The following is a 71248-nucleotide window of genomic DNA, read 5'->3' on the forward strand; positions in this document are numbered from 1 at the left end:
CACGCATTCGCTCCATAAGACGCACAGACATTTCCCCTTACTTTTTAGGAAGAAAAAAGTGTGTCTTATGGAGCAAAAAATACGGTATTCACTCTGCTGATAGAGCATGCATGGGTCTCTAAACGTATCTGAGGCTGGTGTCGCTGATTGATGCTGTTCCAAGGGAGACCGGTGATCATCCGGCTGCCGGCCAGTGGCTGGAGCCAGCTGGAGGCCTGCCTGATGCCCCCGTCTCCCCAGAAGTATCCCAACAAAAACATGCTGATTCCCGGACTGTCCGTGGGCCGGATTGGGCCGCATCCGGCCCCCAGGCCTTAGGTTGTCTACCCCGATCTAGTCCAACTGCCAGCAATGCAGGAATCTCAGCTAAAGCATCCATGACAGATGGCCATCCAACCTCTGCTTAAAAACCTCCAAAGAATGAGAGTCTCGAGGGAAACTGATCCACTGTTAAACAACTCTTGCTGTCAGTAAGGTCTTCCTGGTGTTTAGTCAGAATCTGCTTTTGTAAATTGAAGCCACTGGTTCGAGTCCTACCTTCCAGAGCAGGAGAAAAAACTGTCAGTTTGCATTTCATAGAATCATAGAATCATAGAATCATAGAATCCTAGACTTGGAAGAGACCACAAGGGCCATCGAGTCCAACCCCCTGCCAAGCAGGAAACACCATCAGAGCACTCCTGACATATGGTTGTCAAGCCTCTGCTTAAAGACCTCCAAAGTAGGAGACTCCACCACACTCCTTGGCAGCAAATTCCACTGTCGAACAGCTCTTACTGTCAGGAAGTTCTTCCTCATGTTTAGGTGGAATCGTCTTTCTTGTAGTTTGGATCCATTGCTCCGTGTCCGCTTCTCTGGAGCAGCAGAAAACAACCTTTCTCCCTCCTCTATGTGACATCCTTTTATATATTTGAACATGGCTATCATATCACCCCTTAACCTCCTCTTCTCCAGGCTAAACATGCCCAGCTCCCTCAGCCGTTCCTCATAAGGCATTGTTTCCAGGCCTTTGACCATTTTGGTTGCCCTCCTCTGGACACGTTCCAGTTTGTCAGTGTCCTTCTTGAACTGTGGTGCCCAGAACTGGACACAGTACTCCAGGTGAGGTCTGACCAGAGCAGAATACATTGGCACTATTACTTCCCTTGATCTAGACGCTACACTCCTATTGATGAGGCCCAGAATTGCATTGGCTTTTTTAGCTGCTGCGTCACACTGTTGGCTCATGTCAAGTTTGTGGTCAACCAAGACTCCTAGATCCTTTTCACATGTACTGCTCTCAAGCCAGGTGTCACCCATCTTGTATTTGTGCCTCTCATTTTTTTTGCCCAAGTGCAATACTTTACATTTCTCCCTGTTAAAATTCATCTTGTTTGTTTTGGCCCAGTTTTCTAATCTGTCAAGGTCGTTTTGAAGTGTGATCCTGTCCTCTGGGGTGTTAGCCACCCCTCCCAGTTTGGTGTCATCTGCAAATTTGATCAGGATGCCCTTGAGTCCATCATCCAAGTCGTTGATAAAGATGTTGAATAAGACCGGGCCCAAGACAGAACCCTTAGCGCAGAAAGTATTGATCTGATGTGTAGAGATCTTTCCTATTCTAATTAATTCAAGAGGGTTCTGGAAGCTTCTGGAAGCTTCTCTGTGTGAAAGGAACAAGCAGAAGGTTCCTGATGTTTGGGTTGTTCCTTCGGAGAAGCTGAGTATAGCTGGTGTAAACTGATTCTGTTATCTGTTCTGTCAAGGTCATGCTGACTATAATAAGAGGCCAGAAGGAGCCTAGGTTCCACTTTCTCTTTCTATCTCTTTTACTCCTGGTGTGGTATTCTGTATACAGTGGTACCTCTGGATACAAACGGGATCCGTTCCAGAGCTCCATTCGCATCCTGAAGCGAACGCAACCCGCATCTGCGCGTGTGCGGGTCGTGTTTTGCCGCTTCCACGCATGCGTGTGACGTCATTTTGTCCGTCTGCACATGTGCAAGCTGTGAAACCCATCAGTAACGCATTCTGTTACTTCCGGGTCACTGCGGAGCGCAACTCGAAAGCGCTCAACCTGAAGGAACTTCAACCTGAGGTATGACTGTATAGTGTTAAGTATTAGTCTTATTATAATTCGTTACAGTGGTACCTCGGGTAAAGAACTTAATTCGTTCTTGAGGTCCGTTCTTAACCTGAAACTATTCTTAACCTGAAGCACCACTTTAGCTAATGGGGCCTCCCACTGCTGCTGTGCTGCCGGAGCACAATTTCTGTTCTCATCCTGAAGCAAAGTTCTTAACCCGAGGTAATATTTCTGGGTTAGTGGAGTCTGTAACCTGAAGCGTCTGTAACCTGAAGTGTATGTAACCTGAGGTACCACTGTATAAGTTTAAGTTAAGTGTGCTGCAACTGGATTTCTTATGGACAGTGCCAATCCTGAATGTATTGGATTTGTGATAATTATGCTCATTTCCCTTCAGTAGCAGGACGAAATATTAATTGCCTCTGGTCTATTTTGGGGGGAATCCTGCAACGTGTTTAAGTTGTTACTCTGCTAACTATACATTGGAATCTACGCTTGATCAATATTGAGTAGAATTTCAATGACAAAACCAGCTTGCGCCATCTTCCATGTGACAGCCCTTTAGATGATAGCTATCTCCAATCATATCTCCTCTCAGTCTCCTCTTTTCCAGGCTAAACATACCCAACTCCTTCAACCGTTCCTCATAAGGCTTGGTTTCCAGACCCTTGATCATCTTGTCGTGCACCTTTGAATTTAAGAGCCACTGAGCATCTCTATCTGAGCATTCAATGAAGATGGCGAGCTTCAACGAAAGAGGTGAATGCCATGCTAGGGGTCATTAGGAAAGGGATGGAAAACAACTGTACCAATATCTTAATGCTGTTGCAGGAAATCTATGGTGACGTGGCAAATACCATGCTAGGGATGGAAAATAAAACTGCCAATATTGTCATGCCGTTGTACAAATCTATGATGGCATAATCAAGTCATAGTCACAAAGACAGCAGGGCATTTATTGTTTGCTTGTATTTAAAATTTCTATTCTGCACTTCTTCCCAACTAAGCCCAGAGTGGCAAACAGCAAAATGTTAAAACAGTATAATTAAAAAAAAAAAGTAAAACCAACTTTAAAACATGGGAGGGAAATTGAGAACATCTAAAAGCAACCACACACCCTCACATTATTAATATCGCTTTTGCCATGACTCATATCTATTTGCCATCAAATGCCCAGGTAAAATGGAACGTTATTACATTTCTCCTGAATAAGAGAGATTTACCTCACCAGGAGTGCTTTCTGCACATGGATCCCAAGTCCGAAAAGGCCCTGTCCCAGGTCAGCACTAACCATGCATTTATGAACTGTTAGCATGAAACATTTTAAAGAATTAACAATTAAAATAAATGAATAAACAATAGGGGGTTTGAAGCACTGATAAGGGAAATGGAAAATACAGCGGTACCTTGGGTTAAGAACTTAATTCGTTCTGGAGGTCTGTTCTTAACCTGAAACTGTTCTTAACCTGAAGCACCACTTTAGCTAATGGGGCCTCCTGCTGCTGCCGCCACGCCACTGCCATGCGATTTCTGTTCTCATCCTGAAGCAAAATTCTTAACCCGAGGTAATATTTCTTGGTTAGCGGAGTCTGTAACCTGAAGTGTATGTAACCTGAAGCGTATGTAACCTGAGGTACCACTGTAATAATAATACAGTTGTGCTGGCGCGACAGAGGCAACAGGGATAGCTACAGGCACATGTGGTCGACCCGCCCAAAGGTGGCAACTGTGGGAGAAAATTCATTTCTGAGGGATCAATACAGAGGCTCAAACCAGCTTATCAGACTTTTACTGAGTAATGCATTACAGGACAGAGTTCAAAAGAGTCTGTGAGAGCGTTCCATCATCTTGGCTGTTTCATCCTCTAGCCAGCTATCTCCTGCCCTTTCTGCCGCCCCAGCAGCTCACCACCACTTCACCCAAACATAGTCTTTTCAAACACTTATTCAACCCAAGCAGTCAGTTAGGCTCCCTCTAAACTGGCCCCCTCCCGACCCCCCGGTTTAGTGGTCAGACTGCAATCTTAACATACACAAGCATAGCCTTAATGATCATGAGATTTGTCGAATTTCTGCCTCGTGACATTTTGGAACCAGGCAATGAGTCAAATAGATAAGAACCAAACTCTGGAGGTAGCCTTATTGAATTTTCATACAAATGAAACCGAAGAGCTGGTGAACAAACATTTAACTGGAATTGTGTTGATGGGAGCATGTGTGGCTAAGGCCAAGTTCTGGAAAGACCTTGTTACGGTAAAATCTGGGTGCGAGGCTGCTCTGCCACCCAGCTCGTCGGACTAAGTCCACGGGTCCCTGCGGAGGAAAATGAGCTCAGCCGGAGACAGGAGCAAGCTGCAAAAGATCAAAGTTTATTGCGCAACAGGTTCAAGGCGAGATTGAACAGCGAGAAAGGGGTGACATGAACTTTTGAAACTTCCCTCCATGTCCCAGAATACAGTGCAAAATACATCCCAGTTACATCATGAATACATTAAGAAGAGGTTGGGTTACACAGATTACATCATGAATACATTAAGAAGAGGTTGGGTCACACAGGATTAACATATGGAGGAGGGAGGGGGGAATATGCAGAGCTGGAGATATGCGCAGATAAGCACATCCTGAGAAGACAATGGTCCATGTGTGCATAGTCTGTCACCTGGCATCGCCCGGAGGAAGGGCTTGGCAGAGCGATTTGACTAGATTAGGGTCTTGACACCTTGCTTGAGGGATTATGGAGGACAGGGGAGGTGTCATGGATTTTATAGATTTTAGTCCCTTTTGACATTGACAATTGGAAATAAATGGATATATTGTAGTGAAGAAGAAGGTGAAGAAGACATGCCCCCCCCCTTCTGTATCAACCTCAAGGGAGCTCCTATAGCACCGTCCTCCCAGAGAGCGTGGCAAATAACCCTCATGGAGAAATAAACACCAAACCTGAAACTATCCAGAGGAATGAAACACAAGGGGGCATTCACCAGAGAATGGTGGAACTTCATTGTATTCACAAATACACCGGAAGATGAAAGGCGTATGCTCGTTTGTGGGATAGTGTAACAAACAACTATATTTATTTGCTTCTTGCTATAATACAACTTGCTTCTACTGCAAGTGAATAACTAAGTTTGCATGGTGCTGTCTCCAGGAAAAAAAACCCCTGAAAGAGTTGATTAGGTGTTAATAATTTCTGTTGCTCCAGTATAAGGGGCATCAACTTCTGAAATGGTGGGAAATCACAATAAAGTACCGTACAAGTGGGGGTGGGGAATGAAAAATATCCCTGAAAACAGTTTCTAATCCAATGCAGATACACAACAGGATAAACATCTCAGGGATAAGACTTGTTGAGAAAAGGAGGACTTCAGAGGGTGCAGAAATGGCACCAGAGAGGGTATCTTTATGATACATGATGGAAGGAAGTTTCAAAAGGCAGCTGGCACCATTCCCACATTGTGCAGAGTGGATTCCAAGGTATCCTGGCCCCAGCTGCATAGGTCTTTGTTCACCTTGAGATGTAGACAAGTTCTAGGAAGGTCTCCACCAGCTCCTGTCCCTCTGTTTCTTAGGTTTCTCTTGGCACATTATTTTTTGAGGAAACGGTAGAAGAGGAAAGGGGCGAGAACAATAAGCTTGTTGGCCAGAATAAGTCCGATAAAAAGATTGAAGGACAGCAGAGAATGATCTGCAAGGGAAAAGACAGGAAATTAACCACCAAGAAAAGCTTTGGCCCAACAGCAAGGGGAGCCTCTGTCCGAAGACTCTGGCAAGGTAATATTCAGAGAATATACAAATCAACTTCTAAGAGTCTACACATAGAAATTCATAGCTGTCTTGCTCATTTCAAAGTTCAAAAATACCCTGCATATCATTATTCCTATTAGCAGTGCATTTTTTTAAAAAAAAAACCCTGTAATATTCAGAGAACTTACAAAATGTTAAAGGCAGTAAGAGCAAGCTGCTCGTTCATAGGGCTGCTATACGTCTGGGTTTTCCTGGTCATATCTGGGATTCATTCTTTTAAAATAGCGCTGAGTGGGGGAGGAATTTCTGGAAAAATGTCTGGGAAAACTGGGACGTGTGGCAATACATGTCAAAAGGGAAGATTTTTTTGGCGAATTTCCTTAAAAATAGCTGGAAAACTTACCGTATTTTTCATCCCATAGGATGCTCTGTCCCATAGGACGCACCTAGTTTTTTAGGGGGGAAATAAAGGAAATCCCCCCCCTTTATTTCCCCCCAAAAGCAGGTCGGGGAAACCGAACCAGGTCGAGGAACAGCGGGATGGCGGCGCTGCGCCTCCCTGCTGTCCCCCGAGCTTGTGGGGCTGGCCCATGTCTGTCCGGCGCACAGGGCGCTCTGCTTCAGGGCGCCCCGCCCACCGGGTGGCAGGCTGCGATCCGCAGCATGGGGAGCCCTGCGGGGAACTCCTGCAGGGCTGCCCATGCTGCGGATGTCTGCCCGGCGCGCGGGGCGCTCTGCTTCAGGGCGCCCCGCCTGCCGGGCAGCAGGCTGCTATCCGCAGCCTAGACATCCCTGCGGGACCTCCCGCAGGGCTGCCTAGGCTGTGGATGTGTTCCCGAAGCGCCGGGCGCTCTGCTTTCAGCGCGCCCGGTGCTCTGGGAAGCAGGCTGCTATCCGCAGCCTAGACAGCCCTGCGGGACCTCCCACAGGGCTGCCTAGGCTGCGGGTGTCTTCCTGAAGCCTGGAGAGCGAGAGGGGTCGGTGCACACCGACCCCTCTCACTCTCCAAGCTTCAGCGAAAGCCTGCATTCACCCCATATGACGCACCCAGATTTCCCCTTCATTTTTGGAGGGGAAAAAGTGCGTCCTATAGGGTGAAAAATATGGTAGCTTTTAAAAAAAGCTCAACAACTTTTAGCTCAACAACAACTGATTGGAGAGTGTTGGGTGACTGGAAGCTCCTTCCTTCCTGGTGTCCTCCTTATATGGTGTTTTTCTGCAACACTTTGGAGGCTGGCTTTTTGTGAGCCTGAGGTTAGCCTGAACTGCTTTGAATTGATCCAGCTGCTTCAGACCAATCCAAAACTACCTTGAACCTGCAACCTTGGCATTATCAGCACCATGCTCTAACCAGGGGTCAGCAAACTTTTTCAGCAGGGGGCCACTGTCCCTCAGACCTTGTGGGGCCCCCCGACTATATTGGGGGGGGGAATGAAAGAATTCCTATGCCCCATAAATAACCCAGAGATGCATTTTTCAATTTTTATTATTATTAAAGGTTTTCTTGATTTACAAAAGTGTGTGCAATGTCTCTCTCTCGTATTTTTTCCATGTAACATTTTTACAAATCAGTTTCATTTGTTGAGACATTAGGAAGAAAAGCGGGAAAGAGATGGAGGAGGGGGGAGATGGGTGGGGGTGGGGTCGGGTGGCGATGTTTCTATTTTACTTAATATATGTAGGGTTTGGTGTCAGCGTTGCTTGTGCAGGTTCTCTGCTGTTCGCTTGTGTTCCTTTGGTGGTGAGAGAGGTTGGGGTTGGCCAAGGGTGCGGTTGTTCATTTGTGGTTGGCTGTGGTGGTCTTTGTTTTCGTGTGTGAGTGGGGTGGGTGGGTGTTTTGGATCAGGTTAGCCAGATTGATTCGTATGCTGTTGGTGGATTTCTATCGTTGTCTTGTTGGGCTTTGTGTGAAGAGATGCATTTTAAATAAAAGCACACATTCTACTCATGTAAAAATACACTGATTTCCAGACCATCTGCGGGCCGGATTGAGAAGGCGATTGGGCTGAATCCGGCCCCCAGGCCTCAGTTTGCCTATCCCTGCTCTAACCAGCTTGATCCAGGGTGACAATCGATAGTAAAAAAGACTCCTTCATCAGCCATCACTGTGCTTCATCAGAGAGCAAAGCTCTTTGCCCCTCTCCCTCTTCCCTCAAATGCCCAAATAATTAACTGATCAATTAGGATATCAGACCAGGCTGGGGGTGGAGTCAGATCCACCTATTCCCATGGAATAAAGACCCAGGTATGTTGCGCTGTGGGTTAAACCACAGAGCCTAGGGCTTGCCGAGCAGAAGGTAAGCAGTTCGAATCCCCGAGACGGGGAGAGCTCCCGTTGCTCGGTCCCTGCTCCTGCCCACCTAGCAGTTTGAAAGCACGTCAAGGTGCAAGTAGATAAATAGGTACTGCTCCGGCGGGAAGGTAAACGGCGTTTCCGTGAACTGCTCTGGTTCGCCAGAAGCGGCTTAGTCATGACCCGGAAGCTGTACACTGCCTCCCTTGGCCAATAAAGTGAGATGAGTGCCGCAACCCTAGTCATCTGCGACTGGACCTAATGGTCAGGGGTCCCTTTACCTTTACCTTTATGTTGCAGGCATCCTGAAAGGAGGATTTCTAGGAAGGATAGCCTTGAGAGAACTTGCTAGAGGGGAAACAGGACCACCTGGCCCCTGGGACTCCCCCAGACCACACCTTTATCGGTCCCACTTTGCCCACTGCTTGTGTGTTTCTCCCTGGCTGAAATGTGACCTTGAGCTACAATTGTGCCTCTTACTGGCCTGGTATATTTCACATTTTTATTATTTTTATTATTACTTTATTTATTTGAATTTAAAAAGTTATTAGATTTATATACCACCCGTCATCAAAAGATCTCAGGTTGGATGCCAAGTTTAAAATTCAAGATAAAAGGACAAATACATAGTTAAACCAGAAATGACAAAATAATACCCCCCCCAAAAAATAATAATCTAAAAGGGTTAGAATATTAATCAGAGGAAAGTTTTGTGGCTCCATCCACTGTTCTTTCTTTTTTAAGTCTGACCTTCACCAAAGACCTTTGCTCACAATATGGAACTTTTGTACTGAGGGGGCATTTTTTCCTATTTGGAGGCAAAGAGAATTTGAGCAGGGGACTTACCAGTCACAGAAACCTCAGTGCCCACTCCCGATTTCAATTCTGTTTCTTGGGATCCTGCCCTGTACTTGACACAGTAATAGGTCCCGGCATCCTCAGGTCGGATGTTGCTGATGCGGATGCTGAAGTCTGTTTCTGATCCAGGAACAACCCTGGTCACACGGGAAGGATATTGTCCTCTTTCACTGTAAATGGTGGGCTGGTTTCTGCCCAAGCCCTTTTGCCATTTCACGCCTCCTGGTGGACCAGTTCCTCCTACTGTACACGTCAGAGTGAGGGTCTCTCCTACTGACACACACAAGGGTCCTGGGGGTTGCAGAACTTCAAAATCTTGGCCTTGGGCACCTGCAACAAAATGAATGGCTTTTATCCCACACTGTGTGCGAGTGAAACTGACTTCCACCCATGTGGCGGTGCTCCATTTTCTCCTCTTCTCCTTGCCACCCCTGAGTGCCCTCAGAATCTGTTCCAGGGGGTTAGAGCAGGATTTAAGGGTCCACGAGGGGCTGCAGTGGAAGAAGAGGAAAGCGAAATCCCACTGCATGAGCAGACATCCTCTCACATTTGTTTGTTTGTTTTCCAGTATACCCCCAATAACAGACAAATCAAAACAATAACAATTAATTCCCAACTATACAATTATCAAAATTCCAATCAACTTCCTACTAATACATTTTAGTTAAAGTGGCCCCCTGCACATTGGTTTGGGCGCATTTCCAATCTTATATCACTGCGTTCCATAATCTTAATTAATTTCAATTATAATAATAATCCCTTAGTCAACAGCTACATAATTAATGATTTCTGTTCGTGATGTTGCAATATACACAGAACTCAAACTATTATCGTTATTCTGCCCTGAATGTGAAACTGTTAGGTCCATGGAGATATCTTCTGTCCATTTACAGTGTTAGTTGTTTTTGAACGGAGGTGAGGCAGGAATTAATCTGTCTTTCCAACATAGTCTTAAACTTCCCTTCCCCCTTCTTTCTTCATTTCAGATCATGCGCAGTTTCCATTTTTGCCTGTCAATATCAATATTACTCCAACGCCCCTTCCTCACTTGTAAATATCTTTTTATCTTATATCTTATATTCTGGAGAGGGTTGCCGAATCATAAATATATAAAATAAGTAAATCACGGGCTTCCCTCTCTCCAATCGACTCTCACGCCGAAGAAAATCTTATCTCAGTTCAAACCTTTGATCCATGTAGCTGGTATATTCTGCAGTATGTTGTTGCAACCCTTTCCCATCATGCATTGATACTTTAAAGCCAATTGAAAGGCAAATTAAATGGAGAACCTCTGCTTCTTAATGGTGACGTAGGAGGGTTTTCGCCAGGCGAAGTGCTTTTGCACTCAATGCCTCTCGTATTCCATGCTGGAGCAGGAGCCAGGTACCAAGAAGAACTGTGAGTGAAGCAAATTCCCTGGGGGAGAATTTGCAAGGATGATTTATTCTCAGCTATCCTTGTTTTTTGTTTGCTGATGATCCCCCACTATCGTGGGGGCTGCCTGCAGTAAGGCAGGCAGGACCGGAAGCCCACAATGATGCATTTAATCCAGGGAATGAAAATGGGGAAACAGAGGCAAGATGAAGGACAACACAGCCCTGCTCACCTCAATTCTTCTCAAAAGCATTTCACTAGAGGTGCATGATTTATGCAATTATTTCTTCTCCAATACACATGGCACTCCTATTTCAGATTAGCTGGTAAGAATAATTTTTTACTCCCCTTTTTCTGTTTTTTAAAATTTCTCTCATTTTAGCAGCTGTTACCAAGTACTGCCAAATACTACTTGCTACTGCATCCCTTCTTTCTCCCAAATAGTGTTCCTTATATTGAGGGAGGTGATAAATACTGCAAATATATTGATGTGAAATGTTCAGGAAATAATTGAATATTCAGATAATAAATCAGCACGAAACCTGTTCATACAAGAAAATTGATTTTTGGGGAGAATCGGGAGGGGGGGTAGGGAATGGTTTCAACTCTAATCACAGTCCTCTAGCGTGGATATTTTGTTTGAAAAGCTGGAAGTCAGTGATAAAAAACAACAACAGAACAAAGACAAAGATATAAATTCTCCCCAATACTGCCTTGTGTTTCATTATTTGTTACATTTAAAGCAGTAATGGGGAACCTAGGGGGAACATTTGGAAACGGGGCATTCAAACCAACTAAATGAGCTTTTCAGGCACAGTAGGAGATAAAAAATTCTGACTTGCAAAGTGCAGGAAGTGTTGCAATTCTTCTTCGAAAAGAGGCAGAAGAGAGAATCAATGTCCTGTGAGCCCCCAAGTTCTGATTTTCATGGAAATGCAAATTCAATATGGCAAACTCTGGAGACTTTGTGATAAGCAAAGTAACTTGACTTACGTCATTAAATACTGGTTTCCCCAAATTTGCCACCTTTGGCCATGTCCACCACAAGTGCCTTTAGCTGCCCTCTCTCTCCAGCACATAAATGGAGTATGTTTCAATAACATGTTGCAGAAACACCCTCCCACACACAATAAAACAGTAGCCTGGAGGGCCCTTTAACAAGGAAGAAACAAATAGCACCTTGGATATGAGGAACACATTGGTGCAAAGCAAGACAGAACCCATGTCAGAAGACCGAGTAGGTGGTCACGGGAAAGTCACCCTGCCTGAGATGGTGCTGTTCATCTGGGACAAGCCAGTTTCTAATGTCTCTAAGAGAATTTAAATCAAGCATATAATAAAGGACCATGGCTTTTGAAGGATGCAAGGTCTATTTATGCCGGCTCTCACATCGGGCTCAGCAGTGTTAGGAACATGCAGGGGTGTCTGCTGTCGGCCTCCAGAGCAGCCTTGCCCTTGTGCGCTATGTCCTTGCTTGGCCACTTGCCCTCTTGGACCAAGAAAGGAGGGGCAAGAGTCATTCCCTGTCCAACTTTCAGTGCTTTTTGAATATCTATACTGGGTTCTGTCAATAAGCATCACATGAGCATATATCCAGTGGCGTAGCGTGGGTTGTCAGCACCCGGGGCAAGGCAAGTAATTTGCGCCCCCTAACCCATGGATTTGCGCCCCCTAACCCTAACCCCCAGATGTTGCGCCCGGTGCGGCCGGGCCCCCCTGCACCCCCCACGCTACGCCACTGCATATATCAGCAATATCTGGAGGACCACAAGTTCCCCATCCCTGGAGGATAGGAGTCCAAAGGAAAGTTCATTTGCTAAGATTTAGGAGGAGGAACTAACAGCTTTGCCCTTCCTTCTACAGAGCATCCCTTACTTTGCCTCACACTATTCTTTATTATTATTATTATTAAGTCACAAATGTGACCCAAAGCTACATAGAAACACTCTCTAATAGCTCAGATCAATTACGAGAAACACAACTGTCAGAGCTGCTTGAAGATCCTAGCTCACAGAGGATCACGCTAGCCAGCGATCATTAAGTAAAAGTCTTTATTGAATTGCAGTTTCCATTCTCACGCTGCTGCGCGCAACTCTACGTCTAGTAGCTAGATCGGCGAAGCTCCGTCTGAGTCTCCGCCCCTTGTGCACCAACTTAATATCCTAGCCCTGCTCCACCTTTTCCGCCTGACTGTCCTCCTCTGGGTCCCTCTACCCCCCGGGGTTTCTTCCTTCCTGGATTCTTCTGACGCTGACCCGGACCCTCCTGCCTCCTTGCGCCGGGCTTTAGGACCTGGTTCCCTTTCCGGGCTGCTTACTGCGCCGCCTTCCTCTGCATTTGAACTTGGCGCGCGCGCCCAACCTTCCACTTTCCTCTTAACCGTTTCTTTGCTCCCCGATGGAGGTGTGGCCACTCCTGACTCATGCCCTCCCTCCTGTGGTGAGCTGCCAGCGCTTGCCCCCTGGCTCCCTTCTTCTTCCCTGCTCCCTGGCGGTGACGCTGGTCCCGATTTCCAACTGCTCTCCCCTGAGTCCCCTCTGGCTCTATCTTCCTGGGGTGCCCCCCTAGACTCCCCCCTTGCCCTGGCCACTGGTGCTCCTTTCTGTGAATCCTCTGATTCACTGGAAAGACTAGGAGATCTCGGGTCGTCGTCATCACTCATCTTTTCTTCTGCCTCCTCCCCTTCGCTCTCTGTTTCCTCCCTTGGCCTTGCCTCTGCTCCTAAATCCCTGACAACAACCATCAAAAATATCTACAAATACAAGGTGGGTCTTATAGATCCTGTTCCACTAAAAAAAAGTCTGCAAGTACTTGAAACCTTACAACTTCAAGGCCGAAAGCCCAGGTCACAAAGGAGAGCATTCCACAAATGGGGAGCCACCACTAAAAAGGCCCATGCTGTCACAGGCACTCCCGTGATGGAGGCAAACAGAGAAGGACCTTGGATGACCGCTGCAGGTTCCCTATACTTTCTTGCTACACTGGGGCTCACCAACCTAGTGCTGTCCATAGCTAATTCCCATATATCTTGGGGGCACCAGAGTGGCAGATTCTGGAAAGCTATGGGTTATACTGGACTTTACTGTAGCTAAAAACCTGAGCAAGCCTGCAAGTTCAGTGTCTACCTTTAAACACTCACCCAGCATTTGCAGGAGAAGGAGCAGCAGAAATGAACGAGGAGGCCCAGAGAACGATCTTGAGGCAGTCATCAGGAGGGCAGAAAAGAACCCCTTCAGTGCTGTGTCTGGCATCATCTCCTTTCCCGTCAGATGTTGCCTCTGTAGAAGGAAGGGAAAAGCTGTTAGTTCCTCCTCCTCCTATTAAATCTTAGCAAATGAACTTTCCTTTGGACTCCTATCCTCCACAGATGGGGAACTTGTGGTCCTCCAGATATTGCTGATATATGCACATGTGATGCTTATTGACAGAACCCAGGATAGATATTCAAAAAGCACTGAAAGTTGGACAGGGAATGGAAGTTGCGACTCATCGTGCTTTAGGTTGACACTGGGTTTCAGGACACTGACTGACCAAACCCAAACAGGGCTCAGTAATGGTTCCTCATCGTCCTGGGAAAAAGCGACAAGTGGGGTGTTGCCGGGTTCTGTCCTGGGCCCATTGTTGTCCAGTGTTTTTATAAATAACATGGATGAAGGAATTGGGGGGATGCTTATCAAATTTGCAGGTGACAGCAAACAAGGAGGGGTAGCTAATGCCACAGAAGACAGAATGGAGATGGCTTAGACCTTCATGCGGGCCCCCATGATATTTATCTACTTGCACTTTTTGGGTGTGCTTTTGAACTGCTAGGTTGGCAGGAGCAGGGACCGAGCAATAGGAGCTCACCCTATCGCGGAGATTCGAACTGCTGAACTTCTGATCGGCTATGGTCTAAACCACTGAGCCTCTTGGGCTACCAATCAGAAGGTCGGTGGTTCGAATCCCTGCAATGAGATGAGCTCCCGTCGCTCGGCCCCAGTTCCTGCCAATCTAGCAGTGCAAGTAGATAAATAGGTACCGCTCTGATGGGAAGGTAAACAGTGTTTCCATGCGCTGCTCTAGTTTCGGTATTCTGTTGCCCCAGAAGCGGCTTAGTCATGCTGGCCACATGACCTGGAAAAACAGTCTGCAAACAAACGCCGGCTCCCTCAGCCTGTAAAGTGAGATGAGTGCAGCAACCCGAGTCGTCTGCAACTGGACTTAACTTTCAGGGGTCCTTTACCTTTACCTTTACCTTTACTTTACCCAGATCTTGTTTCTGGTTGTCAAGGGGCCTCCATGAAGGTCTAAGCCATCTCCATTCTGTCTTCTGCGGCATTAGGTACCCCTCCCTGTTTGCTGTCACCTGCAAATTTGATAAACACCCCCCCAATTCCTTCATCCATGTTAGTTATAAAGACACTGGACAACAATGGGCCCAGGACAGAACCCTGCAACACCCCACTTGTCGCTTTTTCCCAGGACGATGAGGAACCATTAGTGAGCCCTGTTTGGGTTTGGTCAGTCAGTGTCCTGAAACCCAGTGTCAATCTAAAGCACGATGAGTCGCAACTTCCATTCCCTGTCCAACTTTCAGTGCTTTTTGAATATCTCTACTGGGTTCTGTCAATAAGAAAAACTGTCTAAGGACAAACGCCGGCTCCCTTGGCCTGTAAAACGAGATGAGCGCCACAACCCCAGAAAAGTCTGGGTAACCACTGTTATTTTCTTCAGTGGGGTTGTTTTACGACAGTTTGCCACAAATCTTCTATGAATTTGCAGTTTTTGGTATTCGCAAGTATTTTTGTGAACTCAGTGTTATTCTTCTAGGGTCTTGACGTCTGTTAAAAGGGGGGGGGGATTACATTGGCCACAGCAGAGCAGCCAACTTAACACGACTCACCTCATTTATGTGCTAGTGACTCTCAAACCTTGGGATTGTTGAAATATATCAACCGCCCCCCCCCCCAAAAAAAATTAAGGGCCTTGAAGCCGAAGCTTCATTAGTTTCAATCTTCCAGAAGATTTCAGTGGGGAAACTCAATTAAATGATCCCCAAATCAAAACACTTTCTGAATATTGTCCCAGTGCCTCCTACGTCCTTTGTCTACCATGGAAAACCAACCCTTTGTCTACATTAATCGCAGTGCACTGTCCATGAGCTGGCTTCTTCCCACCACTGCCATGTGACTGTAGTGCAGCAAACAGTGATTGAACCACATTCTGAATCCAGCGAGACTTGGTTTCCTGCTGCCACTTCCTGTTTGCGCTTTGTGGGCTGAACCCAGAGGCCGCAAGGCAGTGGAATTGCCCAAAGTGGAGCCTGGTGATCTGTCAGCAGCAGCCTCTTCCATGCCACATTTGAGTGGCCGGCGCTGAAGGTGCCCTTTCTCCTTTCAAAGCAACCAGCGTCTCAGATGGCTTTCAAGGGCCCCCTTGGGTGCCTGTTTCTCAATGCGCTGATGTGCCAGTTTTCAAAAGGAATGGAAGGTGAGTACACGGCCACAGTGTGAACTTCATAGGAAAGTTATACTGAAGAAGTGAGACCAGCAACGCTGTTCCTTGTCTGAGTTACAGCCAGCCAGACATGCCCTTTAGTGAGAAACTCCATTCCATTCCTTTCCCCCTGGTTTTCAGACAGCTTGCTGTGACCACTGAGGCTGCTCCATCCTAATAGGGTTGCTTTTTTGGGTGTGTGTTACCTTCTTAGTGTGGTGTAGTGGTTCGAGTGTCAGACTAGTACCTGGGAGACCAGGGGTTGAATCCTTTTTCCTTGGAGGTTTTTAAGCAGAGGCTGAGTGGCCATCGGTCAGGGATGCTTTAGAAGGGGTGGGACTAGATGACCCCTGGAGGTCCCTTCCAACTCTCTAATTCTGATTCCATGATCAAAAACCATTCTACCTTCTTTCAAATCAGAACCAGTGAAGGCAGTGAAGGTCCTGTGTGAGTGCCTGGAGGCAATTGGAGGATGGATGGCGGCTAACAGATTGAGGTTGAATCCTGACAAGACAGAAGTACTGTTTTTGGGGGACAGGAGGTGGGCAGGTGTGGAGGACTCCCTGGTCCTGAATGGGGTAACTGTGCCCCTGAAGGACCAAGTGCGCAGCCTGGGAGTCATTCTGGACTCACAGCTGTCCATGGAGGCTCAGGTCAATTCTGTGTCCAGGGCGGGACACGACAAGGTTGCCCAATTTCCCCACTGCTTTTTATTTCAGTCCTGGAGGTTCTCTTAAACATGATTAGAAGGGACCAGCTGATCCAGGGTATTCAGGTCGGAGTTAAACAATACAAACTTAAAGCCTTTGCAGATGATCTTGTTATGACATTACAGGAGCCAATACCTAGTACTAAGAGGGCCTTAGAAGTAATCCAGGACTTTGGTCAAGTGGCAGGTTTCAAACTGAATAAATTGAAAACTAAGGTTTTGGAGAAAAATTTGACACCAATAGAAAGAGAAAGGTTTCAGAATGAGACAGACTTAACAATAGTAAAGAAGGTAAAATACTTGGGGGTGAATATGACATCTAAGAATGTAAATCTTTTTAAAGATAATTACGAAAAATGCTGGTCAGAGGTGAAAAAAGACTTGGAAATTTGGACGAACTTGAAGCTTTCCTTGCTGGGTTGAATTGCTGTTATTAAGATGAATGTACTGCCCAGAATGTTATTTTTATTCCAATCATTGCAAATCATTGATAAGATGGACTGTTTCAAGAAGTGGCAAAGAGATATATCTAGATTTGTCTGGCAGGGCAAAAAGCCCAGAATAAAATTTAAAATTCTCACTGATGCTAAAGACAGAGGGGGGTTTGCCCTGCCAGACTTAAAACTTTATTATGAGGCAGCAGCTTTCTGCTGGCTGAAAGAATGGCTACTTCTGGAAAATACAGATGTTTTGGACCTTGAAGGGGGTGATAATGTATTTGGGTGGCATGCATATCTCTGGTACGGCAAGGTAAAAGCGCACAAGGCATTTAAAAACCATATTGTCAGAAAAGCACTGTTTAATGTCTGGATAAGGTATAAAGACTTTTTGGAGAATAAAACTCCAAGGTGGCTATCACCTATGGAGGCGAAAGCCTTGAAAAAACTTAACATGGAAGACAAATGGCCAAAATACTGGGAAATTTTAGAACAGGAGGGTGACAAACTGAAATTGCAGAGTTATGACAAGCTTAAGGAGAAGGTGCGGGACTGGCTACACTACTTTCAAATAAGAGAGGTCTATAACTTGGATAAAAAAATTGGTTTTCAGGTGGAAAAATCAAAGTTGGAAACAGAACTGTAAGAACCCAATGTAAAGATACTGTCGAGAATGTATAATCTGCTGTTGAAATGGAATACTGAGGAAGAAACAGTAAAATCGGCAATGATAAAATGGGCACAAGACATAGGTCATAACATCATGTTTGCTGACTGGGAGAAGTTGTGGACCACCGGGATTAAATTTACGGCATGTAATGCCTTAAGAGAGAATATAATGAAAATGATGTATAGGTGGTACATGACCCCAGTCAAGCTTGCAAAAATATATCATTTGCCCGATAACAAATGTTGGAAATGCAAAGAGATTGAAGGTACATTCTTTCACCTTTGGTGGACGTGCCCAAGGATCAAGGCCTTCTGGGAAATGATATATAATGAACTGAAAAAAGGTATTTAAATATACTTTCCTGAAGAAACCAGAGGCCTTCCTCCTGGGCATAGTGGACCAATTGGTGTTAAAGAAGGATAGAACTTTTTTATGTATGCTACAGCAGCAGCAAGAATTCTCATCGCAAAGCATTGGAAGACACAAGATCTACCCACCTTGGAAGATTGGCAGATGCAACTAATGGACTACATGGAAATGGCGGAAATGACTGGCAGAATCCGAGACCAGGGAGAGGAGACGATGGAGGAAGATTGGAAGAAATTTAAAATTTATTTGCAGAAATATTGTAAAATTTATGAATGATAAGGGCATTGAAATGAGTTGCAGGGGTTTTAGCAACAAAGTAAAATGTAAGATTGGATTAACAATAGACAAATTAATAGGATATGAATTTGCTGAATTAATTTCTAAAAAGGGATACAAGAACGGGAGACGTGAGGAAGTCCGGAAAATAAGTTAATTGAAGATGAGAAATTAAGAAAGAGGGAATTTTTGTTTTTTGTTACTATATGTGTTTTTATCTCTTTTTTCTTTTTCTTTTGATGTGCTTAATGTTTGTATTTTTGTATTGTATTTTTTTTTCTTTTGTGATGTTGTATTTTTTCTGTTTTTGTATGTTTTTTATTGTGAAAACCTAATAAAATATTATAAAAAAAAACAATTCTGTGTCCAGGGCAGCTGTCTACCATCTCCATCTGGTACGCAGGCTGAGACCCTACCTGCCCGCAGACTGTCTTGCCAGAGTGGTGCATGCTCTGGTTATCTCCTGCTTGGACTACTGCAATGCATTCTATGTGGGGCTACCTTTGAAGGAGACCCGGAAACTACAACTAATCCAGAATGCAGCAGCTAGACTGGTGACTGGGAGCGGCTGCTGAGACCACATAACACCGGTCTTGAAAGACCTACACTGGCTCCCAGTACGTTTCCGAGCACAATTCAAAGTATTGGTGCTGACCTTTAAAGCCCTAAATGGCCTCGGTCCAGTATACCTGAAGGAGTGTCTCCACCCCCATCGTTCAGCCTGGACACTGAGGTCCAGCTCCAAGGGCCTTCTGGCCAGACACTTGCTGCGAGAAGCCAAGTTACAGGGAACCAGGCAGAGGGCCTTCTCGGTAGTGGCACCCACCCTGTGGAACGCTCTCCCATCAGATGTCAAAGAAAAAAACAACTACCAGACTTTTAGAAGACATCTGAAAGCAGCCCTGTTTAGGGAAGCTTTTAATGTTTAATAGGTTATTGTATTTTAGTGTTCTGTTGGAAGCCACCCAGAGTGGCTGGGGAAAGCCAGCCAGATGGGCAGGGTAAGGTAAAGGTAAAGGTACCCCTGCCCGTACGGGCCAGTCTTGCCAGACTCTAGGGTTGTGCGCTCATCTCACTCTAGAGGCCGGGAGCCAGCGGTGTCCGCAGACACTTCCGGGTCACGTGGCCAGCGTGACAAGCTGCATCTGGCGAGCCAGCGCAGCACACGGAATGCCGTTTACCTTCCCGGTGGTAAGCGGTCCCTATTTATCTACTTGCACCCGGGGGTGCTTTCGAACTGCTAGGTTGGCAGGCGCTGGGACCGAATGACGGGAGCGCACCCCACCGGGGGGATTCGAACCGCCGACCATGCGATCGGCAAGTCCTAGGCGCTGAGGTTTTACTCACAGCGCCACCCGCGTCCCTGATGGGCAGGGTATAAATAATAAATTATTATTATTATTATTATTATTATTATTATTATTATTATTATTCTCCCATTCAGTCCAATCTCCTTTAGCCCTTTCTGCTTGTTTAGTTTAATATATTAACATCAATGGACTGAGCAATTCCCATTATTTAAATAACCATAACTTCTTAACCCTCTATTACATTTTGCAGAGCATTTTAGTGGCATCTAATAATAATAATAATAATAATAATAATAATAATAATAATAATAATAATAATAATAATAATATAATAGGTGATATCAAACATAAGTCACACTCTGAATAGACGCACTGATGTCACCTGACTTTAATAACTTGAGCCTATACTGATTACAGTGGGTCTGCTCCATGTCCTTGTTGAATCTTTCTCTTACACTTCTGTGAATGATTCCTTAAGAGTCTCAATCACTGCAAATCCTCCTATGTTATGCTTTAAATCTATTCGTTGTTGTTATTGTTTATGGCTTAAGTACCTGAAAGAATGCTGGAGTGCTTGCGGAAGATAAGTGTGCAGCAGGATAATGGGTAGATAAAAGAAGCAATTATTTTCTCTCAGAGAGGAACTAATTTCGGTGGCGATTCCGGCAGAATTAAGAGCTGAAGTCCTAAACTCCACATTACGAAGACGCAAAGGCCTCTCCATTTGTCTTTTGCCTCTCGATTAGCAGCTCGAGATAAGAGGACTCCAGAAAGCTGCCTTAGATCATCTGGTCTTAGGTCCTCTAGTCTATCTAGCCCAGTAATGTCTACACTGACTGTCAGCTGCTCTCCAGAGGAAGAACATGTGAAGAGTCTGCTGGACCAGGTTTGTGGTCCATCTGGTTCAGTATTCAGTGATGAGAGAGCTATTGATGGCTTATTACCTTTAAAGCCCTAAACAGCCTTGGTCTAGTATACCTGAAGGAGCGTCTTCACCTCCATCGTTCTGCCCGGAAACTGAGGTCCAGCGCCGAGGGCCTTCTGGCGGTTCCCTCATTGCGAGAAACCAAGTTACAGGGAAGCAGGCAGAGGGCCTTCTCAGTAGTGGCACCCGCCCTGTGAAACGCCCTCGCATCAGATGTCAAAGAGAAAAACAACTACCAGACTTTTAGAAGACATCTGAAGGCAGCCCTGTTTAGGGAAGCTTTTAATGTTTAATAGGTTATTGTATTTTAGTGTTCTCTTGGAAGCAGCCCAGTTGGAAACCCAGCCAGATGGGCAGGGTATAAATAATAAATTATTATTATTATTATTATTATTATTATTATTATTATTATTATTACCCTGATGCTCCAGCAGTCTCTTCTTATCCTGTTCTGACAATGACCAATCAGATACTCCTGGGAAAGTTAGAGGAGACCCATAAGCTATGTCTTCCCTGGGACTTGGATTGCCAAATTCTTATTGACCCCTACAACCTGACAGACAGAAATTTAACAGGTGAAGCTCTTTCAAGCCATGGAGATAAGTGGTGGAAAACACTTATCACCTGATTGTTGTTGTTGATGATGATGTTGATATAATTTACCATATTTTTCCGTGTATTAGACAAGGTTTTTTGACTCATAAATTGTGTGAAAAAACGGGGGTCGTCCAATACATGGATAGTGGCATTGGGGGGGGGGGAGAAGCGGCATGCCCGCCAGCCAGCCGGTTGGCAGGAGTGCAACTTCCTCTGATGCGCGTGGGGAACGATCTAGGGAGTGTTTCCTGCCCGCAGCTGCGTGGAGGGAGAAGCTGTCCCATTAAACTTTACTTAGTTTAATGCTTATCAAATGTCCAGTGCGCTTCCAATGCCACAATGTCCCATTACAGCAGAGCTTTTCGCACAGCGGCTCAAGAAGGGCTGGAGAGTCAGCATCATTTCAATAAAGGAATCTTGGAGCAAGCGGTTTGGAACTCAAATAAAAGGTTTATTTACACAAAACAAAAAACCCTGGTGAAGAATCACACATATCAGCAAACACGCCCCAAAAGAAAAGGAAGGGGGAAGGGGGAAGGAAGGGCAAACACACGAGTGAGTTGACTATTTATACAAACTCACATACCAGGAAGCTTAACGACCTCCAGCTGCTCAGTGACTAGAGCGTCTTGATTAGAGCTTCTTAACCCTTTAATACCAACAGAAGCTCAACAACTTTGGGCCATCTCCCCTCATTTTCTTAAAATCAAGTCCCCCAAAATAGGGGGGGTCTTATACATGAGGGGAACGCGGGTGGTACTGTGGGTTAAACCACAGAGCCTAGGACTTGCCGATCAGAAGGTTGGCGGTTCGCATCCCCACGACGGGGTGCACTCCCGTTGCTCGGTCCCTGCTCCTGCCAACCTAGCAGTTCGAAAGCACGTCAAAGTGCAAGTAGATAAATAGGTACCACTCCAGCAGGAAGGTAAACTGTGTTTCCGTGCGCTGCTCTGGTTCGCCAGAAGCGGCTTAGTCATGCTGGCCACATGACCCGTACGCCAGCTCCCTCGGCCAATAAAGCGGGATGAGAGTCGCAACCCCAGAGTCGGCCACAACTGGACCTAATGGTCAGGGGTCCCTTTACCTTTACCTTTACACATGAGGGCGTCTTATAGATGGAAAAATATGGTATATGCCACCCATCTGACTGGGTTGCTCTGGCCACTCTGGGCGGCTCCCAACAAAATATTAATAGTACAAGGCACTGGAAAAAGTTTTTAAAAGGAAGAATGTGGATTGGGGTTCCATGTTTGTCGAGAACTTACTATTAGATGAACTCTACAGGTTTTTGGCTGCCAGCTGAATGTGTGACCTCCTGGCTCCATTGAAAAACACCACTCAGATGATTTGTGGCGGTGCCTCAGTTGTGTCTGCGTGGGCTTGACCTCTGATGGCTCACCCACAGATGAAAGCGACCACTTGACACGGCACAGTCATCAGAGATGACCGTTCTATGTGCAGAAACAGGCCGCCGAGACTGAGTTTCTGAAATAGACGCCCACACGGTTTGTGCTGGGCTTTTCTCTCTTATGTACGTTTCCCTAAGATGTTCTATATCCTCACTAACCACTTGATACAGCTAGAATGGACAACCTGTGGCCCTCCAGATGTTGCTGAACCCCAGCTCCCCTCAGCTCTGGCCATTGGCATTGTAAACAGAGAAATCTGAGGGCTCCCTTGGACAAAAAAAACAAGGATACCAGCCAGGAATACCAGAGCAAAACAGCAGCCGGTAGGCTTGGTCTTTATTGAAGACTGTCACAACAGGACTCCCACCTGCCACAAGGTGGAACAAGATGGAAGCCCCCAACAAAAGAGAACCCAAACTTTTATTAGCTGCTCATCCCCATGTTACCCCCCCCCAAACTACATCACTCATACATCACGGTTACATCATGAAAGGGGAGGTCTGGTGGCCGTAATCTGAGCATCCTGGACCCTGCCCCATGGTTCTCCTTGCCCTCCACCAAACCCCCATCAAGTGTAACAAAAAAGATATTTACCGTATTTTTCGCCCTATAAGACGCACTTTTCCCCCTGCAAAAATGAAGGGGAAATCTGGGTGCGTCCTATGGGGCGAATGCAGGCTTTTTCTGAAGCTTGGAGAGCGAGAGGGGTCGGTGCGCACCGACCCCTCTCGCTCTCCAGGCTTCAGGAACACATCCGCAGCCTAGGCAGCCCTACGGGAGGTCCGGCAGGGATGTCTAGGCTGCGGATAGCAGCCTGCCGCCCGGCGGGCGGGGCGCCCTATAGCAGAGCGCCCCCCTCGCCAGGCAGACATCCGCAGCGTGGGGAGCCTTGCCGGAGTTCCCGGCAAGGCTCCCCACGCTGCAGATAGCAGCCTGCTGCCCGGCGCGAGGGGCGGCCTGAAGCAGAGCGCCCCCCGCGCCAGGCAGACATCCGCAGCTGGGGAGCCTTGCAGGAGTTCCCAGCAAGGCTCCCCACGCTGCGGATAGCAGCCTGCCGGCCCCACAGGGGGGCGCCCTGATGCAGAGCGCCCCTCGCGCGGGGCAGACATTGGCCAGCCCCACAAGCTCAGGGGACAGCAGGGAGGCGCAGCGCCGCCATCCCGCTGTTCCTCGACCTGGTTCTGTTTCCCCGACCTGCTTTTGGGGGGGAAATAAAGGGAAATTTCCCCCCTTTATTTCCCCCCAAAAAAACTAGGTGCGTCCTATGGGACGGAGTGTCCTATGGGGCGAAAAATACGGTACATTTCCCTGTTTCCCAGCCAAGTTAATCACACCCTTTTGCCTTCATCTGGCTTTGTTCTTTCTGGAATGGCTACCTGTCTGGCACTCAGGTATCAGGATGCCAGGAATTATCCCTCAGGCAGAGGGGCTGCTGAGCAGCTGAGCTCACACGTCTATATGAATTTCTGAAGTTTTCCCAGTGAGCCAGTACAGAGATACATTTATCAGTGAATTCTTACATTTGGTATTCTGCTGCAGAGGCCCTTTGAATAGATAGGAAGAAACTGTGATGAAGTGTTTTGTGGGGACAAATCACAAAAGTCACAAAAGCGATTGCGCTGATTTTGGTAGTGGGCTGCATGTGCATGATATCTGCTGGAGGGGCAAACCCCACCCCCAACCTATACAAAAATTCCTGCAACAGCATTGCTGGCTAAGGCTAGTGGAAGTTATAGTCAGGGCTTTTTTTCAGCAGGAACTTGCCAGAACTCATTTCCAGCACCTGTCAGGTGGGCACATTTACCATTACAGTGGTACCTCAGGTTACATACGCTTCAGGTTACATACGCTTCAGGTTACAGATTCCGCTAACCCAGAAATAATGCTTCAGGATGAGAACAGAAATCGTGCTCCGGCGGCGTGGCGGCAGCGGGAGGCCCCGTTAGCTAAAGTGGTGCTTCAGGTTAAGAAGTTTCAGGTTAAGAACGGACCTCCGGAACGAATTAAGTACTTAGCCAGAGGTACCACCGTAAAAGAGAACAAAGGACGCACTCACAGTGAGTTCCAGCACCTCTTTTTCTAGAAAAATAGCACTGGATATAGTTCATCAACATCTGGAGGGCCAAAGATTCCTCAGTCTTGTGCTACAGGCAAAGAAATTTGCACGCCTGATGCAGCATGACTCTGACGAAGGCCGAGTTCCTTATTTCACCCACAAACTCAGACGTGTGCGCCTCCAAAAGAGGAACCATCAACACATTAGCTGCAGTCGTTTTCATTGGAAGCGGCTTTGCCCAAGCAGAAAGGTTAAATGCAAGAAGGAAAGAACAGATGTAAGGGAGCTGCTCCCTGCTGGACGGTCTCTGGTCCTTGGCACACCATGAAACAGCAACCCACAACCTCAGAACTCTTCAGAAGCTGGAGCCCGCTCTAATCAGCAGAGTACAGTGGTGCCCCGCAAGACGAACGCCTCATGAGACAAAAAACTCGCAAAACGAAAGGTTTTTTTCGTTTTCCAGTTGCCTCGCAAGACGAATTTCCCTATGGGCTTGCTTTGCAAAACGAAGCTTGCCCCGCAAGCTCCGGGGACAGCGGGAAGCGCAGCGCGTCTTCCCCGCTGTCCCCGGACCTCTTTTGAAGCAAGGGGCGGCGGGGAGAAGATCGCTTCTCCCCGTTGCCAGCCCCACAAGCTCCGGGGACAGAGGGGAAGGCGCAGCGCCTTCCCCTCTCTCCCCGGACCCCTTTTGAACCAAGGGGCGGCAAGGGGGAGAAGCGATCTTCTCCTCTCTGCCCCTTGCTTCAAAAGAGGGGACACAGCGGCGCTTCCCCTCTGTCCCCGGACGGTCTCCATAGGAACACATTGATTGATTTTCAATGCATTCCTATGGGAAACCGTGCTTCGCAAGACGAAAAACTCGCAAGAAGAAAAAACTTGAGGAACGAATTAATTTCGTCTTGCGAGACACCACTGTAAATAACTCTTCGCAACGGAAGGGCAGAAAGAGGCATATGTAAAGCATATTTACAAGCAGTTTATTCAGGACAAAGGAAAAACATGACTTCTCCCTTTCATGTCCAAGCAAGCAGCCTAAAGCAAAAGCCATACATGAAACGGAAGTTCCCAGCAAGCAGTGCTGGACTGTAAATAGGCATGTGACACACAACAATCATGCTTGTTCATTTTAAGGTGGAATGGAATATCTTAACACCCAGAGCATCCTATGCGCCTTGTCCAGGGACTGGGCAGCTTCCATCCTGACAAGTCTTTGTCACAATCAGCGCTGCTTCTATTCTGCTGCAGTTCAGTTTCCACCAAACACAATGTTCTTCATCTCACAGTCCACTATTTAATGTAATGTGCATAAACATTTACGTCATACAGTGGTACCTCGGGTTGCAGACACTTCATGTTACAGACTCCACTAACCCAGAAATATTACCTCGGGTTAAGAACTTTGCTTCAGGATGAGAACAGAAATTGTGTGGCGGCAGCAGGAGGCCCCATTAGCTAAAGTGGTGCTTCAGGTTAAGAGCAGTTTCAGGTTAAGAGTGGACCTCTAGAACAAATTAAGTTCTTAACCCGAGGTACCACTGTCTATGCAAGTTACGAAGTTAACACAATTACAGTGGTGCCTTGGTTCTCAAACTTCAAAACCCCAAAAGTAAGTGTTCTGAATTTTAAATGTCTGATGTGGTTGTCGGCTATTGTTTCTGGGGCACCTGCACCAATCAGAAGCTGCGCCATGGTTTTCGAACATTTTGAAAGTCAAACGGACTTCTGGAACAAATTAAGTTTGGCGCTTTTGTTTTTGAGGCTTTTTTCAGTTAATTTGTATTTGTGACTGTGTGAAACCCAGTTCAGCTACTGATTGATTGATTGATTGATTGATTGATTGATTGATTGTGTGACTGTGGAAATGGATAAAAGCCCCCCACCCAAACAATAACTATCATGAGTGCAGGTAAGAAAAAATAATAATTTTAATTTTCATCTTTACAATACTGTCTTATTTATTTTATAGTACAGTACATTGATTATTGCTTTCATTTTGTAGATCAATGGTCTCTTTAGATAGTAAAATTCATGATAAATTGCTGTTTTAGGGGTTGTTTTTAAAAGTCTGGAACGGGTTTATCCGTTTTGCATTACTTTCTATGGGAAAGCGCGTCTTGGTTTTGGAACGCTTTGGTTTTGGAATGGACTTCCGGAACGGATTGAGAACCAAGGTACCACTGTAATAATAATTATACCTATTATTTCCACACCATTCATTTCAGCATAAAGGAAACACTTATTTACATGTCAAGAGGATGTCATCAGTTATGTAATAATTTGCAGCCTGAAAAAAGCAGGATACTTGCTGGATTGAGTTCTATTCCAGACATGGGAAAATGCCAGAAATTTTCACTTCTGCTGCAGCAAATTGAGTGGGAGGAATTAGTAGCTTTTGGGATTCTCTGCGTCACTGAGACATTTGTGGGTCAAGGCACTTCTTGACCTCAGAAGACCAGCACCAAGGGGAAGAAAGCAGTGCCTGAATTTAACGTTGGCCAGCCTTTTCCTTCCTTGGTTATTTTCAACGTGGTCTCATTCCAGGGAATGTCCACCACAGAGCACCAGTGGTTGTTGACCACAGCTGAAGAACAATTGCTCTCACAAAATCAAAAGTGTCAAAAAGGTTGTCTGGGGAACGAGCTGTCACAACAGACTGCTGTGTGTCTTTCTTTTCAGGTGTTGCGAAGGAGCCGCAGTTACAGGTGTACCAGCCAAAGAATGCTATCTCAGTACAAATAGGAGATAATCTCACACTGGAATGCCGGGTGACTGGGGAAGGTCCACCAGGACCTGTGAGGTGGTTCCTGGGTGAAGGTCCCACAAAGAAGGTTATCTATGCAGGTGCTGGAAGTTTTGAGAGAATAACAAGAAATAATGAAAAATCCAACGAAGATTTCACTATTGTCATCCATAATGTTACCTGGGAGGATGCTGGTATTTATTACTGTGGAAAGATAAAGTCACACTATCGAAAAGAAGACGTCATACTACGTGGGGGTGGAACTGAGGTGGTTGTGACAGGTGAGTGGTGGAAAACTAATGGAATTTCTTTTTTAAAAAATTTGAAGTCCTAGTTGGTTTCATTGGCTAAAGCCTCTATAATAACTGTTCTGGTATTTCCCCCTTATTCCCTCATAAAAGACATGACACAGTCTTCTATAAAAGTATAAAAAGGTTTACTCACATATCATTCTGTTCACAATAGGATCCCAGAAGGCAGACTTAGCTTAGAAAAGTAACATATACCTAGAAACTATCTCATAAGAAGACAGTCCCTTTGTCCTCAAAGAGCATCTTTGGCTAAGCAGATGTTGCTTCTTCAATGCATGTAGTCAAGAGAGAGAGAGATGGCTGCCCTGCCCTGTTCTTTTGTTGTTACCTGCACAGGTGAGGCCACGCCCACCTCTAGTCACATGCAGAGGAAGTCTGTCCCAGCCTAGAAGGAAACAGGAAGTTTACCTGCTGGCTGGACAAACATTCCTCCCCGTGTGTAAACATTTTCACTCTAGGAATGTTGCACTTGACTGCTCTTGTGTTTCACATCCTACACAAGGAAGTTCGGTTTTCAGTGTCAATTATTTTCTGGTCCTAACTTTCTGTCTTACACCACCACGTTCATCTAGATTCACCACCTCCCAATACCGCCCCAGTGGTTGCCGGGGTGAGTCTCCTCCTCCTCACTGTCTTGCTCCTCGTGGCAGTTTACATCTACTTAAAGAAGAGGAAAGGTGAGTTTGGCACCTATGTTTGGAAGCAGCTGACCCCTCCTCTCCCTCGAGTCAGCGGAGCAGAAGAAATCATTTCCATATAGTCTTTGAGGGCCCTATATTTCCACCGCACCCCAAATTTCTGAAAAATGTGGCACCCAAATGTCGGACTGGTCACTTCTGCTCAGACTAGCCTACCTTGCGGTATTAGGCTAGGGCCCCATCTGCACGATACATTTGAAGCAGCGTCATACCACTTTAAACAACCAGGGTCCCCCTGCAAAAGAATTCTGGGAAATGTGGTTTCTTATGGGTGCTGAGAGTTGTTTGGCGGCTCCTAGTCCCCTCGCAGAGCTGTAAAGCAGGGGTGGCCCAGCCCGTTTTATGGCAAACTCAGCGACTGCCCCGGGCAGCAAAAGCCTTAGCTATGCCACTGACTGTATCTCTTTTTTCCTTCTTTTAATAATTTCAATGGGGGGGGTGACAAGAAATTTTCTGCACCGGGTACCATCTGACCTTGCTACACCACTGGTTTCACTGCCTGGAGCAAAGTGGGAAGGTGCCATGGCTCCCCTCTATGCAAACTGGCAAGGTTGCGAGAGTTCCATGAGATCTTGACGGAAGCCGTTGTGTGACCTTTTGGGGTGGCACCCCATGGGATTTTGCAGCCCAAGGCATCTGCTTCAGTTTGCCTCATGTATAGTCAATTTGAAACTGATTTTCTGGATTTTTTCTCTCCTCTGCATTAAATCCATTCACATCCAAGATCCGCTGGTGAATCTGGTAAAAGCACAATTGTCAAAACAAATGCGGATCTTGCATGTGAATGGATTTAATGCAGAGGAGAAAAAAATGAAAATTCAGGATATTAAAAACAACATTAAAGAAGCTATAGAAACAAGAGTGACAGCAATGGGAAACCTCCCACCTCCAGGTGAACTAGCCAATCCAAAGAATCAGTTTCAGTTTGCCTCATGGGCAGGCTGGCCCTGATTCTCAGATTGTTTTAACAAACTACAATTCCCAGGATTCCTTGGGAGAAACCATGTCCATTTAAAGGGCTATGACACTGCTTTCAATGCATAGTGCAGATGCTGTTGGCATGTGATGCGCTCATCATGTGTTTAAATGTGCTTGACTGATGCATACAGAGTGGTTTTATGCTGGTGTTTAGTTTCTGGTGTTTGCTCTGAATTAAAAATGAAACACCAGCCTAGCCAGGCTGCTTTTATTCTGAAGAGAAGGGAAAGCATCACGGTGTGGCCCTGATCCAGAACTTGCCTCAGATCCGGGTTGTGGCCAAACTCTGAAAACTGCTCCATGGCTGCTTTTTGCCTTCGAAAGTGCTCAGAACCCCTTTGGGGATTGTGGAGGAGAAAGGAAGGGATCGTTTTCAGCAGGAAACTGGTTCAGAGACCAGAGGCCACAACTGCTTTTTCTCAAGAATAAGAAGCAACCCAACAGAGAGCGCTTATTTTAAACACACAACTGGCACCACGTGCAGTTTGTGTTGGGATGCTGTCGGGGAGGCGGGGGCAATTGGCAGGCCCCCAGCTGGCTCCAACCCACCGGCCGGCAGCCGGGCGATCTCCGGTTCTCAGAACAGCATCAAAACTGCGACTCAAGCCTCAGAAACCTTTCAAGACTTAAGCACGCAACCCAGCAGAGATAAGAACTCTTTGTAATGGAAGAGGCGGAACAGAGACATGTGCAAGCATATTTACAGCATTTATTCCGCATCAGGAACAAAGGAAAAACATGTCTGCTTCCCTTCGTGTCCAAGCAAAACAGCAGCACAGCAAAAGCAATATACAACGGAAGTTCCCAGCAGACTGTGCTGGAAGTAAACAGACATGTGACATACAACAACTCCACATATCTGTTCCTCTTAAGGCGGAACAGAACATCAATATCCTAACATCCTCCCCATTTCCATGTAGCGCTTAGTACCTGTGGTTAGCATTGAATGTTTGAAAGCCAATTTACTGTCTCTTCTCTTCTCCCTTGTATGTATCTAGGCAGAAACCAAGAGACGTCAAGGTCTGTATATATTTTTTTAAAATGCAATTTCATTAACTTTCCCTAGTGTTTGGGGAGATGAGTATTTAAGTCACATAAATTTGGTCAACGGTGGCAGACATGTGTCCGTCTGTCTGTAAGCACAGAAGTGTGGACTGATTGAGAGAGATTCACAGATGTGGCTCCCCATATATACATGCCAAGATCCATTGGTGGCAAGGTTCTGCAATAAGCAGCTTCTAAAATTACAAATTGGATGGGTAAACATGTTGTCATGAGTTTGTTGGTGCCAGGAGTGTTTTTTTTAGGGAGAGGGGGAGTAGGCTGTATGCAAGACCGTTCTAATTCCTGGATCCAGCACGGATTCAATTGCTGGAATAGCCACGCCAGCCTGAGTCATGAGCCATTAAGAGAACCAAAGGAAAAGCAATGGGCCAATAAGAGAACAAAGGAAAGGGGGCTCTGTGCCAGAAGGCAAATGGGTGGGGCCCCTCCTCCAGTTCTTCGCAGGACAAAGCAGGAGTTTGAGAACACAGTTTGCTGTTATCTTATGTGAGCAAGAAGCTGGGGGGGGGGGCGGAGAAGCAGCAAGCAGAGTGCCAGAGAGCAAAGGCTGATTTCTGTTTGAAGCCAAGTCTGCAGTTATGGGGAAAGCAATGCCCTTTTGGGGTGTTGATGTTGTGAAACCCTCCACTGCAAGCCCAGGTTATACAGGTGAAACTCAAAAAATTAGAACATCGTGGAAAAGTTCCTTCATTTCACTATTTCAACTTGAAAGGTGAAACTAATATATGAGATAGACTCATGACATGCAAAGCGAGATATGTCAAGCCTTGATTTGTTCTGTATATACAGTGGAACCTTGGTTTTCGAGCATCTTGGAAACTGAATGTTTCGGAACTCGAACGCCGAAAACCCGGAAGTGAATGCTTCTGTTTTCAAATGCGCCCTGGAAGTCTAATAATAATAATAATAATAATAATAATAATAATAATAATAATAATTATTATTATTATTATTATTATTATTATTATTATTATTATTATTATTATTATTTATTTGTACCCCACCCATCTGGGCTCGGTTTCCCCAGCCACTCTGGGCGGCTTCCAACAAAGATTAAAAATACATTAAAATGTCACACATTAAAAACTTCCCTAAACAGGGCTGCCTTCAGATGTCTTCTAAAAGTCTGGTAGTTGTTTTTCTCTTTGAGATCTGATGGGAGGGCATTCCACAGGGCGGGTGCCACCACCGAGAAGGCCCTCTGCCTGGTTCCCTGTAGCTTTGCTTCCCGCAATGAGGGAACCGCCAGAAAGCCCTCGGAGCTGGACCTCAGTGTCTGGGCAGAATGATGGGGGTGGAGATGTTCCTTCAAATATACTGGTTTCCACTGCGTGTTTTTCCATTTTCTCAATGGAAATTGCCAACAGTCCTTCGTGCCTCAGTTTTCGGATGTTTCAGAAGTCGAACGGTCTTCTGGAACAGATCACGTTGGAAAACTGAGCTTCCACTGCATATGTAAATAAACGATATATCATAAAGACTCCACAGTCTCCGCTGTGCCTCATTCTGAGGAGCAACTGGAATCATGCTCCACTGAGAGATTGGGATGGCAGGCAACAAATCCAAATTTTAAGAGCTCTCTCTCTCTCTCCCTCGCACACACATTTTTCCAATTAGCCCCAAACGAGACACTTTAAAAGGTTCGAAAGTGCTTTGAAAAATGCAAATGCCTTCAGGCTTAATAAATCTTAGCCCAAGTGCCTATTAAGAGGCAGCAATGGAGAAATCAAATAGAGTCATGTCCACTACGTTAATAATGGATAAAATGCAGCTCATTTGCCTCCATTATTTTCATTGCGTAAAACTCCAGGCTATAATTCTAGCGGGCTGATTAGTGTGTTTGAGGTTTATTTAAAGATCAACTCTGACATGGGCTTCACTAAGTGAAAGACAGCAGCTCCCACCCTGTTGGGTTTTGGTGTTTTTTTTGGTTTTTGGTTTGCTATGCTCATTTCACAGAATCCCACGTGGATCTTGTGCGCAGATATAGAAGCTGAGTTCCAGAATTTAGGAAGCAAGTTCTCCCTGTCCTCCTAGAGGTGGAGATATATTGCAACAGAGGGTCCTCGAAGGACTCTGACATTTCGGACAGGCGTGGCAAACCACCAGTGCCCATTTTTCCTCCACGTGGCATTCCCCCCCCCCCGATGGCAGCAGCAGGATCTGTGGCAGACAACATTACAGCGGTGGGCTGGGTGGGGATGGCAGAGGGCAGTTGCGCCTGTCAGGAGTTCAGCCTACACTCGAGTAGGACCCTGGAAGAGACACATGCCCGACTGGCATGTTCTCTCCCTCCTGGTTGATCGTTCGGGAGCTTCATAAGCTTTCTTCAGCCCGAACATCACAGCAACCGATGCCAACCGACACCAGCACACTTAGGGATCCGCAGAGTTTGTGCATCATGTGTAACAGACCTCAGCAACTCAGCGTTTTGGCTAATCTACTTTATTTACATATAAACACACACGGAGCACTGCAACGTGGCTCCCTCTCTCTCCAGCATCAGACAGCAAAGAGAAAAAGAACAAAGGACAATAGTCCTACTTCACGGAACACAGTAACACAAACATCCTGTCTCTGTCACTTCCCACTCTGTGGAGTCAAAACATACACCGTCATGTGAAAGACAGAGCAGAGATGGCGCTGTTAGAATTCCTGCTATGCAGATATGCCCACCTGGGCTAAGTGCAGAAGTTCAAAGTGTTAAGTTGTGGGTGAACATCTCAGACGACACAGTGATTCTTCAAACAGCTCTTGTTTATTTATAGGCCAGAACAGAACTGAACTGAAGGGTTCAGCCAGCCTGCTTATATAGAGCTCCAGTACAACGTAACTGTAACAACTTTCTGTAACTATCCAATCACTGAACGTCACTTTCGAACACTTATTTGCATATGTGGACCTGAGTGAAAACTATCTACAGTATCCCCCTGCTGGCCCAGGGTGAGAACTTCAGTACATAACACAAAGGATGGGGAGGAAAACACCTGCTGCTATGCCACACCTGAATATAAGAAGAGCCTCGCTGCTACGTCAGGTCTGTGGCCTATCTGGTCCAGAATCCTGTTCTCACAGTGGCCAACCAACAGGAAAACCAGCCAGCAGGACCTGAGGCCTTGCCTCTCCTGTGGTTTCCAGCGGTGGCTTTTCAGAGACATGCTGCGTCTGATAGTGAAGGGGCAACACAGCCCTCGTGGCTAGAATGGGCCAGCTGAGGAATAGGCTCGACTCTTGTGTCTGTCTCCATATATAATCAAGAATTCCCCTTGCTGATGATTTTTGCTCGGTGTTCTTTTTCCCTCCCCAGGCCTGAAGCTCCCACCCAAGAGAACACAAGCCTTCCTAAACAGGTATGGAGAATAATATTGGTATGCACTCTCCTCCCCCTTCCCTAAAGAACCAGGAAGTCACTGGGACAGCTTTTTCAGGATGAGTTCCCTTGAGAAGGAAGAGGGCTGAAAACATTGGCGTGTTTGTGTAATGTCAGTTTATTTGCAAACTGCAAGATGAGAAGGAGGGGAAAGACCATGTTTATTTGAATAAGCATCAGAGTACCCAAAAGCAAACAGAAGGTCTTTTCTTCTCCCCAGGGTTTTTTGCCTGTGGGCTGCAAAAACTCCAAGCATATCTCTCTCTCTCTCTCTCTCTCTCTCTCTCTCTCTCTCTCTCTCTCTCTCTCATGCATGATGGCTACGTTCAAACTGACAGGCTGTGTCGTTGAGCAGGTGTGTGTGTGTGGGGGGGGGGTTTCCTATGGCACCCACCCCAGGGCCTCTGAGCATCCTCCAGCTCTCACAGACCCATAAGCAAGCCCCCTGAGTTACTGAATTATACACAAAGCCCATTGCATATTTTGAAGAAGCAATGGAGGCTCCACAGACATGTTGGATAGCTCAGTTGGTTTGAGCAGGGTACTGATAATGCCAAGGTTGCAAGTTCAATCCCCGTACGGGACAGCTGCATATTCCTGCACCACAGGGGGGTTGGACTGGATGACCCTCAGGGTCCCTTCCAACTTTACAATTCTATGATTCTACATTGTTTGCTTGGGGGTGGGGAGAACTGGTGCAACTTTATAAATGTCTCATTTGTTTAGATGTCTCTTCTCTACTGTAATTACAGTAGTACAGTGGTGCCTCGCAAGACGAAATTAATTCATTCCGCGAGTTTTGCCGTCTTGCGATTTTTTTTGTCTTGCGAAGCACGGTGTCGGGAAAGTTTTGGAAAAGCTTCAAAAATCACCAAAGTCTTTAAAAACCTCAAAAAAGGCTACCACACCGCGTTCTATGAGTTGCTCCTCGAAGTCAAGTCGCAACTGTATTAACGGTGTTAAGAAAAAGGAAACAAACTTGCAAGACGTTTCCGTCTTGTGAAGCAAGCCCATAGGGAAAATCGTCTTGCGAAGCAGCTCAAAAAACAAAAAACCCTTTCGTCTAGCGAGTTTTTTGTCTTGCGAGGCATTCGTCTTGCGAGGTACCACTGTAATTCTCTATAGCCTAGGACCCTCGTACCTATGGGACCGCCTCTCCCGGTATGCCCCGCAGAGGACCTTAAGGTCCATGAATAGCAGCACCCTGTCCAAGGCCCTAAGGAAGTCAGATTAGCCTCAACCAGAGCCAGGGCCTTCTCAACACTGGCTCCAGCCTGGTGGGACGCTCCGTCTCATGAGACCAGGGCCCTGCGGGATCTGATTTCTTTCTGCAGGGCCTGTAAGACAGAGTTGTTCTGCCTGGCCTTTGGCTTGGAATCAACTTGATCCCCTTCCTCTCTTTCCTTTTTCCTTTCTCCTTCTGTGATGGAACTCCTATTTGGGGACTTCCCTGGCTTTTTTCTGGCCCACGCAGGACCAGTCTGGATAGTTGGCCTTGGTGAAGATTTGATGTTTTCATCCCCCAAAAGTTTTTGATTTGGGTTTCTACTGAAACGAGTCTGCATTTTAATGTTGTATTTTAATCTCGTTTTTAAGTTGTATTTCAATCAATTGTTTTTATACCTTGTGTTAGCTGCCCTGAGCCTGGTCTTGGCTGGGGAGGGCGGTGTATAAATAAAATTTTTTATTATTATTATTATTATTATTATTATTATTATTATTATTATTATTCTCTCCCAGCTGGCTGCCCTCTGCAAATTTCATTCACAAGTCCCTGGAGCAGCTCAGGGGTCACAACACAGGGTTCCAGCTCCCAGTAGCAACAGCTTCATATGAATGCAGCCATAGGTCTTCTTTAAAGCACACCTTCACTATTCTAACAGTCTTGGCTTCCCCCAAAGAACCCTTGGAACTGCAGTTTGTTACATGTGGCTGCTGGGAATAGTAGTCTAACAACCCTTGGCTCCTTATAAAAATTACAGCTCCCAGAATTCTTTAGAGGAAGTGTTAAAGTGGTAAAAGGTGATTCAGAGGCATGCTGTGGATGTGACCTTAGCTTAACTGGGGCTGCGTGCTCAGGAATTCTGAAATCCTGCTGCAAGAAAAGCCTGAGCATATGCATATTCTTATTCCCTCTGATTTTAAATAACTTATTCTATCATGTTCCTGTGGGGTACAATGCTGGTTTTGCTAGTTTTCAGGAGGGGCGAGACACCTAAACTAAGGTTACCAGATTTTTTTCAATGAATCCGGGGAGGCTTTTCAACTTCAATGGATTTTGTATGGGGACTGATTTGTAAATCTGGGGACTGTCCCCGGGAAACGGGGACTTCTGGTAACCTTAACCTAAACCAAATTCCTGGAGAGTTTATTCAGCTCCCAGTCTGGCTTTCAGGTCCTATCACTTTGAAACATCTATTTTTTGTTGGCTTGAAAATAGGTTTTATTCCTCCCCCCCCCCCCACATAATGAACATAATTAAAACTACAATAAACAACAATAGCCATAGCTGTCAACTTTTCCCTTTTCTTGCGAGGAATCCTATTCGGAATAAGGGAATTTCCCTTTAAAAAAGGGAAACGTTGACAGCTATGGCAACAGCTAGCCTCAGGGGGAGAAGCATTAACAACATCTTAAAATCGGAGCCTTTATTTTATGATGCACGTGAAGTCTTTAATACAATAAATCTCTGCAGATGTTTCCATGGGTCTGGGGATGTTGTTTGGACTGACCATCTTGTCTTGCCCAGGAGATGAATGGATGTCAGGTGTTGCAAAAGGATAAAGAACTTGCCTTGGCCTCCGACCTCGCTGATTTGGCAGGTCACGTTCTTGGCCAGAACAACAGACCACACCTGAGCATACCATGAATCGCCTGTTGCAGAACATCCACATTTAGCAATTCCTAAATGATCTACAATCTTAAGGGCTAGAAAAACCATCCTTTTTAAAAAAGAAGAAGCCAGAACTTTTAGGAAGCCTCATCCAGGATTATATCTTGCTCTTGGAGAGCACTGCAGCATATGTTGTCCTGCCTCAAATGTTCTGAAGAGAAGAAATCACACTTTTCTTTTCTTTTTCTATAATTTTGTTATTAGTTTTTCAACATATCATTTTCAACAATAATTAAACATACTTTCATATCTTATACCATTTGCTGACTTCCATCAATCACATCTGAAAATTTTCCAATCTACGCACTTAATATACATTTCTTACTTCCTCTATTACATTTGAATCTCATAACTAATATCTCTATTCTTTCTCTACTTTGCAATGTTTCATACATTTCTCCTTACAAAACTTCTTGTAGTCCTACTAGCATAATTTGTTGATTACAGTTGCTCTTCAAATAGTTCATATATTTCTTCCAATCGTCAGTAAATCTCTGGTCCCGCAGGTTTCGAATCCTTCCTGTCATTTTATCTAATTCTGCATAGTCCATTAATTTTGTCTGCCATTATTCTTTTGTCAGAATTTCTTCTTGCTTCCATTTCTGGGCTAAGAATACTCTTGCTGCTGTTGTTGCATATAAAAACAATTTAACATCTTGCCTCTTAATATCCTCACCTATAATACCAAGTAAAAATGCTTCTGGTTTTTAAAAAAATGGATATTTCAACATCTTTTTCATCTCATTATATATCATTTCCCAGAAGTTTTTCTTTCTTACATTCCCACCACATATGATAAAATGTTCCTTCTTTTTCTCTTTTCTTTTCTTTTCATCCAGGGTGTTGCCAATAAAGAGATTGTCTATGCAGACCTGAAGGATCCCAGTGGCCTGCGAAGACCTAAGCAAAGGAGGACAGAGGAGCATTCAGAATACGCCAGTGTCCGTGTAGCTTAGTCTGTGGCTGCGAGAGAAACACTTTCCTGCCTGGACTCAAAAACCACCGACCAGAGATGAAACTCCATCAAACAGACCCTACCATGCAAATTAAAGAAGTCTGGGTGTGCTGCATGGATTCAGGCTCAGAGAGGCGTGGCTCACCCTTCCTATTTAATCTGGCTGTTTTTGCAAGAAGTTTGAAAGGAAAGACTGTTTCTTTTTTCCTTTGTGCAGGGAGACTAGTGCTTTGTGCAGGGAGCATCACTCTCCAGACATTGCACAGCTCATGGACACTGGAAATGGATTTATACTGAGTCAGTCCACAGGTCCAATGAGCCAGTGTGGTGTAGTGGTTCAGAGCGGTGGACTAGTAATCTGGTGAACCCGGTTCGCATCTCCACTCCTCCACATGCAGCTGCTGGGTGACCTTGGGCTAGTCACACTTCTCTGAAGTCTCTCAGCCCCACTCACCTCACAGAGTGTTTGTTGTGGGGGAGGAAGGGAAAGGAGACTGTTAGCCGCTTTGAGACTCCTTAGGGTAGTGATAATGCACAATATCAAATCCAAACTCTTCTTCTCAGTAGAGTCCACACTGACTGACAGCGGCAGTTCTCCATGATTTCAGACGGAGCCAACTAGAGATGTGATGGGGAACTGAATCAGGGTCCTTCTCTACCACAAAGCTAAAATCCTTCCACCCTTGCTGAGGGAGAGCAGCCCCTTGGATTATTCTTAAAGCTTTTAATGTTTAACAGACCACTGTATTTTAATACTCCAGGGTGGCTGGGGAGACCCAGCCAGATGGGCGTATAAATAATAAATTATTATTGTTGTTGTTGTTTAGTCTTTTAGTCATGTCCGACTCTTTGTGACCCCCTGGACCAGAGCACGCCAGGCACTCCTGTCTTCCACTGCCTCCTGCATGAGTTTGGTCAGACTCATGTTTGTAGCTTCGAGAACACTGTCCACCCATCTCGTCCTCTGCCGTCCCCTTCTCCTTGTGCCCTCCATCTTTCCCAACATCAGGGTCTTTTCCAGGGAGTCTTCTCTTCTCATGAGGTGGCCAAAGTACTGGAGCCTCAGCTTCAGGATCTGTCCTTCCAGTGAGCACTCAGGGCTGGTTTCCTTCAGAATGGATAGGTTTAATAATAATAATAATAATAATTTTTTATTTATACCCCGCCCTCCCCAGCCAAGGCCGGGCTCAGAGCGGCTTACAAGCAATAATAAAAACAAGATGAGTGATTACAACTTAAAAACAAAAATAAAATACAACATTAAAATAATGGAACATTAAAATATTAAAATGGAGCCTCATTGCAGGAGAAGGAAAAGAAAAAAGAAAAAGGGGGCGGAGGGAATCAAATTGGCTCCAATCCAAAGGCCAGGCGGAACAACTCTGTCTTACAGGCCCTGCGGAAAGAGATCAGATCCTGCAGGGCCCTGGTCTCATGAGACAGAGCGTTCCACCAAGTTGGGGCCAGTGCTGAAAAGGCCCTGGCTCTGGTTGAAGCCAATCTAACTTCCTTAGGGCCTGGGACCACTAGGGTGTTGTTATTTATGGACCTTGAGGCTCTCCGTGGGGCATACCAGGCGAGGCGGTCCCGTAGGTACGAGGGTCCTAGGCCGTGAAGGGCTTTAAAGGTCAAAAGCAGCACCTTAAATCTGACCCTGTACTCCACCGGGAGCCAGTGCAGCTTGAAAAGCACTGGATGAATATGCTCCCATGGCAGAGACCCTGTGAGGAGCCTCGCTGCAGCATTCTGTACCCGCTGGAGTTTCTGGGACAGCTTCAAGGGCAGCCCCGCGTAGAGCGAGTTACAGTAGTCAAGCCTGGAGATGACTGTCGCATGGATCACTATGGCCAGGTCGGGGCGGGAAAGGTAAGGGACCAACTGCTTGATGCGGCGAAGGTGGAAAAATGTCGCCTTGGCTGTTGCTGTGACTTGCGCCTCCATGGAAAGGGAGGCGTCAAGGATTACACCCAAACTCTTAACGGAAGGTAATGGCACTAATTGGGCCCCCGCAAGAGAAGGGAGTTGGTCCCTCATCCCCATGCTATCCCGACCTAGCCATAGGACCTCTGTCTTTGAAGGATTTAGTTTCAATCGGCTCCCACAAAACCATCCAGCCACAGCTTCCAAGCATCTGGTCAGTGTGTAAGGGGCCGAGTTGGTGTGGCCATCCATCAGTAGATAGAGCTGAGTGTCATCAGCATATTGATGACAGCCCAGCCCAAAGCTCCGGATAATCTGAGCAAGGGGGCGCATAAAGATGTTAAAAAGCATTGGGGAGAGAATTGCGCCCTGCGGCACTCCACACACCAAGGAGTGGCGTGACGACATTTCCCTCCCTAGTGCCACCCTCTGTCCCCGACCAGAGATAAAAGAGCACAACCAGTTACGGACTATGCCCTATATCCCCACGTCTGCAAGGCGATGGTCCAGAAGATCATGATCGACCATGTCAAAAGCTGCTGACAAATCTAAAAGGATCAGCAGTCCTGACCCGCCTCGATCCAGTTGTCTACGGATATCATCTGTTAGGGCAACCAGAGCCGTCTCCGTCCCAAAACCAGGACGGAAACCGGACTGAAATGGATCTAATGCCGATGTTTCCTCCAGAAACCTACCAAGCTGTTCAGCAACCGCTCTCTCAATTACCTTACCCAGGTATGGAAGATTTGAAACTGGGCGGTAATTGGATAGGTCTAAGGGATCTAATGAAGTTTTCTTTAGGAGTGGACGCACCACTGCTTCCTTCAGTTCCCCTGGGAATGTCCCCGTGTCAAGGGACAAATTGATAATTTCAACCAGGGGGGTCCGCGCAACATCTGGACACTCCCTAATCAGCCAAGACGGGCACGGATCAAGGAGGCAGGTGGTGGGCCTACCAACTTGGAGGAATCTATCCACATCAGTAGGGAGTATCCGATCGAAATGGTCCAACACTGGACCTGAAGTCAGTCGAGGGGCCTCCAGTTCAGTCACTGTATCTAAATTGGCAGGGAGGTCACGGCGGAGCAACAGGACTTTCTCCGCAAAAAAGCTCGCGAATGCCTCACAGCTGTGGGTCGAATTTGTGCTTAAATTTGGTTGTCCTCCTAAGGACGTTATTGACCTAATTATTCTAAAAAGTTGTGCCGGGCGAGAGCTAGCGGATGCAATGGAAGCTGCAAAGTAAGATTTCTTAGCAGCTTTCATAGCCATCTCATAGGCTTTCATAAGCGTCCTATAAGATGTTCTTGAGGCTCCGTCACGAGTCCGTCGCCATACTCGCTCTAGCCATCTGAGATCCCGCTTCATTTTCCGGAGCTCCTCAGTAAACCAAGGGGCCCGGTTTCGACGGGGTCGCAGAGGGCGCTTAGGCGCGATCTCATCAATGGCTGCCAAGAGCCGGTTATTCCAGTCCTCAACAAGGTCATCTAATGAGTTGCCAGGAGGAGCAGGGTTCCGCAAGGCTTGTCGGAATCTATCAGGATCCATCAGTTTTCGCGGACGAGCCCAAATAGGTTCGCCACCCGAGCCGGGGAGGAGCGGGAAGTCAATCTTGGCTTTTAAAGCGTAGTGATCAGACCATGGCACTTTCACAGTGGGGAGCATGATCACATCTATGCCAGCCCCAAAGATCAGATCCAGCGTGTGGCCTGCTTGATGAGTGGGGCCCAAAACAAACTGGGAGAGCCCTAGTGTTGCCATGGAAGTCACTAGGTCTAGAGCCTGTGAGGAGGGAGCGGCATCGGCATGGACGTTGAAGTCTCCCAAAACCAGTAGGTTTGGGAACTCCAAGGCCCAGCCCGCCACCACCTCCAGCAGATCTGACAGGGTGGCTGCAGATGTGCTGGGTGGTCGGTACACCAGCCAGACAGCCAAGCTCTCCTTGGTGCCCCACACGAGACATTCAATGCCGGAGATTGCCGGTGATGGCAGAGCTCTGAAAGAGCAATCCTCCCGGAATAACAACGCTACTCCTCCCCCCCGACCTACAGTCCGCGATTGATGGAGGACAGAGAAACCTGGGGGTGTTATCTCATGTAGGGAGACTACTTCGCCTTCCCGTACCCAGGTCTCCGTCACGCAAGCCAGGTCAATCCCCTGGTTTGATCTTCTTGCAGTCCATGGGACTCTCAAGAGTCTCCTCCAGCACCAGAATTCAAAAGCATCCATATATCGGCGATCAGCCTTCTTTATGGTCCAGCTCTCACTTCCATACATCACTACTGGTGTAGGGTAGTGATGTAGAGATGATGATGATGATGATGATGATGATTAACAACAGAAAAACAGAGCCCTGCAACTAAACCCACTAGGCTTGGCCCATCCATTAATAGTAAACTAATTTGATTACCAGGCAAGCAAACACGCGGGTGTGCTGGGGGTTGTTTCCCTAGGAGGCTGATGGAGAGACACGTGTTTTCTGATCCGCGCAGGAAGACGCACCACTGCAGAGACCGAGGGAATGCGGAGAAAAGGCGATTTTGCATTCTTTTCTCTTTTGCAGCCAAGCGCAACCCTCGCCCCGCGCAGGGAACCTGTCTGCGGCGACGGCAACCGTCTAAACTCCCCGCTCCACTTCCCTTTAATACACTGGCAAATGTTTCCTGCAGAACAGATTCCATTAAAATGTACCGACAACGCCGCCTCCAAGCCCGATTTTGCTAACCAGCTGAGTGGCAGGACGGCAGCAAAAGAGGGAGCCGGGCGCGCTGGTCGGATTGAACTTGCGGCGCTGTTTCAAGAGCTATTTAAATAAAACAACAACAATAATAAATCTTTTTGTTACGTGACACTTGCGATCCCAGGGCAGCGGCGGCTTCCTTAGCCTTCGAGCGACCCCTGCAGTTCAGCGCGCGCAATCTCCAGCTCCTCCGTATCCTCCTGCCTGCGTTCAGGGGCGGTGGCTTCCTTGCATTTTAAGCGCCTTAAAACTGTCTCCAGCAGCTAACACGGCCTTCCTTGCAAGCTGCCTTTCTCTCCCCCACCCCATCGCCCCCGGGAGCTTCTCCTCGCACCCTAAGCGGCCCGGATCCCCCTCCGTTTGCGATCTGCTTGGCGTTCAGGGCAGCGGGTGGCGAAGGAGGGCTGTGCGCTTTTTAGTTCGCGAAAGGGAGTTGGTGAGGATCACGAAGGGCCATCTGCGCCACCCAACGACCCCTGCCGAAAAGGCAGAGCCACACAGGGAGCTGCCTTCTACCAAGGCAGACCTCTGGTCCATCCAAACCATTATTGTCTGCACTGACTGGCAGCTGCTGTCCAGGGTTTCAGGCATGGGTCTCGCCCAGCCCTGCCTGGAGACGCCCAGCGCGCAAGACTCGGCTCTCTGGGTTGGTGGACATCACTGCCTCATGTGGAAGTGAGTTCCACAGTTCAACTGTGCATTGCGTGAATAAGGATTTTCTTCTCTCCTATACAATTCCTTCCAGTAGCACCTTAAAGGTAAAGGTAAAGGAACCCCTGACCATTAGGTCAAGTTGTGGCCGACTGTGGTTGCGGTGCTCATCTCGCTTTACTGGCCAAGGGAGCCAGCATTTGTCCGCAGACAGCTTTTGGGTCATGTGGCCAGCATGACTAAGCCGCTTCTGGCAAACCAGAGCAGCTCACGGAAACACCGTTTACCTTCCCACCGGAGCGGTACCTATTTATCTACTTGCACTTTGACGTGCTTTCGAACTGCTAGGTTGGCAGGAGCAGGGACCGAGCAACAGGAGCTCACCCCGTCGTGGCGATTCGAACCGCCGACCTTCTGATCAGCAAGTCCTAGACTCTGTGACCCACAGCGCCACCCGCATCCCTTGCATTCCTCTTTGGTTCCTGTTTATTTAGCCTAAAACATGTATGCATGCTCAAGTAGTTCTTTGTAGTTAAAAGGATTTCTCCGATCTGACTTTGTCCCACGTGGGGATTTTTTGAAATGCTCAGAGGAAATATGATTGGTTCTTACAAACTCTGTGTTTAAAGTTCTTTTGTTAATAAAAGAGAGCTGGGCCAGGGTGTGGCAGATTATTATTTCACACTTCCTCCCAGAGTCTTGCTGGCCAAGCTCGTATCTATTTTATTAATCAGAGTCCAGTTCTTTCCTTTGCCTTCAGAACGCAGCATTGTCCACTTTCTCTATGCCATGAATAGTTTTAAAAACTTCCATCTTTGCCATCTCCTACTCACCTTTTCTGTAAACCAAAAAGTCCAAAAAACTGCATCCTTTCTCTGTGTATATATACGAGCGTTCCAGTGATTATTTGGGACTTCAGGGCCTACTAACCTAAATTGGAGTCCGGGGATACACAAACTTGCGTTTTTTAGTGCTTCGAAATCTTGAGCAAAGAAGGAACTGGGAGCTCGCAAGCAACTTCAGCATCATGAGATGCCGGGGTCTGAAGCAGAGACTTTCCTCATGCAAATAAGATGCTGCGCCGCTGAGCCCCAGCCCATGCAACATGCATGGCAGTACATTTTTGCAACAGCAGATCCAGGAACACAGGGGGGGGGGGGAGTCCCGCTGAGCTCCGCCGCCTATGTACTCCGAAAAACAACATGATATGGAACAAGAAAGGAGTCAGAACAGCGCAAGCAGAACCATTAGGTTGTTAATTTTAAAGATTTAAACCCTGCCTTTCAATCAAATGGTCCCTACGCTGCCTTGCTCCAGATTTTAAAAAGTCAATACAGGAATATCAAGATAACTTGTGTGTGTGTGTGTGTGTGTGGACACACCTGCTAGCCTCCAAATCTATGCTGATTACCGGTATATAAGAGTTGTATACACTTAATAGCCAGAATCCCTAAGCAGGTTACAATGAAATATGAAAATCAGATTTTAAATGCATATGTCACACAAGAAACAATATTATTTTTTGATTTTATTAATCTGTGGATTGCCTTCCAGATGAGTCTCCAAGGTGACCAACAGCAAAAGAAATAAAAACAGCTTTAAAAGCACTACAGAATATGACAACCACAGATCTGCCTTGATTTTTTGTTGTTGTTGTTTTAAAAAGCCTAAGGCAGATACTAAAAGCCTTGTGCAGCAAGCGTCTGGTATTTTTGAGAATTTAATGCTCCTGAAGAAGGCAGTGACCTACTGTGTGTATACAGGATATTTATTATCATTATTATAATTAATTAAATTTGTCTACTGCCTTATACCCCCAGGTCTCAGGGCGGTTCACAACAAAAAATCACAACGTAAATTCACAAAATACGTAATAAAAATAAAAACAACCCAATAAACCGCCATCTCCCTGACACATTTTAAAAGGGCATTGAATGTCAATCACCCAAAGACCTGGTTAAAGGGGAACTGTCAGGGAACTGACATCGGAGCCAGAGGCGGAGGGAAGGCTCCCAAGTGATGCTGGAGAGGGACCCAGCAGGGAGAAAGGTAGCTCATCAGCTGGGGAAGGAAATCAGCGCAACACCAGGGATAAAGGGGGGCAGATGGGGGAATCGGCGAGAGGGCTCCAGGACTCTTCACCGGACACCAGCAGGGAGAGCACGGGTCCTCCGCTACCCACACCCTCCCTGCGCAGAAGACTTCCGCGCAGGGAGAGTAGGAGGAGACTTGGCGTCAAACAGCTTTTATGCTGGAAAAGGTTCAAGAAATGCCCACTGACGGATTCTGCTAGCGACTGAGGCAGCCACGAAGTGAAGGGCTGTCCAGACAGGAAAGGTTTAACAAGCCAACTTAGCCAGGAGTGGCGGCAGCTTACGCACGAGCAACCCATACTCATTACAGGAACATTTTTGCCTGGTGCCTAAAGGTGTATAATGAAGGCGCCAGGTGAGCCTCCCTGGGGAGAGAGCATTGCACAAACGGGGAGCCACCGCAGAAAAGGCCCTGTTCTCGTGTTGCCACCCTCCAGACCTCTCACAGAGGAGGCGCATGAAGATGGGTCTCAGAAGATGATCTCAGGGTCTGGGTCGGTTCATATGGGTAGAGTTGGTCCTTGAGGCATTGTGGTGTTGAGCCATTTAAGGCTTTATAGGTCAAAACCAGCACCTTGAATTGGGCCTGGAAACTAATTGGTAGCCAGTGCAGTGGGACCAGGATCAAACTGGTGAGCAACTTGGCCACTGAATTCTGCACTAACTGAAGTTTCCGAACTACCGTATTTTTCCGTCTATAAGACATCCCAATGTATAAGACGCCTCCTATTTTGGGGGACTCTGATTTAAGGAAATGGAGGGAGATGGCCCCCGTCTATAAGATGCCCCCAAATTTTGGACATTATTTTTTTGAGGGGGGAAACCTAGTCTTATACACGGAAAAATACAGTATCTTCCAAGGCAGCCCTACATATAACGCATTGCAGTAATCTAATATCAAGGTCACCAGAGCACAGACAACAGTACAGTGGATGCTCAGGTTGCCAGTGGCGTAGCGTGGGGGGTGCAGGGGGGGCGGCCGCACTGGGCGCAACATCTGGGGGTTAGGGCTAGGGGGCGCAAATCCATGGGTTAGGGGGCGCAAATTACTTGCCTTGCCCCGGGTGCTGACAACCCACGCTACGCCACTGCAGGTTGCGAACGTGATCCATGCGGGAAGCACGTTTGCAACCCGCAGCGCCATGTCTGTGCATGCGTGGGTTGCGATACGGTGCTTCTGCACGTGTGCAAAGTGCGATTTAGCACTTCTGCGCATGCGCAAGCGCTGAAACCCGGAAGTATCCTGTTCTGGTACTTCCAGATTCAGCACGGTGTGCAACCCAAAATCACGCAACCCGAAGCGTCTGTAACCCGAGGATACAGCTGTCTCTCAAGTACCCTGGTCCTGTCCTGTACAAGGCCTTACATGTTTGCACCGATACCTTGAGCATGTCCTGGTAGCAAATTGGCAGCTCGTGGAAATCCTGCCGTAGCTGAATCCTGTGCCTCAGCGTCAAGGGTAGCCCCACAAACAGCGCATTGCAGTAATCCAGCCCTGAGGTTCCCAATGCATGGACAATTGTGGTGAAGGAATGGCTGCTGTTGTCTTACCTGTTGATTCTCATAAGAGGCACTGGTGGTAACCACTGAAGACACTTGCACCTCCAGTGACAGAGATGGGTCGAGGAAAACTCTAGACCACAGAGCTGGTCCTTTGGGGAGAGTGTGGCCCCATAGATCCAGAAATACATTGATTTCCCAGACTTGGGAATCACTCACCCACAGAGCCTCCCATCTTGCTAGGATTCTTCTCCAGAACTTGCATGCATCTCCTCCAGCCTCCTTGTTGCTCAACTGCCCCAGATCTCTCCCGAGTGAACCCCGTCTGATATGGGGCCTCCTCGACCTGATCTGCCAGCCCTATAGGCTTCCAACGCTCATCATTCTTGATCATTTCCTCCACTGGCTGGAGCTTGGAGGAAACGGTGGGATTTAAATGCAATGAATAAAAAAAAAGGGACCAGATGACCCTTACTGGTTTGCCCAGTCTGCGAGGACTTTAAATCTTTCCACTGAGAGATCAGCTGGGTAACTTTTTATTAGGGAGCAAGTTCCCTTATTCTTCCAGACTTTTATAAGACATCTGAAGGCAACCCTGTTTAGGGTAGCTTTTAATGTTTAATAGGTTATTGTATTTTAATATTTTAATATACCCCAGACAGGTGGGTGGGGTATAAATAATAATAATAATAATAATAATTATTCCAAAAATGTGGCCTGTGTTGCTTTTAGAGCGACAAATTTTAGGGAGGAAACTTTGTGGGCATGATAAGATAAATTCTTCAGGGGAGCGAGCTCTTAAATGCCTGTTATTAATAATTTCAACTATGTAATGCATTTTATTTTGTTCCATGTCTCTTGGGGATTTTTTTTGTAATGGCTCCGACTACGTAAATAAATAATACTCAACAGTTAAATAATATTTGACTGCTTGGCTCTTGGGAGCCCCTCCCAATTCCCCAATTCAATTATTCTGTAGCTGAGCGGAGATTTGAACCCATGTTCCTCTCCAGCCCTGGCCTGACAACTTAACTACTATGATGGCTCAGTCTCTATCTTCCCAGCTCCAGACAAATTCCTTGACCTTTTAAAATACTGCATTGATTCTTCCTTGCTTTTATGCTTTTTCACTCTGCTGCTGCCATGTTTTTATTGCAAGGCCCTTTTAATATGTCCCCCCTTTCCCCCTCAACGGCTAGCTTATTTTGATTGTTTTCCGCATTTTCCTGCGCTGCCCCAGGGAGCACTGACAGTAAAGGGTGGGTGGGATGCGATATGTCAAGCTGCGAAACGTGCGAGCTATTCGTGGCCCAATTTGCTCGTCTCTCGGCTTCTTTAATGCTTCCTTCTGGTCATCTGGCCAAAGACCTCCGTCGGCGCCACCCTTTGCGCACGGACACACCCTGCGCCTCCCCAGGAGGCCGCTGCGCTTTCAAAGCAAGTTTTCAGCACCAAAACTTTCTCCACGTCGATCGCGACCCCCGAAAGCAATTTTACCTCGCTCAGTTGTTATTTCCCACGTGGGTTCCCGCAAAACAGTTCGGGCAAAAGAATTGCAATTGCTACTGTACATCCTGACACTCTTGCTCTGGCCAGCAGGTTTCTGTTTGGAAACCTGCACTGGAGAAAATACCATCTCCTCCTCCTCCTCCTCCTCCGCTACAAATGAGAAACACACTATTCTCCTCCATTTGTCTGTTGCTTTGTGTAGTTCCAGCACTGCCGGAAACACTGAATGGGAAAAACTGTTGTGCATTGAGGCCCACAAAAGACACACAGAGAGCTTTGTATTGTTGATTTTTGGGGAGGGCAGGATAACATTAGTTTTCTTCCTCCATGGGGAAAAACGGTTCATTTCCCACATTTGTGCAGAGCAGACTTTTTTTTAAAAAAATCAACATCATTGTTGTCTGTTTCCCGCTATAGGCACAGCGTGATATAGTGGGTGGAGCTGGGCTGGGAGAATCTGACAGCTCCCAATCAAGCCACACAGTTCACTGAGTGACATAACAACAACAACAACAACAACAACAACAACAACAACAACAACAACAACAACAACAACAACTATTATTATTATTATTATTATTATTATTATTATTATTATTATTTATTATCTGTACCCCACCCATCTGGCTGGGTTTCCCCAGCCACTCTGGGCGGCTTCCAAGAAAGATTAAAAATACATTAAAATGTCGCACATTAAAAACTTCCCTAAACAGGGCTGCTTTCAGATGTCTTCTAAATGTTAGGTAGTTGTTTATCTCTTGGACATCTGATGGGAGGGTGTTCCACAGGGAAGGCGCCACCACTGAGAAGGCCCTCTGCCTGGTTCCCTGTAGCTTTGCTTCTCAGCTTCATCTACCTCACAGGGTTGTTATGAAGAATGTGTGCCAACCTAAGCTCCTCGGAGGAACGGTGGTGGGATAAGGGAGCCGGTGTTGTGGTTTAGAGTGCCAGACTAGGGCTTGGGAGGCCAGGGTTCGAATCACTGGGCAGTGGCAGAGCATATGCCCACACTGCCCAGGGTGGGCATGCTCCCGGGGGTGTGTGTAGTGGGTGCCCTCCCAGGTGCAGGATAGCCGCTCAGGTACATGGAGTGGCGCACACCCCCTGCAGCCAGGGGTGGAGCGAGCCGCCGATGGCAGACAATCGGCGCACTGCCCACCCACGACTCACAACAACAACAACAACAACAACAACAAATTTTTTTATTTATATCCCACCCTCCCCAGCCGAAGCCGGGCTCAGAGCGGCTATCAACAATAAAAGCAACACAGTTTACATAAAACCACAATCAATTAATTGAAATGCATTCTAAAATCAATTCATGCTAAAATCAATTCAAAATCAAATTAATGGCAACCATTGGGCTAGAGTGCTATGAGGATTACCGAAGGAGGGGGTCAGGCTGTGCCTCGGCCAAAGCCCTGGTGGAACAGCTCTGTCTTGCAGGCCCTGTGGAAAGATGTCAAGTCCCACAGGGCCCTAGTCTCTTGTGACAGAGCATTCCACCAGATTGGGGCCACGGCCAAAAAAGCCCTGGCTCTGGTTGAGGCCAGCCTAACCTCCCTGTGGCCTGGGGTTTCCAAGATGTTTTTATTTGCAGACCATAAGGTCCTCCGTGGGACATACCAGGAGAGGCGGTCCCGTAGGTACGAGGCTCCTAGGCTGTATAGGGCTTTAAAGGTTAAAACCAGCACCTTAAACCTGAACCTGTACTCCACTGGAAGCTAGTGCAGCTGGTAAAGCACCGGGTGAATGTGATCCCACGGCCAAGACCCCGTAAGGAGTCTCGCCATGGCATTCTGCACCCGTTGGAGTTTCTGGGTCAGTCTCAAGGGCAGCCCCATGTAGAGCAAGTTACAATAATCCAGTCTGGAGGTGACTGTCACGTGGATCACAGTGGCTAGGTCAGGGCGAGAGAGGTAAGGAGCCAACTGCTTAGCTTGGCGGAGATGGAAAAATGCCGCCTTTGTTATAGCTGCAATCTTTGCCTCCATGGAAAGGGAGGTGTCGAAGATTACACCCAAACTCTTAACGGACGGTGCTGGCACTAATTGCGTCCCTGCAAGAGATGAGAGTTGTCCCCCCAATCCCGTATTGTCCCGACCCAGCCAAAGGACCTCTGTCTTCAAAGGATTTAATTTCAACTGGCTCCCACATAACCATCCAGCCACAGCTTCCAGACATCTGATCAGTGTGTCTGGGGCCGAGTCAAGATGGCCATCCATCAACAGATAGAGTTGGGTGTCATCAGCATACATGATATAAAGGACAATTTTGAAAGCCATAAGGCAGGAGGGAAGGAAGTCGATAGGCTCTAAAGAACCTGGGATGTGAAGTGGATTGGAATGATGTAAACGTATATTATTAAATGGAAAATAAATAAAAATTATTAAGTTTAAAAAAAGGAAAGGAAAGAAGCCCCGGATATAGGTGCAATAAATATGATGCAAATGCAACGAAAGTGAGGAATTGTGATAATCACAGGCACCTAAGCATAAGGCCTATCACAGAACAGGAATTGGAAGGGACCTTGGAAATCCGCTAGCCCAACATTTGTTTGGAATCTGTAGTACAGGATGCAACTGCATTATCCCTGAGAGCTGGTCATCCAGGTTCCAGCCAATAGTTCCTTGAGCCGTTTAACAACCAATCCCTCTTTCCGGGGAACCCTGAGAATTGTAGCTTTGTGGGGGGCCACTAGGGGCGCATCAGAAGATGGCTGACAATAACATCTCTCTGACCCACACAAGGTAATTTGGAGGCTGTGATGGGAGTAAACAGCCTCCCTACTCCCCCCCAGGATTGTGGGGGGGGGACGGCCCTTGCCTGCTGTGCCCTATACCACCCCTGAATGTGTGGGGATGGGGGCACTAGGCACAATGCCCTCCTGTGGGATTTCGGCGCTCCTGGACGCCGTCTCTGATCCGCGCCACTAGCTGCAAGAACTTCAAAATAAACAATTTGGATGAAGCGAATGCACATATTTCAAGGAAGGAGGGGGAGTAAAGACTGCTAACAGAAGAGATCTCTGATAAAACAAGACGAGTCGGAGGAACAAGTATAAATCATGAGAAGATACGTCAAGACTCGGTATGGCAAAGGGACTGATGGGGGAGGGGGAAAAAACTTTCCTTTCTTTCCTTTATGTGATTAAACAAGAATCCCCCCCCCCACAAGTCAGAAATGTCGTTTTAAGGACTTAAGCTGTGGATTTAAGGCTGTGTGGAGATAAACTTTCGAACCAAAGCATGTTTTGAGAAGAGCGTGGAATGTATAAGGGCTTTGGAATGACGCAGTTAAAAGTGCCGTCACCATATTGGGAAGTTCTGTCGGAGGACTTAAGTCTGGGAGGAGAAATAGAGAAATAGAGCTGTTTTTATATTGTCGGTGAAGCTCCTCAGAGGGACTTAAGAACGACAGTTCTGTAGTTAAAGATGGAAAGAGCGATGTTATCTATGAAGGCGATGATATATGGAAACCATCTCGATTTGAGGATTGGAAGAACGGAAAAATTCACACAGAATTATTATTGGTGTTTATCGGCTTAAGGAGACTATCAGAAGAGATCATAAAGAAAAAAGAGAAAATATATGAACAAGATGTGATGTGGAAACAGCAAGATAAGACTAGATAGAATTATGAACTTTGGACTGATTTGGATATTAACGCAGTAGCAAGAAGATGATCAGAATCCCCCTTCGGATCTTGAAATATGGGTCCCCCCAACAAAATTTAAAATCCGGCTTTGTAATTCGGAATTTATGTGATGTGATTTGATTTTATTGGCCGGTTAATATATATATATATATTAAAGAGAGAATTGTAGCTTTGTGAAGGGAACAGGGATCTCTTAACAGTTCAAAGTGCTTTAAATGTATGGTGTGGATGTGGCGCTAATTCTGGTTTTGTCTTCCTGCTGAGTTTTGCGACAGCAACTCTAATGGACCAATCTCCATCCATGCAGAGCCACTAATGAACATCACTGACTTGTGGTTGTGAGTGTTTCTGGAGACCTGTGCCCCACAGCTGACAGAGGTGGGAAGTTGTCCCCCTCAAGGGAAGCCTTGGCTTCACTTGAGCATTCTGCAGAAGCATCACGGATTCATAGAATTGTAGAATTTGGAGGGATCCCCAAATCTAGTCCAAACACCTGCAGGAATCACAGCTAAAGAATCCTAACATCCAACCTCTGTTTGAAAACCTCATATGAAAGAGAGCTCACTATCTCCCGAGGGAGACCGTTCCACTGTTGAACAGCTCTTTACTGTCAGAGAGTTCTTCCAGATGTTTTGTTAAAATCTCATTTCTTTTAATTTGAATCCATTGATTTGGGTCCTACCCGCTGGGTCAGCAATAAATAAGCTTGCTCCATCTTCCACTCCTCTCAGTCTCCTCTTAACCAGATCCTTCAACCATTCCTCATAGGGCTTGGTTTCCCAACCCTTGGTCATCTTGGTCATTGTCCTCTGCACACGTTCCAGCTTGTCAGCATCCTTCTTAAATTGTGGTGTCCAGAACTGGACACAGGACTCCAGGTGTGGTCTGACCAAAGCAGAATAGAGTGGTACTATTACTTCTAGCCGCTCAATAGTCTTCCTCTCGTTTCTCCATGTATGATATTACGTGGGATGGGCTCAGTCAATGCTGAGACTACCTTCCCTCCCTCCCTTTGCGCCTTTTGGTGCTTTCTGCTTCCTGCCAGCCGGAATGCCATTTCCATTCGTTGGTGCTTGCCAGACGGGTGCGGCATCAGGAATGATGTGTAACCCAGGGGAGAGTCATGCGGAGGATCAGAGGGGATCGTGATGAAAATCGCAGCTGAAAAGGAGAGAAGAAGTTTCTGTGCGTGGGAGGGAAGTAGTGGAATGACACACAGTGCAACGCCTCAGCATCCACCCACCCTGGAAACAAAATTAATGCGACGTGCACAATTTACACTCACAATCCGAAAGGCTGAACGATGGACACAACTGCAGGAGGGCTTCTCGAAAACCAATGAATTCAATCGTTCAGATTGGGGGCATTGGGGAGCTCTGCTTCTGTCCCTTGCCAGGATTTGGGGGTTAGGGCAGGAGGGCTCTATTCATGGTAGGACCCTCTCTCTGAAATGATTTCCCCTTAGAGATGCATCTGTTTGACCACTATGATCAGGGCTGTATTTAGGCTGGATGAAGCCCTAAGCTATTGAAGGTAATGGGGCCCTTTATATGTCCAGCTGTCCTTTGTCAACAGCAAATGGTCACTGTTTTTTGTACAGTGGTACCTCAAATTACATACACTTCAGGTTACATACGTTTCAGGTTACAGACTCCGCTAACCCAGAAATAGTACCTCAGGTTAAGAACTTTGCTTCAGGTTGAGAACAGAAATCATGCTCCGACGGTGCGGCGGCAGCAGGAGGCCCCATTAGCTAAAGTGGTGCTTCCGCTTAAGAAGAGTTTCAGGTTAAGTACAGACCTCCGGAATGAATTAAGTACTTAACCCGAGGTACCACTGTATTGCTATATGGTAATTTATGGACCTAACAGGTATCTCAAGCCATTTGCACATAACAAAATATGTACAGTCATACCTCGGGTTGAAGTAACTTCGAGTTAAGCATTTCCGGGTTGCGCTCCACTGTGACCCGGAAGTAACGGAACGCATTACTTCCGGGTTTCGCCGCTCGCGCATGCCCAGATGCTAAAATGACATCATGCGCATGCGCGGAAGTGGGGGATCACGACCCGCACACATGCAGATGTGGGTTGCACTCGCTTCAGGATGCGAACGGGGCTCCAGAACGGATCCCGTTCGCATCCAGAGGTACCACTATATTTTAACAAAGTAACTGATATAGAAATGAGCAAAGCAGGGATACTTTAGGGAGCAGGCTAGCAGGCGGGGCCCATGATTTACATCATAGCAACCTACACAACACAAAACACTGTTGCTGTATGTAGGTTTTATTTTACAGCATTTGTTTTTTATCTTATATCATAGAATCATAGAGTTGGAAGAGACCACAAGGGCCATTGAGTCCAACCCCCTGCCAAGCAGGAAACACCATCAGAGCACTCCTGACATATGGTTGTCAAGCCTCTGCTTAAAGACCTCCAAAGTAGGAGACTCCACCACACTCCTTGGCAGCAAATTCCACTGTCAAACAGCTCTTACTGTCAGGAAGTTCTTCCTAATGTTTAGGTGGAATCTTCTTTCTTGTAGTTTGGATCCATTGCTCCGTGTCCGCTTCTCTGGAGCAGCAGAAGCGGAAAGGTACATCCAGTTTCTTTCCCTTTAATTTTTTGGGGGGCCCAAGAGAGTGTGGCCATAAGCTATAGCTTGTTTAGCTTATACGTAAATCTGGCACTGACTACGAGAACAGATTGCTGGACTGATTCACCAGGCTCTCCTTGTGTTCCGACATCCGAAAAGACCAGAAAAGACTTTTTATGAAAAGACAGCAGCTGCTTGAATGCTACTAGCCTACAGATGGAAAAGACGTCACTACCAGAGAGGAATGGCAAGCTAAATTGGACTACGCCGAAATGGCAAGGCTGACTAGAAAACTCAGGAACCAAGACGGCAAAAACTTTAAAAAAGAATGGGGATAATTTATCAGTTATTTAGGAGACCACTGCAAGCGGATGGGAACATTAGAAGGATTTTAATCTCACTTGTAATGGATAATATGGATTGATATAAAATATAGATTATGGAATAATATGCAGTTGTAAATGTCGCAAGATTTAAACTAATCTCTATATATGGATTATATATAATATAATATAATATAATATAATATAATATAATATAATATAATATATACCGTATTTTTTGCACCATAACACTCACTTTTTTCCTCCTAGAAAGTAAGGGGAAATGTCTGTGCGTGTTATGGAGGAAATGCCTACGGGTGGCATGCCTACGGATTTTCCTCCTCTAAAAACTACGTGCGTGTTATGGTCGGGTGCGTGTTATAGAGCGAAAAATACGGTATATATAATATATATATATAATATATATATGGATGCGGGTGCACTGTGGGTTAAACCACAGAGCCTAGGGCTCGTTGATCAGAAGGTCGGCGGTTCGAATCCCCGCCATGACTGGACCTAATGGTCAGGGGTCCCTTTACCTTTACCTTTTACTATATATGGATATGCATTTGGATTGTTATAATTTTGCATTTGTAAATTCAAATAAAAACTATTTCAAAGAAAAAGGGGGGGGGAGAGAGGTGCATGTGTCTGCCATACTTTTGTCTGCGCATGAAGACTTTCCCAGTTGAACAGACCCCCGTCGCTCCTTGAATGGGCGTACACACCATCTTCAGTCAAGCTGAAGGCACATTAGAGCAACAGGGAGAAAAATATGCCAAAGAGAGTTCGGGCGAGAATCTATTTGCTACACTAACACAAATTACATTAAGACAGCCTTCAGTTCCATCGGTTTTAATGAAGGAGAACTTAGGATGTAGCCAGAAGTGGGATCTCTAAGCCAACTTTGATCAGAAAGAAAACTGACGCGATGAAGCGAGAGTAATGCATGGATGAAGCATCTGAAGATCCCACAGGAACCGTAGTTCTCAAGTCACACTGAAGAACCTTGGAAAAGATTCAGCGCTGTGGAGGGGGGAAAAAAGCAGAAAAGAGTTTACTCCTGAATTTTGCAAGACCTGAAGCAGCTGACATATTTTTTTTTTAATAGTATGCAACTGCCAGACTGAGAAGGCCAACTTTGACATGTTGCAGAAGTTTGATGAGTTTTATAGAGGCAAGAAAACACTGGAAATGTATGCACTTCAGAGGAGGACTTAGAGAGAAAGCAAGACGTCTGGAAAACTTTTACAAGGCCTGGAACTGGTGTAATGAGCTGCTTTTGCAGCTCCCAGCAGGTAATGGGTGCCATTGTGAGAGCTCAGATTGTGATTAGTACTATGCAGAGACATAGAGTGGACACATGTCCTATTTTCCAGAAGAGAGGCATCTCCTTCTTCTGCAGGTAAACCAGCCCCTAAGTGCAAGATAACAATTTGCAGATTTTAATCCCATTTCTGTCCATGCCCCCTAAAGGCTCCACTGCTCTTTGGATTCCACTTAAAACTAAGAACTGGTCTGGCTGGCCTCTTCAGGAATAAGGGGCAGAATTTACAAAAAGGATCAGCTATCTGAATTAATAAAAAAGAATAGGGCTGTATGTTTGTTTTTAGATCTATTGCACAAATATATACCCTTAAAACACACAGAGATATTTTCTTCTGCCTAGGTATAGGGGGAATTGAATTCAGCTCACAGTTAGAGGCAAACCAAGCCAATCTGCTCCTTCCGAAACGATATCTGTACTGAAACATAGTCCTCCTTTGAAATCCGCAGTGTGCATTTTGCAACGCAGTTCCCCACCCAAGGTGTGCAAAAATGCACACACTATGGGGAGGTGTGAATAAGAATGCATGTGCTAGCGAAAAGAACGTACTGACATCCATTATATATTAGGCAAAAGATGTGTTTTGTTCATAATATTTTGTTAAGGTTGCTTCGTAATGCACTTGAAAATAAGCTAATCTAAATGCAATCAGAAAAAAGAAAGAAAAATGCAGTCTTCTCTCAAAGGTAGCTCTTAACCCTTGTCTCACACAGAAAGAGGTGGACCCTCCCAATGGGAGATCTTCATTTCCCTGTCTCTCACGCAGGGTCCTTCATCAAAGATCCATCACCTTCATGTGTATATAATCACAATAAAGACCGGGAACAGGGGACTCCAAGGAAATAAAAAAACCAAACAAAGAATAAGGAAGATAAAAGAAAGAGAGGAATATAAGAAAGGAAAAAAAGAGATAAAATGACTTCCAATTTTCCATCTGTCAGTTACATACAAAAACATTATTCTAAATATTCACTCTACGGTGACATCCAGCTGTTCTACCCTCTGCTAAGCAATACTTTCCCATTTTCAGGCAAAATATGTTTTCGGAAAAACGTGTATATCAAGCAAAATTGCATATAAACACGTGTCTGATAAGAGAAATTTGCAGCAAAGTGCTGAAGAATTTTCATGAGGTCTTTAAAAAAAGAGAGAGTGTAAACTGATGTGGAAATGTGGAAGAGCTGATGTTAGTATTGGAAAGGTGAGAAAAAGAATCCAGAATTGGCAGATTTGCCAATTCCTACTAGCCGCGATGACCATGCCCTGCCTCCATGGTTGAAGACAGCAATGGTTCTGAGCTCCACTACCACTGCTGGAAACCACAGGAGGGGAGATATAATAATAATTAAAAATAATAATTTATTATTTGTACCCCACCCATCTGGCTGGGTTTCCCCAGCCACTCTGGGCAGCTTCCAACAAAGATTAAAAATACATTAAAATGTCACACATAAAAAACTTCCCTGAACAGGACTGCCTTCAGATGTCTTCTAAAAGTCAGGTAGTTATTTATCTCTTTGACATCTGATGGAAGGGCGTTCCACAGGGCGGGTGCCACCACCGAGAAGGCCCTCTGTCTTCTTGCAATGAGGGAACCTCCAGAAGGCCCTTGGCGCTGGACCTCAGTGTCCGGGCAGAACGATGGGGGTGGAGACGCTCCTTCAGGTATACTGGACCGAGGCCGTTTAGGACTTTAAAGGTCAGCACCAACACTTTGAATTGTGCTCAGAAACGTACTGGGAGCCAATGTCTGTCTTTCAAGACCGGTGTTATATGGTTTTGGTGGCCACTCCCAGTCACCAGTCTAGCTGCGCATTCTGGATTAGTTGTAGTTTCCAGGTCACCTTCAAAGGTAGCCCTACATAGAGCGCATTGCAGTAGTCCAAGGGGGAGATAACCAGAGCATGCACCACTCTGGTGAGACAGTCTGTGGGCAGGGAGGGTCTCACCCTGCGTACCAGATGGAGCTGGTAGACAGCTGCCCTGGACACGGAATTAAACTGTGACTCAATGGACAGCTGCAAGTCCAAAATGACTCCCAGGCTGCACACCTGGTCCTTCAGAGCCACAGTTAACCCATTCAGGACCAGGGAGTCTCCCATACCCACCCGCCTGCCCCCTGTCCCCCAAGAACAGTACTTCTGTCTTGTCAGGATTCAACCTCAATCTGTTATCCCCCATCCATCCTCCAACTGCCTCCAGGCACTCACACAGGACCTTCACCGCCTTCACTGGTTCTGATTTGAAAGAAAGGTAGAGGGCTCTTGTTTTCAAATCCTGCTTCTGAATTTCCCAAAGGTATCTGTTTGACCACTGTGAGAACAGGATACTGGACTAGGCGGGCCATTGGCCTGATCCAGTAGGCACTTCTTGTGTTCTTAATAATCTCCCTTACCCAACCTTGAAAAACAATGAAACCAATCCGACACCTGCAAATAATAATAATAATAATAATACAGTGGGACCTTGGTTCTCAAGCTTAATCCATTCCGGAAGTCCGTTCCAAAACCAAAGCGTTCCAAAACCAAGGCGTGCTTTCCCATAGAAAGTAATGCAAAACGGATTAATCCGTTCCAGGCTTTTAAAAACAACCCCTGAAACAGCAATTTGACATGAATTTTACTATTGGACGAGATCATTGATCCATAAAATGAAAGCAATAATCAATGTGCTGTACTATAAAATAAATAAGACAGTATTGTAGATGATAACAATTAAAATTATTGCTTTTTCTTACCTGCACTGATGATAGTCATTGTTTGGATGGGGGGCTTTTATCCATTTCCACATTCACACAATCAATCAATCAGTAGCTGAACTGGGTTCCACACAGTCACAAAAACAAATTAACCAAAAAAGCCTCAAAAACGAAAACGCAAAATAAATAGCAAAAACAAAAGTGGCAAACTTAATCGATTCTGGAAGTCCAATTGACTTCTGAAATGTTCTAAAACCAAGGCGCAGCTTCTGATTGGTGCAGGTGTCCCGGAAACAATAGCTGACAACTGTGTCGGACGTTCGGCTTCCGAAGATCATTTGAAAACCAGAACACTTACTTCCGGTGTTTGGGAACCAAGGTGTTTGAGAACCAAGGTACCACTGTATCCAGTACTAGTCCTGCTCAGAGTAGATATATTGAACTTAGTAGGATTCTGAAGTAGAAGGTCCTTTGGCCTTCAGGCATGTGTAGCAAGGGGCCTCTGCATTTGGGGACTGGTCCTGGGTATATAAATTGAGGTGTTGCAAGTTCATCTCTGTTTCCAACTGAGAAATGTCAGAGAGTGTTTGTTTCTGCTTCAGTTGCATAATCCAGACACAACTGATTATAAGCAAGGAAATAAACTTGGCAGCAAGCATTTAATGACACCATTACAGGAAATGAGGGGAAAGGCTTTGATGATATCAATAACACGTTATTGATTTTAAAAAAGGATGAAATGGGCCACAATCATACAATGAATGGAAAGAATTTGCAAAAGGCATGATAGATGCGGGGAGTAATCAAAGGTATCATCAACAACCTGATTTATTTGTAAACCAATGTGGTTTAAGCCATTTAATCAAAAGTATCTCAACAGGGTGGCCTGGTCATAGAATCGTGGAATAATAATAATAATAATAATAATAATAATAATAATAATAATTTATTTATATACCACCCATCTGATTGAGTTGGAATGGACCCAAAGATCATCTAGTCCAACCTTTGCACATTTATTGATTTATTTTATAAAATTTACCCGCCCTTGATTTTTGTGAACCTCAGAGAACTTTACAAAGAGATGAAACAATAAAGTTGAGAAAAAATTCACAACCGTACCTTAAAATATACAAAAGTTAAAATGGTAAAACAGATTAGAATTATACCAACATTCTAAGCATCTGGGTAGGCTAGTCTAAGCGAGAATGTTTTAGGTAGGGACCAAAAAGAGAACAGTGATGGTTGCTTGATCGCAATAGACAGGGACTTCCAAAATGCTGTTCGCACCATAACACAGGAGTAAGGAATCTGAAGCCCTTCAGATACTTCTAGACTCTTCTTTGGTGATCACTCGTAGGTGTGTGTAATGGTTGGGAGTTACTCGTGCGTAATCCTGCTCCGTTTGAGCATCGGATTGCCTGGTTAAACCCTCCGGACTACGCAGCCCATCTCAGCGTGGCTGCCCTTAGTCACTCGTAGAATCTGACTGTGGGCGTTTCTTAAAGCGCTGCCAACATAAGAGTTGTTTGACGCCCAATCGTTTCCGCCTCTCACTGCGCGGGAGTCTCCTGCGCAGGGTGGGCGTGGGCAGCGGGGTGCTTGGGCTCTCCTCGCTAACTTCCAACGAAGAGTCCTGGAGCCCCTGCACCTCCCTGTCCCGTTGCTCTCCTGGATCCCTGGTGTTACACTCATTCTCTTCCCCTTCTTCCCGGCTAAGTCTCCCTCTAGCACTTGGACCTTTCCCTGCAGAATCAGAGACCCTCTCCTTCTCCCGTGCCTCTGATGTCAATTCCCTGACAGTGTGTAAGATTGTCTTCCATGAACACAATCTTAAAAGTGAGTCCTTAAGTGACTGTGGAGTAGGGTGGTTCATAATTTTTTTAAAATAAAAAAATACCTGTTCCAAAGCTCTTATCTTACTACACTAGGGATTATATAGCTATATATGAAATTTCATGCATATCAGTTAATGGTTTGACCCTGCTCCACTGAATTGAAATTTCAGCCTTCATGACATAGGAAAACGGCCAAGTAAACAGCTATTTTCATGGCGGAGGGTCAAGATATTAACTGATATGAATGAAATTACAGATATAGCTATATAATCCCTAGTGTAGTAAGATAAGAGCTTTGGAGCAGGCATTTTTTAAAAAAAAGTTTTTTATGAACCGCCCTACTGCGGAGGCCAATTCTGGTTCCACACGTCCTTCCACAGTGGGGACATTGGTTTCCAGGCAGGAGTTGATCACGGTGAGGGTTTGCCAAGCGCACCTTCCTCTTAGCACGTTTCTCCCTTGCGTCCTGATTTCGAGTGTCTTCAAAGCCCATGACACCTTTGGTTAAGGCTGTTCTCCAATTGGAGCACTCACAGGCCAGTGTTTCCCAGTTGTCGGTGTTTATACTACATTTTAAAAGATTTGCCTTGAGAGTGTCTTCTGGATCCTATTGTTCTAGGACCAATCAGACTGCTGCATTCTGAATCCTATTGTTCTAGGACCAATTAGATTGCTGCATTTTGGATCCTAACACCTACACTTTCCATTTTAAAGTTCGGAATAGAGTAGTTGATTTGGAAGACGACAATCAGGCATCTGAACAACATGACCAGTCCAATGTAGTTGACGTTGAAGAATCATTGCTTCCACACTGGTGATCTTTGCTTCTTCTAGTACACTGGCATTAGTTCGCCTGTCTATGACTCCCATTACGGCTAACCATGAGTCATGCAGACTTGCGCTGATGGGAGTTGGAGTCCAACGATATTTGGAGGGCCGCAGGTTACTCAGCACCAATCACCACTGTCCTACCAGCTCCATATCTCAGTTCAAAGCGTAACTCTCTATACCTGATGGATTCTGTTCCAAGATCGTGAATTGTGCCTAAATTATTACAAAAAGACATTGAATACATGAAGGACATTTGGATAGTAAACATAAAGTAACGGCTTTCCTAATACGTTCACTCGCCGCAATATCCAAATCACCCTCTTGCATTCAACTTTTTTTCTCTCCTTGTAATAATTTAAGATGCAGATTAATCAACCGACAGGTTAAGAACGTCAAACCTGAGAAAAACACCAGCCTAAACAAGGGGAAAGGTCCTTTGTGGCTAAACAGTTGCGAGCTGCAGGCATTGTGCAAAGTTAGTGTTGGCATGCACACATATTTTGGCAAAGTCTATTCATTCCTCACAAACCTGTAATTAACGGTACCTTGAGCCAGCTGTGTAGGGAAAACATCAGAAAATAATGTGATGCCTTTGAAATCCAGGGATTCTTTTCCAGACATGGAATACCACATGTCTTGATGTCTGGCAACGGCCCCAGTTTTCTGGGCCTGAGGGACTCTGTTGCCTCAAGGCCTAACTACCCATGATCAAACGACAGTGTTCAAAGTGGAGTTGAGATCATAGAGCAGCTACTAACGTAGGCCACGGATTCAAGGACAAATTCCTACCTGACAATATTCATACCTTTGGTTGCCGCAGCAATGTACCATGGCAGAGGGCCTTCTTGGTTGTGACGCCCACCCTGTGGAATGCCCTCCCATCGGATGTCAAAGAAATAAACAACTATCTGACTTTTAGAAGACATCTGAAGGCAGCCCTGTTTAGGGAAGCTTGTAATATTTGATGAATTATTGAATTTTAATATTTTGCTGGAAGCCGCCCAGAGTGGCTGGGGAAAGCCAGCCAGATGGGTGGTGTATAAATAATATATTATTATTATTACTATTATTACTATTATTGCTATTATTGCTGTTTTTGTTGTTGTTGTTGTTAAAATGAACTCTTCTGGGCCAGAAGAAGGATCCACCTAGTCCAACGGCAAACTGCTTTCCACAGTGGCCAACTACTGTATACCTGCTCCCTAGCACTCGGGATTCAGAGATAGAGTGCTCCTGCAGCTGGAGGTTCCATTTAGCTATCATGGCTAAAAACCATTGCTGGACCTCTCCTCCGTTAATTTGTTTAACCCACCTTAAGCAGCCAGTATTTAGCACATTGTGGAGCAGCAAATCTCACAAATGAACTGAGCGCTGTATGAATAAAGTGCTCTCGGTCTCAACTCTACCATGAATCACTTTCATTGAAGGACCCCAGATTTTAGTGTTATGGGTGAAAACTGCTTTCTGTCCACTCTCCCCCCCCCCCCGCAAGTACATAAAGGGCAGCCTCTAGCAGAAGCATCGTTGCACAGGCAACAGAGAACTAGGCTTCAAAGCTGAGTTGCGTGGTGAGAGACAGTGTGGTATAGTGGTTACAGTGTCAGACTAGGGCTTGGGAGACCAGGGTTTGAATCCCCACTTGGGTATGAAGCTCATGTCAGGAGCTTGTCCTACACTCGAGTAGGACCCTGGCAGAGACACATGCCCGACTGGCATGTTCTCTCCCTCCTGGTCTTTCATTCGGGAGCTTCAAATAATAATAATAATAATAATAATAATAATAATAATAATAATAATAATAATAATAATAATTTATACCCTGCCCATCAGGCTGGCTTTCCCCAGCCACTCTGGGCAGCTTCCAACAAAGTATTAAAATACAGTAGTCTCTTAAACATTAAAAGCTTCCCTAAACAGGGCTGCCTTCAGATGTCTTCTAAAAGTCTGGTAGTTGTTGTTCTCTTTGACATCTGGTGGGAGGGCGTTCCACAGGGCGGGTGCCACCACCGAGAAGGCCCTCTGTCTTCTTGCAATGAGGGAACCTCCAGAAGGCCCTCGGCGCTGGACCTCAGTGTCCGGGCAGAATGATGGAGGTGGAGACGCTCCTTCAGGTATACTGAACCGAGCTTTCTTCTGCCTGAACATCACAGCGACCAATGCTAATAGACATCGGCACACTTAGGGATCCGCAGAGTGTTCGCAGTTTGCGTAACAGCCCTCAGCAACTCAGCATTTTGGCTAATCTACTTTATTTACATATAAACACACACGGAGCGCTGCAACATGGCTCCCTCTCTCTCTAGCATCAGACAGCAAAGAGAAAGAACAAAGGACAATAGTCCCACTTCACGGAACACAGGAACACAAACATCCTGTCTCTGTCACTTCCCACTTTGTGGAGTCAAAATATACACCGTCATGTGATAGACAACAATCCCATGACTGCAATCACGGAGTAGGAATTCTAACAGCTCACTGGGTGGCCCTGGGCCAGTCACTGCCTCTCAGCCTAACCTACCTCACAGGGCTGTTGTGGGAATTAATTTACAATGAACTCAATAAAATATTTAAATACACTTTCCCCCAAAAAACCAGAAACCTTTTTGTTGGGGTTGATGGGGAAGGAAATTAAGAAAGCGGACCAAAGATTTTTTATGTATGCCACAGCCGCAGCAAGAAATATGCTTGCCCCAAATTGGAAATTGCAAGACGTTCCCCCTGTTGTGGAGTGGCAGATGAAAATGATGAGTTAGCCAAGCTGACGGGAAGAATTCAGGACGGTCAGAGGTTTCAAGAAAGTTGGAGTAAATTTATGGTGTATATAAAAGACAATTGTAAAACTTTAAAAACACTGACAGGATTGAAATAGCTCTTGCAATGTATGGCAGATATAAGGTTAAATAAACAGAATATAAGAAAATAAGGGATACTTGCTGACAGTGGCGTAGCGTGGGGGGTGCAGGGGGGGCCGGCCGCACCGGGCGCAACATCTCGGGGTTAGGGTTAGGGGGCGCAAATCCACGGGTTAGGGGGCGCAAATCCACGGGTTAGGGGGTGCAAATTACTTGCCTTGCCCCGGGTGCTGACAACCCACGCTACGCCACTGCTTGCTGAAGGGACGGAGGGGAGTTGCAAGCTTGGCAGAGCTAAAGTATTTATGTGATTTATTGCAATGCATTATAGAAGTATGTATAAGGAAAATAATAAAAAATTATTTGGGGGGGGGGAGGAATGTCCGCCTTGCTTGCAGTTATCTGCATAAGGGAGATGGTGCTTGCTGTGTGTGGAAGACCCCAGAGAGGCAGCTCTGAATGTGCATGAGGTGAAAACACCAGGTGGCCACATTTTTAGCTGAAAAGGGGGCTTTCCAGAAAACGAAAGGAATGGGGAATGAATGGTATGCCAGGAACCACAGGCAAATTGCATCAAGGTCAGAATCCCCATCTGACTCGGAAACTGTGAAATAAAAGCAGCAGGAAGTGCTTCTTTGTGCAATGTGCATATAATAATAATAATAATAATAATAATAATAATAATAATAATAATAAATTTTATTTATATCCCGCCCTCCCCAGCCGAAGCCGGGCTCAGGGCGGCTAACAGCAATCAAATAATCCACGTTATTGAGGGAAAATATGATGAAAATGCTCTACAGATGGTACCTGTCACCCACTAAATTGGCAAAGATGTATAAGGTGGACAACAAATGCTGGAAATGTAAACATAAAGAAGGGACATTCTTCCATCAGTGGTGGGAGTGTAAGAAAGTTAAAAGCTTTTGGGAGGAGATTTACAACGAGATGAAAAAGATGTTGAAGTACACTTTTGTGAAAAAACCAGAAGCATTTTTATTAGGTATTGTAGGGAAGGATGTCAGAAGAAAGGATTGTAGACTCTTCCAGTATGCGGTGACAGCTGCCAGAATTGTGTTAGCCCAGAAGTGGAAGCAGGAGGAAGTTCCAACGGTAGAAGAGTGGAGAGCAAAGTTGATAGAATATGCTGAATTGGACAAATTAACAGGGAAAATTAGATATACTAAAGATCAAAAATTTATAAAAGACTGGGAGAAATTTGTGTGTTATCTGGAAAATAATTATGGTGTAAAAATAACGCTAGTGGGATTCAAAGAGGCTCTGTAAAGAACTAATAAATATTGTTTAGTAGAGATTATGAGGAAGGGTGGAATAATTGGCAATGTGAAAAAAAGATGAAATGTGTACTAAAGGGACAACTACGAATGATTGTCAGTGACGTTGAAGGAAGTAAAAAATGGATATGATTTGTTGTATAATGGTTGAAATGTATAATAAGTTGGAAATCAATAAAATTAGAAATTCAAAAAAAAACAGCAATCAAATAATCAAACAGTAAAATAGTTACACAATCTAAAAATATTTCATTATAAAAGTTAATTAAAATCAAAATTGATGGCAACCATAAACTAAAGTATTGTAAAGATTGCCAAAGGAGGGAGTCAGGCTGCGCCCTGACCAAAGGCCTGGTGGAACAGCTCTGTCTTGCAGGCCCTGCGGAAAGATGTCAAGTCCCGCAGGGCCCTAGTCTCTTGTGACAGAGCGTTCCACCAGATCGGGGCCACAGCCGAAAAAGCCCTGGCTCTGGTCAAGGCCAGCCTAACCTCTCTGTGGCCTGGGACCTTCAAGATGTTTTTATTTGAAGACCGCAAGGTCCTCCGTGGGACATACCAGAAGAGGCGGTCCTGTAGGTACGAGGGTCCTAGGCCGTATAGGGCTTTGAAGGTTAAAACCAGCACCTTAAACCTGATCCTGTCCTCCACCGAGAGCCAGTGCAGCTGGTATAGCACCGGTGAATGTGATCTCGCAGCGAAGACCCCATAAGGATTCGCTCCCACCAGAGGCAGTGATGGCCTTCAAAGTGGGGTAGCTTCAGAAGAGCATGAGACAGATTCACGACGGAGGAGAGGACTGCCAACGGTTAGGAGCCAGGGTGGCTGTGCCCTGCCTCCACGGCAGGCGGCAGAAATCCTTCTGAATGCCATTTGCTGGAAACTCTACAAGAGGCGAGGGTGATCTTGGTGCTGGAATCCTGCTTGTGCGTTTCCCAAGATGCTGGTCTAGATCATGGGTAGGCAAACTAAGGCCCGGGGGGCCGGATCCGGCCCAATCGCCTTCTCAATCTGGCCTGTGGACGGTCCAGGAATCAGCGTGTTTTTACATGAGTAGAATGTGTCCTTTTATTTCAAATTCATTTCTGGGTTATTTGTGGGGCATAGGAATTCGTTCATTTTTCCCCCCTTCAAAATATAGTCTGGCCCCCCACAAGGTCTGAGGGACAGTGGACCGGCCCCTGCTGAAAAAGTTTGCTGACCCCTGGTCTAGATGATCATTGGCCTGATCCAGCATCAGAGCTCTTCTTATGTTCTTATGTCCAAACTGGAGTAACTGAGACAACCCCAAAATGGAGAGATTTATTACTGCTCTGATAAAAGTCCGCTTGGAGATGCTTTAAAGCAGAGGTCAGCTACCTTTTCCAGCTGTTGGCCACTCCACCATCCCTCAGACCATGTGGTGGGCCAGACTATACAGCGGCACCTCGGGTTAAGTACTTAATTCGTTCCGGAGGCCTGTTCTTGACCTGAAACTATTCTTAATCTGAAGCACCACTTTAGCTAATGGGGCCTCTTGCTGCCACTGTGCTGCCGGAACACAATTTCTGTTCTTATCCTGAAGCAAAGTTCTTAACCTGAGGTACTATTTTTGGGTTAGCAGAGACTGTAACCTGAAGCGTATGTAACCTGAAGCATATGTAACCCAAGGTACCACTGTATTTTGAAACAAATAAAAATGAACGAATTCCTATGCCCCACAAATAACCCAGAGATGCTTTCTAAATAAAAAACACACGTTCTACTCATGTAACAACACCAGGCAGGCCCCACAAATAACCCAGAGATGCATTTTAAATAAAAGGACGCATTCTACTCATGTAAAAACACGCTGATTCCCAGACCGTCCACGGGCTGGATTGAGAAGGCGATTGGGCCGGATCCGGCCCCTGGGCCTTAGGTTGCCTACCCCTGCTTTAAAGTTTTGGGGTTTTTTTTAAGTGCCAGGAAGGAGACCTGATCACTGTGCTTCTCCATCATCTTTCTTTCTTTTTTTATAAGATATTTATTAAGGTTTTTTTAAGATATTACAATACAAAATGAAAAAGAAAGAAAAAATACAAAATAAAAATAATTAAAAACCACTCCATTTTTCTATTACTTATTTTCCTTAGCTTGTTTCTCCTCATACCTCCCTTTTTTGTATTCCAGTTCAATTTGTTGGCTCAGCAAATCCTTACCCTCTTTGTTTATCCTAATCTTTGGTCTTAAAATAGTAACATTAGATTTTTCCCTATTAACAACCCATTTTTCATATTCCCTTAAAGCATTACAGCTGGAAACCACTTAATTTCTATCCAACATCATTCTAACATTCATTAATGTTTCTCCATTAATGTAATGCTTCTCCATCATCTTTCTTGAGTTCCTCAAAGAGGCATGACCGGCTTTCGTCTCCACGCAGATGAATTGTGAAGGCGAGGAGGCACCCCAGGTCTTTGCACCGGGCTCCAGGTCTCCTCCTGCCTCTTCCCCGCAGACATGAATGCGCGACACGGTTCAGCACCCATGAAACCCCAGCTGCCCGTCCGCCCTCTTCCTCTGCTCCGAGGCCTCAAGTTGTTCCAGCGCCGTGATTCAAGAAACTCAATGTGTGAACAAACAGCGTTTAAAAAATGCGTTGCAGGAAGGGAGCTTGACCTTTCGCCGGCCTCCCTGCAAGATGAAAAGCGTCATCCGAAGCAACACATGATCGATAAAGCCATGAACCCGGTGGCGCTGCTTGGCCCATCAAATTCTGTGGTCTTAAACGCTGAAATGGAGGCACAGTTGTGACCAAGGATTGCAGGGTGGGGACAGAGGGAGAAAACAGGGGGGAGAGCAGCCGGGAATCTGCAGAAAGGAGAGGAGAGAGAGAGAGAGAGAGAGAGAGAGAGAGAGAGAGAGAGAGAGAGAGAGAGAGAGAGATAGAGAGAGAGAGAGATGTTTTCCAAGATTTGGCACTGCGATGGGTGGAGAAGGTCATCTTCCTTTCTCGGCCGCCTACAGAGCACAGCTCAACGGAGGCAGATGGCATTTATTTATGCTGAGCGGTGCTGACATGTTCCATATTCAACAGCAGCAGCAAAACATCACCTCGGTGCTTCAGAGGGGTCTTAAGATCAAGGACGTCAGGCTGCAGGGGGAGCTCTGGAGTCTCTTTGGGAAACAGAAAGGGGGAAGACTGGCATCTTGGAAGCGAGATGGGAGGGCTTGAGGAGAGGGCAGGGGAGAGAGAAAGAAGGAATAATGGGGGGGGGGATTTAACGCTGGCATTTTTATGTCACCCTGGCAGATGCAAGCTCTGAGGAAGACCCGGCGTAGCCTGTTGCAACGTGGAGAATCACACCAGGCCTAACCTGTGCAACTTTCCGAAGAGATAAAACGGAACAGAAATGTGATCTTTTTAATGCAGGGTCAGCGAAAGAATTGGCAAGCCTCTGTGCAATACAGTGGTACCTTGGGTTACAGATGCTTCAGGTTACAGACGCTTCAGGTTACAGACTCCGCTAACCCAGAAATAGTACCTCGGGTTAAGAACTTTGCTTCAGGATGAGAACAGAAATCGTGCTCCGGCGGCGCGGCGGCAGTAGGAGGCCCCATTAGCTAAACTGGTGCTTCAGGTTAAGAACAGTTTCAGGTTAAGAACGGACCTCTGGAACGAATTAAGTACTTAACCTGAGGTACAACTGTACAGTGGTACCTCTGGATGTGAACGGGATCCATTTCAGAGCCCCGTTCGCATCCTGAGTAGAACGCAACCCGTGTCTGCACATCTGCGCAGGTCACGATTCGCCGCTTCCGGGCATGCGCTGACGTCATTTTGAGTGTCTGCGCATGCGCAAGTGGCAAAACCCAGAAGTAACGCATTCCGTTGCTTCCGGGTTGCCGCGGATCGTAACCTGAAAACACTCAACCTGAAGCACATTTAACCCGAGGTATGACTGTACTGAACACTTCAATATCAGGCGGAAATTAATTCTCAGGCTATTACGTTGAGCTGACAGTAAAGGTTGCGAGGCTTTTAGCTGAGGCAATCAGAATAAGGTCCACTATTGGACTGTCGATTCAAAACCCTGAAGTGTGTTTTATATAATCGACTTTTCATTTCTGTTCTTGGTATATCGCTTTTTTTTTTTTTGTTCCTATGCCCTGACGCAACTAAAGATTCATCCATCCATTCATTTTGAGTGCAGGTAGATGCTGGTGCAATCAGAAACGTTATTGTGAGCATACTCTGTGGTCACTCGATACAGATGCAGGATCTCACCCTGGGTGAAGAATCTTGTGTATCCTGAAAAATCCCACTGTTCCTTTTTTTAAAAAAGGACCATATATACTCAAGTATACGCCAACTTTTTCGGCACATTTTTTATGCTGAAAAAGCCCCCCTCAGCTTATACTCGAGTGAGGTGGGTGGCAGCGGTGGAGGGACGAGCGGCCCAAAAGGATCTAAAATTAGGTGCCTCGGCTTATATTCGGGTCGGCTTATACTCTAGTATATACGGTAATTTTCCTTAGAAGTCAAGATGGGTTTCATGTTTAATCAACTTCCAGGAGGCTTTGGGTCTTGCAGGTCAGGGTGTCAGAGTTATGCATTTACCTTCTCCTCTCATGCTTTGTGACAAATTGAATCTACGCCAGACAAATTGAATCTACGCCAAGCAAATCCATACAAATTTGCTTGGTTTGCCTCACAGTGGCAGAATTCGGCTTTTCTTGGTATAGAATCTGAGTTCTGTATGATATGGAATTGTGATTATTTTTCAGGGCACCGGATCCACAGTGCTGATTGTGGTACAGCAGTACCTTGGTTCTCGAACTTAATCCGTTCCGGGAGTCCGTTCGACTCCCGAAACCATTCAAAAACCGAGGCGTGGCTTCCGATTGGCTGCAGGAGCTTCTTGCACTCAAGCGGAAGATGCGTCGGATGTTCGGCTTCCAGAAAACGTTTGCAAACCGGGACATTTACTTCCGGGTTTGCTGCATCTGGGAGCCAAAACGTACAAGTACCAAGGCGTTCGATAACCAAGGTACAACTGTACTTCCAGTCAGAAGCCTCACACCTGTGACCTGGTTCACAGATACATGTGCACTTCTGAGTGTCCCCACATCTGTTTGCCAAATGTGTGAACCGACTTCACTGGGTAGAATATATATATTTAAAAATAAATAGATAGCAAATAAAAGCACAGTTGCTAGCTGTTATGTACTGAGTTGAATAGGATCCAAATTGCAGCAGTCTGATTGGTCCTAGAACAATAGGATTCAGAATGCAGCAGTCTGATTGGTCCTAGAACAATAGGGTACAGAATTCAGCAGTCTGATTGGTCCACAGGAGCCACCCAATCCAGCTCCAGGTGGAAGTGAATCCGCAACCTGATTGGCCTACAGGAGAATGCCAGAATTAGCCAATCACGTGGGGCCCATTGTGTAAATAATGTATATAAAGCAGACATTTTGGGGGAACTTCCATTCCTCACTACTATGACCTGAATAAAGAGCATGAAATCCACACTCGACTCAGAGTATATTTCACTAGCCAAACCCCGCCCCCCACAAGTTGACACCCATCCCTGCTTCAGACATTACCACACAAACATTTGAAGAAGTGAGAAACCACAGCTCACTCCCAATCATTTCATCTACCAGATCACATGGTGTTTGAGTTTCCTTCAAAGGTGGCTAAGATATATGTGTATAGTTGCTTCACTGACTTGCCCAGAACTATCTATTAAATCTGTGGTGGGAGCTGTGAAAGAAATCAAGATCTTAACTCTCTCTGCCCCACCACCATTAGATCACATGTCCTCCTGATTCTTGACACTTTCAACAAAAAGCCATTATGATGATTGTTTCTTTCAAAA

At 45.9% G+C, this 71248-nt stretch overlaps 2 protein-coding genes across 4 annotated transcripts; one reads left to right on the forward strand and one right to left on the reverse strand.

Annotated features, from left to right (window-relative positions):
- Positions 1–3838: 3838 nt before the first annotated feature.
- Positions 3839–13812, reverse strand: LOC308588301 (signal-regulatory protein beta-1-like). 2 transcript variants are annotated; one of them, XR_014008620.1, is made up of 4 exons: positions 13470–13812; positions 8945–9286; positions 4927–5746; positions 3839–4305 (listed from the first exon to the last, which is right to left on the reverse strand). XR_014008620.1 is itself a non-coding variant. In XM_081196769.1 (3 exons), exons 1-3 carry the CDS (start codon positions 13582–13584, stop codon positions 5646–5648), a joined length of 558 nt encoding a protein of 185 aa, XP_081052895.1. In that variant the 5' UTR covers positions 13585–13812; the 3' UTR covers positions 4868–5645. The 2 variants fall into 2 exon arrangements, 1 of the variants encoding a protein (XP_081052895.1); XM_081196769.1 differs by lacking the exon at positions 3839–4305 and having other exon boundaries at positions 4868–5746.
- Positions 13813–15606: 1794 nt separating this feature from the next.
- LOC308588274 (tyrosine-protein phosphatase non-receptor type substrate 1-like) lies at positions 15607–38064 on the forward strand. Of its 2 annotated transcripts, XM_081196727.1 has the most exons (6): positions 15607–15799; positions 27240–27584; positions 28187–28291; positions 30289–30310; positions 33663–33705; positions 37458–38064. In XM_081196727.1, the coding sequence occupies exons 1-6, from the start codon at positions 15727–15729 to the stop codon at positions 37572–37574; spliced, it is 705 nt and encodes a 234-aa protein (XP_081052853.1). In that variant the 5' UTR covers positions 15607–15726; the 3' UTR covers positions 37575–38064. The 2 variants fall into 2 exon arrangements, with proteins under 2 accessions (XP_081052853.1, XP_081052854.1); XM_081196728.1 differs by lacking the exon at positions 28187–28291 and having other exon boundaries at positions 37458–38044.
- The last annotated feature ends 33184 nt before the right edge of the window (positions 38065–71248 follow it).

This window comes from Podarcis bocagei, assembly GCF_964188305.1.
Source record: "Podarcis bocagei genome assembly, chromosome: 5".
NCBI classification, from domain to species: Eukaryota; Metazoa; Chordata; class Lepidosauria; order Squamata; family Lacertidae; genus Podarcis; species Podarcis bocagei.

What these genes read in the sequence shown, in the direction of transcription:
- LOC308588301 (XM_081196769.1), bottom strand. Translation starts at nt 13,584, where the DNA reads ATGATGCCAGACACAGCACTGAAGGGGTTCTTTTCTGCCCTCCTGATG. An exon ending in CCTTCTCCTGCAAATGCTGG is followed by an intron (nt 9,287 to 13,469) that starts GTGAGTGTTTAA and finishes ATTTTGTTGCAG; the next exon opens with GTGCCCAAGGCCAAGATTTT. An exon ending in CACTGAGGTTTCTGTGACTG is followed by an intron (nt 5,747 to 8,944) that starts GTAAGTCCCCTG and finishes TTTCCCTTGCAG; the next exon opens with ATCATTCTCTGCTGTCCTTC.
- LOC308588274 (XM_081196727.1), top strand. Translation starts at nt 15,727, where the DNA reads ATGGCTTTCAAGGGCCCCCTTGGGTGCCTGTTTCTCAATGCGCTGATG. An exon ending in AGAAACCAAGAGACGTCAAG is followed by an intron (nt 30,311 to 33,662) that starts GTCTGTATATAT and finishes TTCCCTCCCCAG; the next exon opens with GCCTGAAGCTCCCACCCAAG. An exon ending in ACACAAGCCTTCCTAAACAG is followed by an intron (nt 33,706 to 37,457) that starts GTATGGAGAATA and finishes CTTTTCATCCAG; the next exon opens with GGTGTTGCCAATAAAGAGAT.